Here is a 59,654-nt window from a genome sequence, read left to right as displayed (position 1 = left end):
TTATTTATTCATTATAGAGAGGGAAGAGAGAGAGAGAGAGAGAGAGAGAGAGAGAGAGAGAAGGAGGAGGAGGAGGAGGAGGAGGAGGAGGAGGAGGAGGAGGAGGAAGCATCAACTCCCATGTGTGCTTTGACCAGGCAAGCCCAGGGTTTTGAACCGGCATCCTCACCGTTTCCAGGTTGACGCTTTATCCACTGCACCACCACAGGTCAGGCCCCAAAATGTTTTTATGACGATTAATTGGCACACGATAACACAAAATTGGAGATAGTGTTTTTGTTTTGTTTTTGAATTATTATTTAAACCGCTTGCTACGAAATTCAGTTTACACTTAAGGAAAGGGCAATCCTGGGGTTTGGCTGAAGGAGTCTTTATTTCCAATTAGGACAGATGGATTTCACTCTGCATTGGGAGGGTGGGGCCTCTTTCCTTAGGGCCCGGTCTCTTCTCCACTAGGAGAAGGTGGGGAGGGGCAGGAAGGATGGAGCTAGAAGGGGAAGAAGAGAAGCCAGGTCTGCAAAACTAACTGTCAAAGTGACTGTGGGAGGTGACCACAGAGCTCATCTAGCATCTACCTGCCCCCACATTTCTCCCCACCCTCCCACACAGTGCCCACCCCCCTTAGAGAAGGAGGAAACAAACCCTGAAAGGGGAAGTGGCACAGGCCAGACCAGACCTTCCTGGACTGCCTATTCCCTGGTACAGTGCCTGGCTCAGACGTGTTCAGTTGATGCCACATTCAGAGACAGACCAGATCATCTCTGAGGCAGAATGCTGCAAACCCCAAGGGAAATCAGAGGCAGCCCTCCCTTCCCAATACTTCCTGGAGATGCCCAGGAGCAGCGCAGCAGGGTGCCCGGTTCCTCTCATTCTGACATATGCACAGACTGATTTCCCCAGATTCATTTCACCTAAACCCATGCACAGGCCAGGTTGAGCTCTATGAAAACTAAAAGGCACAGAGAAGTTCTTGGAGGAAAGCCACTTCCTTTATTCAAGAGAGGAGTGGCTTTAATGCCTTAATGATGCTTGAGAGATGTTGCCGATCTTGCTCATGAAACCAAGGGTCCTTATGACTTTGATGAAATTTAGCTTTAAATCCTAGTTTTAGATATATAGAGAAAGGAAGATGATTTCTAGAGCTATTTAAAGCTAATTTAATTTTTTTTTAGAGAGACAAGAAGGGAGAGAGATGAGAAGAATCAACTCATAGTTGCGTAACTTTAGTTGTTCATTGATTGCTTCTCATATGTGCCTTGACTGGGGGCCTCAAGCTGACCCCTTGCTTAAGCCAGCAACCTTGGGATCATGTCAGTGATCCTAGTGATCCTGTGCTCAAGCCCAGGACCCCACGCTAAAGCTGGCCAGCCTGTGCTCAAGCCAGCAACCTCAGGGTTTCGAACCTGGGACCTCCACATCCCAGATCAATGCTCTATCCCACTGTGCCACCAGCGGTCAAGCTAAAGCTAAATTTAATCAGTCATAAGGACCCCTCAGGGAGCTAGCTTTCCTCGGGATAATCAGCAACCCCTAAGGCAGCAAGAGATAGTAGCCCAGACTTGACTAATCGTCACAAGGACCTGACTAATGGTCACAAGATCTGGACTTCTGACAGGCTAAAGATAATGTCTTGACCTCTATTATGTTTCAGCTCCTGAGCTTTAAGGTAGAATGACACTGTTGCCACTTTCCCATAAAACCAGGCCGGGAGACACCAGGAAAGACCTCAAAACTGTCCTGAAAACCTGAATAAATGATTTATTACCCTTACCTCACCTCCAACCAGTCAGCCCCCAGCACAACTCCAAACCCCCAACCCATGGTGTCTTATGATTTTGCCCCCTATAATCTGCAACCTTCGCACCAACAGGGAGCAATTGGTCTTTTAAGCATTAGCTTCCAGTTCTCCTGGGTAGCACCATTCATAAAATAGCCAATTTGTGTCCGCTGCAATTCTCAGTGAAGATTGTCCTCTGTCAAGGGAGCTACAGGCATAGGAATGGACTACCCAACATAACCTACTTTAGCTAGGCGTTTTTATGTTCAGACCATCCTATGTGGTTACTCAATCTCTGAGTTTGTAGGGCCTGCCAAGCTGACTTCCCCTGAGCTTATCAGGTTTACTATGTGGCCCCTTTTTGTCATCACAGATATTATTTCTAGTCGTTACAGCAGATTTACTTAATGGCATCATTTAACAGCTAAGAAGTCTGAGGTTCAGAGGGGTTAAGCATTTTGCCTAAGGCCACACAGTTTTTCTTTTTTAAGTGGCCAAGGTATAAGGAACTCAGATCTGTTGCCAAAGCCCAAAATTTTCCCATACCCCATTATCTCTTTTCCCAAGCCTCTCCACCCTATAAACTCTTCATTCAACAACTACTGACTGGACCAGGCCTCATGCTGGCCACTCCAGATGGTAGTAAACACCTCCAGCATGGTACCTGCCTTCAGGGAACATATAATCGGACTAGGGAGACACACCATAAATAAGTAAAAACCAACGTCCAGTATGAGTGTTATGAGAGGGGACTCTCAAGGAGCTAGAGACGAGGAGGTATTGAACGCAGGACAGGTGTCTCTGCAATGGAGATGAAACCTCCGGGGAAACGCAGCGGGTTTTTTTCCTGCAGATGCTCCTCCCCAGAATTCCATAGGTCGCCAGCAGGGGGAGCCCATGGCCCAGGCCTGACTCCCCCCTCAAGATGTTTATATAACTTGGAAAACTGGGGGAGGAGAGCAAGCCCCAAGCACGAGGCTTGCCACACATAAAGACAGACGCGTGTACTAGCCATAACACAAAGGAGTTTCATATACAAAGATATCACATACACAGAACAAAGCACAAACACACGCACAAGACATGCACATGCTGCCAAGAAGGAATATGTGATGTAGACTACAGAGCACTCCTGTATCCTCCCCCTCTGGCCCATAAAACACCACCCAGGCTTACCCAGCATCTTGGCTGATGCCTGTGGTGGGGTGAGCAGAAAAAAGAGGAAGGCAGACTTTCCATGAGCCTCAGGCCAGCCTGAGACAGGAGGGAGGGTGGGAACTTGGGATTGCAGAGACGTGTGAGGGGTGTGTAATGACAACAGCACCTGTCGTCATTGCCATCACCTGCTTTCTATTGGTCTCCATGCACCACCAGTGTAGGCATATATCACACACCAGGCCTGTGTTTCACATGAATGTGTAATCATTTCCCTCCAAGATGTACAAGGCACCAAGGTGGCACTGAAGGGTTATAAGTGTCATTAAAGATAATTAGGACCCCTGCACTGCTCTAAAGGAGTTCATTATCTGGCTGAGATGTCACAGCCATGAGACATGGTTCTCAGAGAGGCACATTCAAAGACAGGCCCATCAACATAATAGCACTGACCTGTGCCAGGTGCATAAAACAATCTCATTTAATCCTCACCAGAGCCCTCTGAGGTCAGTGCTATTATTATTTGCCGAAGGAAACTGAGGTGTACAGAAGCTTAGGAATGTGTGAGCCTGGGGTTGTCTAAGTGTAGAGGAACCTATGCTTCTAACCCATGTTACATGACTTCTTAAAGGCAGACATGGGATCAGCACATACAAATACACACCCAGCGATTGACAGCACCTTACAGAGTGGCAACACATCAAAGCAGCAAGCTCAAGGCAGAAGGCTGTGGGCCACAGGTCACAGGTTGGAACCATGTTTCGCAACCAGTATGACAATGCTATCACTGTTCTGAGCCCTCAAGGCAGGACCCATTGAATTGAATATGCAGTGGAAGCTCTCAAACAAGATTCAGCCGCAGTTGTTCTGAAATCAAAAACCCATGCAGTGTTGGTTGCATTGAAGAGAGCACAGTCAAAGCTTGCAGAAAAAAATTCTCCATGTTGACAACCACATTGGTATCTCAGTTGAAGGACTTACTGCTGATGATAGACTGTTGTGTAATTTTATGCGCCAGGAGTTTCTGGATTCCAGATTTGTATTTGACAGACCTCTTTCTGTGTCTCATCTTGTAGCTCTAATTGGAAACAAGACCCAGATACCAACGCAAAGATATGTCCAAATACCATATGGTGTTGGGCTCCTTATTGCTGGTTATGATGATATGGACCCTCAAATTTTCCAAACCTGTCCATCTGCTAACTATTTTGACTGCAGAGCTACTTCCATTGGAGCCCATTCTCAACCAGTTCATACTTACTTAGAGAGACATATGTCTGAGTTTATGGAGTATAGTTTGAACAAACTGGTTAAACATAGTCTGCATGCTTTAAGAAAGACACTTCCTGCAGAGTAGGACCTAACTACAAAGAATGTTTCCATTGGAATTTTTGGTAAAGATTTTGAAGTTTACAGTTTATGATGATGATGATGATGATGATGTGTCTCCATACCTAGAAGATCTTGAAGAAAGGCCACAGAGAAAGGTACAGCTTGCTCAACCTGCTGATGAACCTACAGAAAAGGCTAATGAACCTATGGAGCAGTAAGTGATAATCCCCCAATTTATATCTGTATTATCAAACACAGGAACATGTACTGATGACAATAATCTATACTTTGAACCAAAAGATGGCAATGGTGGAATGATATGTTTTAGGCATCAGGCCAGATGTGAGTTTTTTCCAAGCAACTTTACTGATACTATCTAATGGGATGCGTTTTTCTTTGAGAGGGTCTATATAATCATTTTCTAGAAAGTATAGTTATCTGTGTTAATGTTTTAATACAAAGAACATAGTGTCTTTGTGGTTTTAAATACAACTGTGAAATAAAGTTGTTTCATTAGCTGGTATAAAAAGGAAACAAACCATCACACATACCTACCCAAACACACACATGGTGCTCTCTCTTTTAATTGTGGATAAATTCTAGCTTGATGGGAGCTAAGGATCCCATACAAGAATGTTCTGTGATTTGTTTGTGTTTAAAAAGCCTTGACCCACACTGCCATGATGAGCTATATTTTCCCACCCTCCCAAAAGGAAACATTCTCTCTGCTGATTTGTTGAGATGCTCAAGTGAAGAGATAAGATAGAAGTAGAACAAAAACCTGCCTTTACCCTGACAACCAACTCATGCAGTGATGCACCAAAACAGCCGCACAACTGGGGACCCAGGCGCACACCAAGATAAACACACAGACATCATGCATGCCCAACACACAGAGAATTAGAGCCATCACACACGCACATGCTCACGCACGCACACTGGACCCTCTCCCTACGTTCTTCCCAACCAGGCAGCTGTACCCTCATGGTGGCCTCTGTGTGTGTGCTCCCTGAGCCCTCTTCTTGCTCTGGCTAAATCCATAATCCCTCCCATGTTCTCAAACCCTAAGCCCAGGGTGTGGCACATCTGTTAAAGAACAGAGGAGCAACAATGCCGCTGCTGACCGTGGCACAACCTGGTCCTGACTCCTGAGGAGGCCCCCTCATTTCTATGCCCATGATCAGTGCCCACTGATGCTCACTCCAGAATGCCATGGAGGGATCCCTGTGAGCTGGAATCACTTCATCCTCCCTCCACTGACAAGTCCCTTGTTCCCCATTCCCCTAGGACTGGGCATCTGGGCTCCACTCCATCCCTGTCTTCTACTTCCAGCCAGCTAAGAGGTAGCTGAAAGTGCAGACATGTCTGCAGAGTGGCATGGGCTGAGGCAACTCCCACTGTGTGATATCTTGTTTTCTGAAACTAGGTAGCCTGGAGTGAGGACTGGGATGTATCAGGACAGAAGATAACAATGGTTTGGCTAGACCAGTGGTTCTCAACTTTTCTAATGCCATGACCCTGCAATACAGTTCCTCATGTTGTGGTGACCCCAAACCAAAAAATAATTTTGGTGGCTACTTCATAACTGTAATTTTGCTACAGTTATGATTCGGAATGTAAATACCTGATATGCATTATGTATTTTCCGATGGCTTTAGGCAACCCCGCCGGGGTCGTGACCCACAGGTTGAGAACCGCTGGGCTAGACAGAGGTTTTTCAGGCAGGAGGTGTTTAGTGCCAGTTAGCTGCTTCTGAGTCACTGAGGTTGAACAGAGACAGATTTAACAAACAGGTCATTTATGAGTTTATGCACACTCAGATCTGAGCGAGGTGAGGAGGAGGCACCAAATACTCATTAACACTGAACACCTGCTCTATGCTGGGCTCTGCTCTGGGTACTCTGCGTGCATCCGCCTACAATCCTCACAACAACCCACAGAAGAGCAAGATTGTTACCTGTTTTGTAGATAGAAGAGGGAGGCCCAGAGAGATGATTTCACTTACCCATGGTCATGTGACTACCAAATGGTACTTCCCAGATTCAAACACAAGCTGTTTAACTCCCAAACTTAAGTTACTAACATTCTTCTTCCTCCTGCTTCCCTAACCTGCACACACTTATTCGTATATGTACACATGTGATGTCTCTCTCTCTCTCCCCCTCACACGCACGCGCGCGCACACACACACACACACATACACACACACCACACCCTGGTGCCTATGCAACCTTTTGAAATAACTGTCTTTTCCCACCAATGTATCTCCAGTTCCTAGCACATACTGGGAGTTCAATAAATATTTGTTGAATGAATTAATGTAGTGCTAGAGGCCCAGGAAAAGAGGAATCAGTGAGAGAGTTGTGTGTGTGTGTGTGTGTGTGTGTGTGTGTGTGTGTGTGTGTTGGTATGGAGGCAGAAAGGGACAAGGGGGGATTTCATACACATGCTCATTTCTAACTCTGGGGTCCCAGGCTGGTAAAGCACCTGAGTAAGAAAGAAAAAACTGTGATCCACAGCGTTTCCTGAGGTGGAAGGGGGTCTTAACGCTCCGCTGCAATCAGAACAGAGGACAGGGAAACTTGAGGGGAAATCTGGGGAGAGAGTGTGGGAGCACACAGCCATTTCCGCTCAGCTCAGGTCCTGCTTGTCCCCATTCCCTGCCCCTGTGAAACATGGTCTTCCCAGGCCTCCCTCCTGACAGCCTCTGCCTCCTCTACTGTCCACACCTGGACCCTCCAGGAACCTGGCAGCCTTAGTCCAGCGGAAACAAGGATGGAATTCTTCCAAAGGCTCTCTATTGGGAAAGTAAATGGAAAACAAAGCCAGAAATAAAGGCTACAAAAATAAAGAAAACCAGATGGGATAGGCGGGGTGAAGGAACTTGCCATGAGAGAGAATGGGCCCAGAGTCCGGACGCTACTGTGACCCTTGCTCCCACGGCACCCTGTCCTCGGCCCTTTGATGCTGTGTCCCCGCACTGCATTGTCATCACTATAGGGCTTGTTTATATCTGCCTCTCCATCTTGGCTGTGAGTGTCTCAAGACCACTGTTAGCTCTTTTTGGCTCTGCCGCCATGCCTAGCACAGTGCCTGGCAAGGAGTAGAAGCTTCACAGACATTTGAAAAGTACTTGAGCAAACGAGTGAGCAGGAGGGTGAATGAAAGAGAGGAAGGCTGGGTTCTTTTTCACTGATAGCCATATTGTCTTCATGGTGGGTACTGCTTGTCTCACAGTGGTCACTTCCATCCTCAGCTAACAGAGTCTCGCCTGTGTCAGTGTGTGAATCTTCCATCCCTCAGGAAACAACCTAGGCTATCCTGTGGGGAGAGGGGAGTCCTGGAGATCAGATTCAGGTAAAACAGAAACTGCAGTCCCAACGCCAAGGACACTGAAGAACAAGGGCAGAAAATAATAGCTAACATGTATGGAGCATTTGAGTTCTCAAAGCAACCCATGAGTTAAAGCTGTTAAGAAAACCAAAGCTGGCCCTGGCTGGTTAGCTCAGTGGTAGAGCGTCGGCCTGGTGTGCGGGAGTCCTGGGTTCGATTCCCAGCCAGGGCACACAGGAGAAGCGCCCATCTGCTTCTCCACCCCTCCCCCTCTCCTTCCTCTCTGTCTCTCTCTTCCCCTCCCGCAGCCAAGGCTCCATTGGAGCAAAAAGTTTGCCCGGGTGCTGAGGATGGCTCTGTGGCCTCTGCCTCAGGCGCTAGAATGGCTCTGATTGCGGCAGAGCGACACCCCAGTTGGACAGAGCATCACCCCCTGGTGGGCATGCCAAGTGGATCCTGGTCGGGCGCATGCAGGAGTCTGTCTGACTGCCTCCCTGTTTCCAACTTCAGAAAAATACAAAAAAAAAAGAAAGAAAACCAAAGCTTGCCTGGCCTGTGGTGGCACAGGGGATAGAGCACTGGGGTCCCTGTTTTGAAACGTTGGGCTTGCACGGTCAAGGCACATACAACAAGCAACCAATGAACAGTCAGAGGAACAGTTAGAGTGAAGCAACAACTTCTCGTTTCCCACCCCCTCCTCTCTCTGTAAAATCAATAAATAAAATCTTTATTTAAAAAAAAGAAACAAACTGTAGTGGCCAGTGTTGTCCGACTACACCAAGATGGCTGGTTTCATCCCTGGGTGAGCATATATAAAAATCAACCAATGAATACATAAATAAGAGGACAGCAAATCTCTCTCTCTCCCTTTTTTCTCTTTCTCTTCCTCTCTATAAAAAAAGAAAACTAAAGCTTAGAGAAGCTAATGCTTTGCCCAGTGAGTGGAGACTAGGACGTTTTACCCGGCACGCTACCCTCACAGCAGTCTGGACCATGTCGCCATGCGGCCTCTGTATGGGGCAGACCGTCATCCTGAGAGGGACCTGGGACCTGGGGGAATGACAAGGGTGCAGGTCCAGCCAGCTGACAGGGAATCCAGGTGGGCACTGAGGCATCAAGCCTTGGCACCGAGAGAGCCAGCTCCTGAACTAGATGTCCCTGAGAATAGGGGACTGGACAAAACAATTCTTAAAATTAAGGGATGAGGCATGTTACCGATGAAGACTGGAGGCATATGCAGTAAACCTTCGGTGTTCCCAAGTAAGTAAAAAACTTTGGGGCTAGGATTCCAAAACCAGACAGGACAGCTTTGAATGGACCTGGGTTTACCAGCTGTGTAGCCTGCTTCCTCTACTTGGGGAAGCTTTCTGAGATCTTTGTGTCTTCATTCCCCCATCTATAAAATAGATCTGCTAGGAGGACTAAACTAGGTAACATATGCAAAGGGTCCTTAGCATGGTAAATCATCACGTTACCTCTGAGGAGCTAGGGATTTGAGAGACAATCTAGCTCAGTTGCTCTCAACCCTGACTGCACATTGAATCATCAGGGGAGCTTTTAAAAGATACTGATGTCTGGGTCCCACCTCAGACCAATTAAAACATGGTCCCTGGGGGTGAGGCCCAGCAGGAGACATTAATATAAAGCTGAGGGTAAAACCCCTACCCAGTCCATTTCCCTCACTTTATTGATGAGAAGAAAAGAACTTATTCAAGTCCACACAGCTAATGGTAGAGTAAATCCTATATGACAATCCTCTGCCCTTCCTCCAGCCCAGCCCAGGGTGATTTCCAGTATTTCATTTCCCTCATCTTTGGGATGGGAGAATCATCCAGGTAAGAGAGAGAGCTCAAGCCTGTCCGATGTCACTCAGCAGAAATGAAGGTAAAGAAGTGGGGGAAGTCTGACTGATGGTGGTGGTGCAGTGGATAGAATGTTGATCTGGGATGCAGAGTCCCAGGTTTGAAACCCTGAGGTCACTGGCTTGAGCACAGGCTCACCAGCTTGAACACAGGATCATCCACATGATCCCAAGGTCACTGGCTTGAGCCCAAAGGTCGCTGGCTTGAAGCCTAAGGTTGCTGGCTTGTGCCCAAGGTTGCTGTCTTGAGCAAGAGGTCACTGGCTCAGCTTGAGCCCTCCAGTCAAGGCACGTATGAGAAGTAACCAATGAATAACTAAAGTGCCTCACTTATGAGTGATGCTTCTCATTTCTCTCCTTTTCTCTCTGTCTCTCTCTCACTCAAAAGAAAAAGAAAGTGGGTGTAGCTTGAGGAAATGAGGAAGAGTCCCTGAGGCTTGGGAGCTGGCCTTGGGGAGACCAGGTCAAGGGATAGGGCAGAGGGATTTGAACATTAAATGGCATGAGATTCTGACAAAAGGACTCTGATATGGGAAACCTGATTGCCTCGATTGTCACAGCCTCTCCAATACCTTGCACTGGTATACAATAAGTGCTCAACGAATGCTGGGAGAATGTCTGAATGATGCAATGGCATGAAAATGACCATGCACTGTTGATGGAGTGCCGAGGGCACACACATTTCCAACGTGCAGTGCTGAGAACATTCAAACAGGAGCACAAGAGGGAAAGGATCCTGGACTTGCAGAGCAACTGAGGCACAGAGGAGACTAAGCTATCTGAAGCCCCAAGGAGAGCTGGTTATGTGGGAGCAAGGCGGGGGCCCTGTGTACCAGATGTTTTCAGGGCATCCTGTCCTAGCCAGGCAACTGAGCACCAAAGGAGACAGGTAGACAAACAGAGCTGTGTCCTGGGTCAAGTGAAGGTGACCTGGTAAGGGAAAAAATCAGTAGAAAAGAGGAGGCAGGGGGCCAAGCCAGGCTGCCTCTTGATAGGGGGAATGGGGAGGCGGGGTGCTCTGGGCCACTGGCTGGGTCAGATCTCAGGCCAAAGAAAACCTGCCTCGGGAGGCTGGGGGGCCGCTGCTTCCCTGCCCAGATAGAATCAAAGACAAATAGGAACCCTAGAGGGCCCAGCTGTGACCCCTGCCCCCAGACTCAGCAAGGCCCATTAACCCCAGCCTCCCCACCATCCCTGACATAGTTTTTCCATCCCAAAGAATCTCTGGAAACAAAATCATCTGGTATTTGCTGATCCAATGCCAGCTAAGAAATGTCAGGGTCACTCAGCTTCATCCCCAGCCCCGTCCTCCCCCAAAGACAGCCAGATGCTGTCCTCTGTCACAGGGACTCTCTGTGAGAAACCAAGGGGGTCTCTGCCCGAACCCTGAGCCCTTCCTTGCTTCTGTGCCAAAAGTTAAAGCTATCAGACTCATTTCTGTGGGCCATACTAATAAACAAAATAGATACTTGCCCCCTTGCATCTCCTTCTGAATCCAGGTTTCCAATATGTGGTTCTCAAATAGCTACAACTGCAGGAAAAGTCTCTTGTTCACCTGCACTGAGCCGTGAACTGAGGAAAAAGTAACCAGAATTTGGGAATTTGGGAATCATCAGAGCTACAAAGAGACCTCAGGGATTTTCTAACTCTGCTTCTCATTATTCAGATGAAGGATTTTCTAATCCGCTCCTCATTATTCAAGTGAAGACACAAGGCCAGAGTGGAGGTGCCTCTTGTCCAAAGTCACACAGCTGGTTAATGGCCCCACCAGGACCAATACACAGGGATGCTCCCTTCACATTGGGGCATGGTGGGGCTGCAGCTAGTGCAGGTGGGAAGACAGAAACCCTCCACTCAGGGAGGAGGGTTGACATGGGCCCCTGAGCAACAACGTTGATCCTTTTCTTTCTTTTCCCTTAGCCTTCCACCTGTGTGTCTAAGTGGGACACCAACATGGAGCTATCCAACCCAGAGAGCAGTAAGAGAACAAAAGATGTAGGATTGAACCAGAGGCAGAGAGGCTGAGGGAAATTCTTCTGCTGTTCTTTTCTCCATTTTCTAAATTCTTTCTCAAGTGGTTTTAACAACAAAAGCATTTAAGAATAATCTGAGAAAAGATTAAAAGTGACAGAAGCAAAATGAGACAGAGGGAGAGTTTTTTTAGAATCCATTTTGAGTAGATTGAAAAAGAAAGCCCAGAAAGAAAGCAGAGGAGCAGATATCAAGGGAGAGATGGAGAGAAAACCCAGCACCACCCCTGTGGTCCAGTAGGGAAACTGAGGCAGCAGCAGGCTTTAAACAGCCGCTCTGTGGCTCTGAGCCCAACCTTCCCACCACAAAGTCACTACAATCTTTGGGAAGTAGGAGGAGAGAGGGCTAGAGAGAAAGGGGGAGTAAAAGACATCTTTGTTGGACACTTCTCATGGCCACCCCAGGCCTTCCCAGGCTCCCTTTCCATCCTATCACCCCAAGACTGCCTCCTCACACCTCCAGAAGGCCCCAGCATCCTGGCCATGGTGATGAGACCAGAGGCCCCGAGGAAGAAGAGAAAGGAGAGTTGGAGAGAATGGAAGGGGGAGAAGAGGACAGGCTGCCCAGAGAGGGCTGGCTGCAGGAGGAGGAAGAGAGTAAGCCAGGCTGGTAAGTTTGGCCCAAGTCAGGACTGGGGCAGAGAAGGGGGGCGAGGGGTGGGAGGAGCGACAGTGGATAGAGGCTCCCTCGGCTTCTTCCTTCCCGTTCTCCCTCCCTCCCGTTCTTTCGTGATCTTGAAACAACCTTCAAGTCTGGGCTGGAGGCCCCAGGAGGCTAGTCACTTAGGAAACAAAACTGTTTCTTGGAGACCTTGAAAGCCCATGTGCAGCAGAGCTGCATCCCCGCTCCTCCCCGGGCACACGCACATTCTCCAGTGCACTCTCACATGCGCCCACACATGGGCTCCACGTGCGCTCCCTGGCTGGCCACACACACAGGCACACTCGCACACACCACTGTGCAAATAACTGATTCAAAATCTTTCTTAATTTTTATTTATTGAGAGAAAGGAGAGAGAGAGAAAGAGGAATATCAATCTGTTTCTGTATGTGCCCTGACCAGATATCGAACTGGCAACCTCTGCACTTCAGGACAATGCTCTAACCAACCGAGCTATCTGGCCAGGGCACTAGTAACTGTTTTTTAACAGTCTGTTGCCTTCTCCTGTCTTGAGGAGCATCTCCTTTGGAATTACCGTTTGGTGCATTCACACGATCTCTTCCCTACACACAGGCCTCACACAGTCATGCCCCCCCACCGTCATTAACTAGCTCACACACGGGTACACAAACAGATGTGTGTGATACACACACACACACACACACACACACACACACACTTACGTCCCAGATTTCCCCATGCCAACCACACATTTGATTCAGAATCCCCCATTCTGCCCTGTGACTTTCAAATTCACTCCCAGACCAGCCATCCTGACTTTCCCACCTCCTACTCCCAAATCTTCTTTACTCTCAGTTCTGTTCCTCTCATTCCCAAGGCCTTGAGTCAAACTGGCACCACTGGCTGTGTTCAAAGGTAGCAGCAGCCCAGCCTAAGCACCCAGATCAAAAGACCAGGTGTGTGTACATGCCCATGTGTGCTCTGGAGTCTGAGGTCCTCGGCGGAGGAGCAGGAGGCAGATTCCCAGGACCTCCAGACTTACCTGGTCAGGGAGGTTGTTCAGGGACACGTGGGTAACGAGTAGGCCCTCAGTGTCCTGTCCACTCTTTCTTTCAGCTGAGCCCCACATGTGGGAGCAGCAGGGCCCTCGGGGCTGTGCACTGGCCCCAGTGCAGAGCATGGCAGGGAGCTGCAGGCCGTATGGGCACAGGAAGGGCACAGTCCCTTCCGGTATTCGGCTTGGCCACAGGCACCAGAGCCAGAGCCTTGGAAGAACTGGGCAGCTCTGGGAGGTACCAGCAGGGTGAAAGTGGGGGAGGGGGTGGAAACGATGAGAGTCCAGTACCTGACATCTACACACCTTCAGGTTCTAGGGCTGATTTGCTTGTCTATCTTACCTTGTGTCCTGGGGAGGGCTGGGTAGAAAATAGCACAGGATTCCAACACAGAAACAAGGAAACAGGTGCTTTCTAAATCCCGAGTCATCCTCTCATCCTCTCTGACCTGAGTCAGGCTGCCCGTCAGCTGCATCAGTGCTGAGGGACCCAGCCACCTCTGGCTAGTGACTTCTAGTTACTTCCTCAAGCAGTCCTTCCTGATGTCTTACTACATCTTCAGCTACATTTCTCACTCTTTTCTGCACACAGGGGTATGAACTGGGTTGTCATTCTGTTTCCTCCCTCTGCCTGCTCTCCTCCAGGTCCAAATTCATGGGCAGTTAAGGAGTCTATAGAGAGGTGTCTGTCTCATCCTACGCACCCTTCCATTTGTCACCCAGGAGGAGGAGGAGGGTGAAAGTTGGATTAACCTTCTAGATCCCTGTAATGAAAAATCCAAGGTGGGGCCAGTTATTTGGGGAAGTCGGACTTGAGCCCTGTGCCCTCAGAGTGGATTTGTGGGAAGACAGGTCAATAAACCCTCTGCAGGGTGTTTCCTCTGGGACCAGGGACAGACCCAGCCCAGCCAGTGGCACCAGAAGCCTCTAAACTACGGGCCCCGCGGGGCCGCAATGCGGCCCCCTGAGGCCATTTATCCAGCCCCCACTGCACTTCTGGAAGGGGCACCTCTTTCATTGGTGGTCAGTGAGAGGACCACTGTATTTGGCAGCCTTCCAATGGTCTGAGGGACAGTGAACTGGCCCCCTGTGTAAAAAGTTTGGAGACCCCTGAGTCTAGACCAAAGGCCTTATCCCAGCCCTCTTTTCCTCCTTGCTTCCTTTGGGCTCAGGATGCTCAGACCCGCCCCCACTCTGCTGGCTCCCTTCACTCCCTTTGTGTGCCCAGAGAAATGGGGGTCGTCTAAGAGAACCCTTCCTCTGACTACCCTGGGAGAAGGTACGGGTGGTGTTTTTTTCTCTCTCTGCCCTTTCTGGTTCTCCCTTCCTCCCTTTGCCCCTCATTTTTTTGGTTCTTCTATCAAATGAGCAGCAATACCACCCAATCGGCTGGTTCTACCCTGGTTCATCTCCTGCACCCATGTGCTAGCTGGCATAAGGTTATGGCCATCCCTTCCCATCCCTTCCAGCTGAGGCAACATCCCCTTCCTGCCCTGTCCAGACTTTGTGCTGCCTCTTGAGCCACCAGGGCTGGGCTTGGGTTCCAACACTAGCTAATTTTTCTGGCTTCAGTGTCCCTGCAACCTCTACCATAGAGGGAACAGTCTGTTTCTTTCTTCAGGGGGTTTGGATGTAGGCTCGGGACACCTGGCTTCTGGTTCTATCAGCTCATATTGTTAATCTCTCTTGGCCTCAGTTTCCCTGTGGGGAAAACAAGAGGAAGGGTAGACCATCCCTCCTGGGATGCTAGGAGGACTGCTCCCCTCTGCATGTCCCTAGGGGGCACATTCCCACTGCCGTGCTCCTCTGTACTGCCTCCCCAGGGCAATGGGAGGGGGCTGAGAGGCAGCACGCAGCAGGACAAACTGACTGCCATTGCCAGTTGCTTAAGGGGCGGGAGGGGAGGAGTCCTCGGGGATCCTGTTTCAACAAACGTTTCTTTCCAGAGGAGGGGAAGGCGGGGCGAGGGGGAGAGAGACCTATTTAAAGCTACCCTCTTGCTGGCCATCTGTCTGGTTGCCTGGGTCTCTGGCTGTCCCGACTGCAGAGTGGGATTGTGAATTCTCCTGCTAACCGGTCCAGTCTAGATCCCCTCAGCCACTGTGCCCCAAGATGGGCCGTGGGGTGAGTATCCCCGAAGAGCAGGGGTGGCTCTGTGGGAGAGAAAAGGGCTCTCTGGAGGCTGGAGGAAGCTAGGGGGAAGGCATGAGGTGAGATAAGATGTGGAGGGAGGAGCAGAGAGAAGCTGACCCGCTGGGGTGGTTTGAACCTGGAACTCAGCATCTCCTGGCTCCGAACGCATACATAGATCTACTGCTCACGTGCCCGAGTGCTCTCTTCCTTAGCACCCCCAGCAGCCCCACACCCCCTCCAGCTTTCCCTCCAGCGCATCCACATCTGAGCCTCTGTCCTGTAGCCATACAGCCCCTCCTCTCTCACCACATCCCCTGGCCTCCCAGCTGAAGGTATATTTGATCTTTCTGCCTTCACCACTCCTAAAAGTATTCATTTTTCTGGGAGTCCCAGTCTGAGAGGATGGAGGTCCAATTTAAGGTTGAAGAGGAGCAGAAGAGCAACCGCTCCTGAGTCACCAAGCAGTTCTGGACACCAGCTCCAGGGCCCTGAGTCCCAAGGAAAGCTGGGAGGGTGCAGGGTGCGGGGAGGAAAAGTGACGTGCCCCCAGGTCCCAGCTCAGCACCCCTCCAGGACTCCTGGCAGCATTGTCTGGGCCATGGGTTTTGAGGACTTTCCCAGAGGTTGGTGAGAACTGCCTGTCCCTCGCCTCCCACTGTCACTGACCCCTGCCGGTGATATTCTGCTGCACTGGGTACGCCGAGAGGAAGGTTAACAGCCATGCCTGAAGGTGATGGGGAGGCACCAGGCCTTGGATACTTGGAAGTGAAATTTCTGTACGGAGAAAAGCGACCCAGTCCTTTTCCACACTGTGCCTACTGCTTTCCTTTTGCGCAATGCTGAGCAGAGAGGGCAAGGGCACACAGCCATGAGGGGTGCTGAGGAAAGAGAGGGCCTGTGGGACTGTGGGGAGGTTTTGGGTCCAGGAGGGGTCAAGCAAGGACTTGTTATTGCACTGAGTTCAGCAGCTGGGAAAACTCTAGGCTTGGACACCAGGGTTCTTGAGCTAGGGTGGGAGCTATAAATAGAAGGCATGTGTGTGTGTGTGTGTGAGTGTGTGTGTGCACGCCTGTGCGTGCCTGCGAACCATGCGCTCTCCATAGGTTGGAGTTGATACAGATATTTGTAAAAGAGCACCTGTGTTTGTGTCTCAGAGGGCAAATTTGAGAACGTACAGGCCTCCAAGCATGCGTGGGCATCAATGCCGCTGTGTGGGGGGGTGTGAGGGTCTGTGACAAGTTCTCCTGAGGTGGGAGCTTCACGGAAGAAGAGGTGACAACCGTGGGAAGGTATGCTGACTCGGGACCTTCAGCTGTACCTAGGCATCTCTTGTTCCCCAAAGGAAAGGGAGTTCAAGCTGAGGTACAGGACCTCTGAAGAGAGGCCAGGTGACCTTCCACTCATCCACCGCGAGCCCTCTTCGCTGCTCCACCTTAGAACAGAGTGGATGCAGCTCAGGAGGTCCTGCTTGGGAAGCCATTTGACCTTGACTTCTGAGGACCCTGGCTGCTTAGGATCTGTGCCTTCTCCAAGCATTCATGAAACCTCCTTCCCTGCCACCCCTAGTAATAAGCCATGGAGAAGATCTGGTCCTACTTAGACTGAGAGAATGGGTGAAATGAGGAGACCAGGGCTGGAGCTTGGAGTTCAACCTACCAGAAAACCCCTGAGGACAAAAAGCAGCCCCACCTGCATCCCCACTCTGGGATTCACTTTGCCTCTCCCCCTTTTTCCTCCAGAGCAATGCTTAACTGTCACCCTACCACCCTATGGCCGTGAGGGGCAGTGTGGGAGCTGGGGGAAGGGACAGCACTAGTGGGCGGGAACCAGCCTGCTCCAGCTGCCAGTTGAGAGGCTGAGGTGGGGGCAGTCATGGCTAACTTCCAGCTTCCCCCACTTTGTCCCAGCCTCTGGCCTTCTCAGAAAGAACTCTCTGTTCTCCTTTAGCATTCAAGCTCCAGACTGCAACTTGTGGTTGAGGGAGGGAAGAACAGGCCGGGAGGGTTGGGGGGTCCTTGCTTCCTCTCTTTCTTTTTCGCCTGAGTAGCCCGCTGGCCCCAGATCTCCACAGGTTCCTGGCAATAGAGGCTGAGATCCTTGCCAGGGCAGGGGGAGGAGGCAGGGGCCATGTGTTCCAAGCTTTGTGCCAGGAGAACAGGGTGGGAGCTGAGGGAAGGGGGTGATGCAAGGGGCTGCTAGCTCAGTCACCATCCCACATGCCCAAAGTGCGTGGGCTGGCAAGTTTTTAAAAACCATGCATTTTATTCTAAGCTTCATGAACTTTATTTTATATCTGAATGTACAGAAATTCTCAGGCCTCTGCTCCTTTGCCCCAGCTGCACCCCTCCCCTGTGCACACCAGCCCCCATCTCCTTCCTGACCCTGAAACCCATGAGGACCTCACTCAAGCTCCAGGGGCCACAGTGAAATTTGTCCAGACTGATCATTTGCCTTTCATCCATTCCTCAGCCCTGTCCCACCAAGGAAGGAGCTTGTGAGTCCAAGTGAATTCTCAAGTCACTTGGAGGAGTGAGAAGCGGCACTCCTTGCCAGCCCTCCCCACTCCTCTGGAGGGCTGCTTCAGTCATAAGGACACTCCATATGGAGATAAATACACACCTTAGTGTCTAGGGGACCACAGTGTCCACAATCACTGCACACCTCCTTCTATCCTGATGTCACTGGCCAGACTCCTCCCTCTCTATGATCTGAGCAGCTGCTGCATTCCTGGAATGGTTCCTGACTCTGATGGGGAAACCAAGGCACTGTCCTGGAGCACCAAGGGCACTAGAGGCGGTGAAGCTCTAGTGCAGGGGTCGGGAACCTATGGCTCGCGAGCCAGATGTGGCTCTTTTGATGGCTGCATCTGGCTCGCAGACAAATCTTTAATAAAAAAAATAATGTTAAAAATATAAAACATTCTCATGTATTACAATCCATTCATTTCCTACCACTCATGTTCATGGTTGCGGGTGGCTGGAGCCAATCACAGCTGTCCTCCGGGACAACACCAAATTTTTATTGGATAATGTGTAACATACACGGGTTGTTGTATGGCTGTCATGGAATTACATTTTAAAATATGTGGCGTTCATGGCTTTCTCAGCCAAAACGGTTCCCGACCCCTGCTCTATAAGATACTGTAATGATGGATGCATGTCATCATACATTTGTGCAGAACTATAGAATGTACATCACCAAGAGTGAACCCTGAGGTAAACTCTGGACTTTGATAATAATGAAGTGTTAAATATAGGTTCATAGACTGAAACAAGAGTGCCACTCTGGTGTGGCCTATTGCTCACGGGGGAGACTACACACAGGGCATAAAGATATACGGGAAGATCTCTGTACTTTCTACTCAATTTTGCTGTGAACTTACAACTACTCTAAAAGAAAATTTTACTTTTAAAAAAGTACATTATACTTTATAAAAGGGCAAACACCTTACCCATAAATCCCACCCAGCTATTCCATATGGAAAAAAAAACAAATTTTACCGTCGTATAGTGAAGCTCATCCATGAACACCCCACCCACACCGAGGCAGTAACCGAGCCGCTCCTGTGACAAGGGAACCATATCCCGAGGGAAAGGGGAGGACAGGGGCCTGGGGGGGAAGAGGGAATGAAAGATACTTGTCGTGACCACCCCAGGTCCTCCCAGCCCCCTCCTGTCCTGTCGCCCCAAGACAGCCCCCCCCTTGACGGGAGAAATTCCCACCCTTTCCCCCAGAAGTTCCCTGTGGGATCCTGGAAACCTGATAATGGTGAGGAGACCTCAGGCACTGAGGAGGAGAGGGGGAAATGGCAGTCTCCTGAGGTTTCTGCTTAAATGTTTACCTGATTTCACCAGAGGACCCAGACCGAAGAGTTACATGCATTTTAGTTTTAGATTTATCCTCTGAGACAGGTGGTTTTTTTTTTTTTTTTTGGACAAATGGGGCCCGATTATCGTATTACCTAGTTGTTATTTGCTGCCTCAAATCTTGCAAATTGCCTGTTGCCCCAAACCCCTCTACCAAAGGCCTGCCCAGCGGGGTGGAGAAGGCTCCAAGCAAATGCCATGTCTCCATTTTCTGGACACACTCTGACCCTCCAACTACGGACTTCCTAACTGTCTCTAGTCCTCTATGGATAAAGTAGCCATGGTGTGGGCACAAAGACATTTCTACAGGGTGAAATTTCTACCCTCCACCACCCTCCCAACCCTGCCCACCCCTTCCAGAATTCTAAATGGTATGGGGTGGTGGTTTTAAAGTTTGTGTTTCTTTTGTTTTGCATTTAGCAGCAGCGTTCTTTCAGCAAACAAAATCTTAGCAGAAATCCAACTGCTAAACAACTTAAAATTGGACTCCTGAGTCCTGAGCCCTTGGACCTTTCCTGAAATTCAAACATAGAGCCCCACAGCTCTGTCCATAGCTTTGCAAACTGAAGGTTTGGGATTCCCCCCACTCTCACCCGCCTCTCCTCCACTGGAACATCACTGCTTTGAATTCACTGCACCCACTCCTCATGCCTGGGCTCCCTGCTTTCAGGTGGGAATAGAGGCTCCAGCTTCTCTCCTCCCTGACTCTCGGGGCTCTCCCTTCCTTCTGCAGGCTGGACGTGAGTACTCGCCTGCAGCCACCACTGCAGAGAATGGGGGCGGCAAGAAGAAACAGAAAGAGAAGGAGCTGGATGAGCTGAAGAAGGAGGTGGCCATGGTGAGGCCCAGAGCCCTCCATGCTAGGAGAGCTGCCCCACAGTCTGGTGCCCTCAGAGAAGTCCTGTTCCCCATCCTCCCCTCCTGTGCTCCTCGCCTCACCTCTCTGCCTCTCATTGACCTCACATACATTCTAAACACACACACACTCAGCTTCCCTCACCAGAGTAACCCAGTTTCCCTTCCCCAGGATGACCACAAGCTGTCCTTGGATGAGCTGGGCCGCAAATACCAAGTGGACTTGTCCAAGGTGAGTGGAGAGGCTCTGGGGAAGACACAAAGAAGGTGAAAGAACCATGCGGCAGCAGGGTGTAAGGGACCCTTGCAATGTAATGCAACCCTCTCTACAGATGGGGAAACTCAAGCCCAGTGACTGGTTGGTGGCAGAGCCAGAATTAGAACCCCGATTCCCTGCGTCCTAGTCTACAGCTCTTTCCTGTGCGCCTGAAAGCCAGGACTGCTTAGCAGCTGGCCCCAGAGGGCCTCCAGGCAGGACTCTCCCTCCCCCTCCAGCAGCTTCAGTGACACACAGCCTCTCATGGTACTGACATACATGAATTGGAGTGACACATCACTATTCTTACAGTAGTATGTTGGGGCCCTGGTTTGTATGAATCTCATGATAAATGCTTTACATGCACTCTTCTAACCCGTACAACATCCTTGAGAGATACATGCTGTGGACCTCTTCCCTAGAGCAAGGAGACTCAGATAAGAAGAGCAGTTTCCCAAGATCACATCAATAGTAAGTAGCATAGTCCTGGCCAGGTGGTTCAGTGGACAAAGCCTCCTTCCAGTGCACTAAGATTGCGGGTTTGATGTTCTGTCAGGACACCTACCAGCAGCAGTCAATGAGTGCACAACTAAATGGAACATCTGTAACAGCGAGTTGATGCTTTTCTTTCTCTTCCTTCCTCACCCCTATCTCCCTCAAATCAATGGGAAAAAGTGTTTTAAAAAGAGTGTGTTTAGCCTGACCAGGTGTGGTACAGTGGATAGAGTGTTGGGCTGGGATGCAGAGGACACAGGTTTGAAACCCTGAGGTCGCCAGCTTGAGTACAGGTTCACCTGGGTTGAGTGTGGGCTCACCAGCTTCAGCGTGGGGTCACTGGCTTGCGCATGGGATTATAGACATGACCTCATGGCTGCTGGCTTGGGCCCAGAGGTCACTGGCTTGAAGCCCAAGGTTGCTGGCTTGAGCCCAACGTCACTGGCTTGAGTAAGGGGTCATCACTTGCTCTGCTGTAGCCTCCTGGTCAAGGCACATATGAGAAAACAAACTATGAACAACAAAGGAGCTGCAATGAAGAATTGATGTTTCTCATCTCACTTTCCCTTCCTGTTTGTCTGTCCTTATCAGTCCTTTTCTCTGTCTTTCTCCCTGTCTCTGTCACAAAAAAACAAGTGTTTAGTTTTTTTAAAAAAAAATAATAATATGCAACACAATCAGATTGCCAAACCCATTAAAATAAAAACATTATTAATCAAGTGTAGCAGAGTAACCTCCTCCTGCAAGCCTTCCCTGATTGCCCTTTTAAAAATTCATGCCCCCATTCCTTTAGCTTACTTTATTTAGCTTAGTAACACTTTTCACTCTCTGTCACTTAATATCTATTTCTTGTGTGTCACCTCCCTAGACCATAAGCTCCACAAGGCAGGGACTTTGTAGGCCGTGTCCATCTCTGGGTCCCCAGAACTGATAATAGAGCCTAGCACTCAATATACATTTACTAAATAAATAAGTGGACAGATAGAAAGATATATAAAAAATGGCCTCTGCCTCAAAGTCTAGTAGCAAAAAGGAATGCAAACGTAGAATTCCAGTGCCATATGGTAAGTGCAGCTCTGGAATTATGCCTAGGGTACATGGGATGCAGAGAGGGGCTTCTGAATCAACCTGGGCTAGGGAACAGGGCCAGGAGAGGCTTTCCGGGGAAGTGATGGGCGATTGCTGAAGCTGGGCCACACTGATGGTCAATAATGGAGGACTCTTCTTAAATCCTTGTGAAGTGGGGAATCTGAAGGAAGAGAGATAAGAGAGGAACCAACTGAGTGTCTTCCTAGCCTCAGGCTGCCTCCAGAGGAGATTATTGTGGCCCAAAATGTGTCTCGATCCAGTGACGACCAGAGAAAGGGCAGCACTCAAACTCCTCCTCAGCCTTCAAGGCCTCTGACACCCATTGCAAACAACACTTCCTTCATGTGACCTCTCTTGATGGTCTCTCATCCCTTCCAACCAAGAGGTTTTCTTCTTCATCTGGACATTATTACCTGCCAAAGAGTGGGTGGGTAGTGGTGAGGGGCCAGATTGGTTCCAGATGCAAACTCCCCCACTTCTTTTTGCCTCCTTCAGGGCCTCACCAACCAGAGAGCCCAGGACATTCTGGCTCGGGATGGACCCAACGCCCTCACCCCACCCCCGACTACCCCTGAGTGGGTCAAGTTCTGTCGCCAGCTTTTTGGAGGCTTCTCCATCCTTCTGTGGATTGGGGCCATCCTCTGCTTCCTGGCTTATGGCATCCAGGCTGCCATGGAAGATGAACCATCCAACGACAATGTGAGCTGGAAGGCCTGAGCCCTAGAGCAGTCCATGACTGTCCTCTAACCCTGAATCTCCAGTATAGCTGGGGGGAGGGACAGGGAACTAAACCTTCACATCACAGTGCTTTTTAGGCTGAAAAGGGGTGAAGCTTCTATGCGTATCTATAAACACCCCAACACACAACCACGCACGCACACACACACAATCACTCATTATTATTATTATTATTATTATTTTTTTTTTTTTTCATTTTTCTGAAGCTGGAAACAGGGAGAGACAGTCAGACAGACTCCCGCATGCGCCTGACCGGGATCCACCCGGCACGCCCACCAGGGGCGACGCTCTGCCCACCAGGGGGCGATGCTCTGCCCATCCTGGGCGTCGCCATGTTGCGACCAGAGCCATTCTAGCGCCTGAGGCAGAGGCCACAGAGCCATCCCCAGTGCCCGGGCCATCTTTGCTCCAATGGAGCCTTGGATGTGGGAGGGGAAGAGAGAGACAGAGAGGAAAGTGCGGCGGAGGGGTGGAGAAGCAAATGGGCGCTTCTCCTGTGTGCCCTGGCCGGGAATCGAACCCGGGTCCTCCGCACGCTAGGCCGACGCTCTACCGCTGAGCCAACCGGCCAGGGCACAATCACTCATTATTGAGAAAGCCTGTCTCTGTTCCTTCACACTTAAGTGGGCTTGTCTGCCATACCTCTGTCTTCACCCCAGAGTGAAGTTCTTGTCTGGGAAACTCCCTAGAACTCTCCCTGCCCCTTCCAGTCTTAGGAGGTTGGGGACTAGAAGATTGAGGGGGGATTAGAGAGAAGGACTTTCCTCTACCATTTTCACTACCAGTCATAGACAAAGGTGGCATTTAATGCTTGTCCCGTGTGGCAGGTGTCCCTTTAGGGTTGGGAGGTGAGCAGGTCTCTCAAACCCTTTATCCTTACCAGCTATATCTGGGCGTGGTGCTGGCAGCTGTAGTCATTGTCACTGGCTGCTTCTCCTATTACCAAGAGGCCAAGAGCTCCAAGATCATGGATTCCTTCAAGAACATGGTTCCACAGGTAGATGGCTGGGCTGGGCTCTAGACTGGGGCATAAGGTTTCTGGGAGGGTCCAGCTTATCGCTTTTCAACTTCTTGTACTCTGAGATGGAGGCTTGGACGAAAAAGTCCCTCTAGCTCTCCACATCAGGACCTAGTTTTGTAGCTAAGAGTTCAGGGCTTCTCTTCCTTTTTAATGGAGTTGAAGAAGAAGTAAGAAACCAGCCAGAAAGGAAGGTAGGGGTAGAGACAAGGACTTCATGCAATGCCCATGGCCTCCCCACAGCAAGCCCTTGTGGTGCGGGAGGGCGAGAAGATGCAGATCAACGCGGAGGAAGTGGTGGTGGGAGACCTGGTGGAAGTGAAGGGTGGAGACCGTGTGCCTGCTGACCTCCGGATCATCTCTTCTCATGGCTGTAAGGTGAGGAGGCCATGCCAGAGCAACTGGCTGGTCTAAAAGGAAGGCGGTATGGAGCTGACAGGGACCCAGTTAGAAGTTTGAAGAGCAGGAGATCCCTGTGTCTATACCTTCTAGCACCTTGTAGTTGTGCAATGAATAGATTTTGATTAATGATCCCCCATTTTACAGATGAATGAATGGAGGCTCTGTTGGCTAAGTAACTAGCCCAAGGTCACATAGGAAGTTAGTAAGAGATAGGATTTCAAACCAGAGCAGGGACAATAACTGAGTAATGCTATAAATATCTGATGAGGACAAGTGTAATTTTGTCCCTCGTGTCATGGAGATTAAATGTGGTTGGAGTCAGGAGACAGCTGTGTGTGCACAAATGCGTCTGCCAGTCTGATGACTACACCCTCCCTTCTTCCTCCCCAGGTGGACAACTCATCCCTAACTGGCGAGTCAGAGCCCCAAACTCGCTCGCCTGAGTTTACCCATGAGAATCCTTTGGAGACCCGCAATATCTGTTTTTTCTCTACCAACTGTGTGGAAGGTGAGAAGTTAGCCTGGTGGGAGTGGCTTCTCATCCCAGCACCCACTGAGGGAGGAGTCCGAACCCTGAGCCCCCAATCAGGATTCGGGGCTGTGACTGTCCTTACTCATCAAAACTCTGCTCTAGAGGAGGGAATTGAGGATTTGGGGATGCGGACCCCTAAATATTATAGAAATAGTCCCCTCCAGAGAGCAGGATATTGGCTGGGACAGCATAACTCTGTAAAAGTAATCTTCTCACAGGAAGATCTCTGTTCTGTCCACCCTAACACTGAGTGGATTCCAAAACCTAAGGTATTGAGCCAAGCCCCCCTTACACATGCACACGCACACACACACACTCACACTCACACACACTTGCCCATGTCACACATCACACACTCAAACGCATAATGCTCACACACTCACACACATCCCAAGCCAGCCTTGACTCCGGGGTGTCTTTGGCTTGAATGATGCCTTCTGTTTCCCCTGGGTCTAGGACTAGTTGCCTTCTTCTCTGGCCCTTGCTCTGACCAGAGCCACAGACTGGGAGAGGGTCGGAGAAGCTGCCACACCACGCAGACACTTGGGCCCTCTTTCAGGCTATATCTAGGACTGCATTTCACCAAGAGAAATCATTATGCTTATGTTACCCAGTTTGCTGCATCCCTGTTCTGGGTTCTAGAGATGACCAAAGGCCAGTGGCACTCCCAGAACTGCCCCCACTTAGTGGCTAGAGTCCAAGTACAACTGCAATCTGTGTCCTTTGTGGTCACGTCAGTGAATCAAGTCAGGGCTGACTTGGAGAGGGAGTGGGGAGCAAAAGCTGGTGGGAGAAAGAAACCTGACCAGCCCACAGACCTCAGAGGTGAGCCAGAGGAGGCCTTGCACCCACCTCCACACCTTTTATACTTGTCATTTCTAGTCCATGGATTGATTATGTTTCTTTGGGCTTTCCTTCCCTTTCAGCAAGTTGGAATTACATTGAAAATCACCACACATTAAATTTCCTAAATTTTTAATGTACTGAGAGTCTGAAGTTTGCTCTACATTTCCCACAATTGTTAAAAATGCCTAGTAAAATATTTCCAGTGCTTGCCCTGAAATTGGCTTTGAAAAGAGTATAGAAAATGAATGAAACTAATGTTTGTTGAGTGCCTACTATGTGCTAGGCACTGATCTAGGTGTACTATATCACTATGTTATTGAATCATTAAAACAATCTCTAAGTAGGAACTCAAACAAGCATTCAAGCTCAGGTTTGGCTGAATCCAACATGCATACTCTTCCCACTGTCCCGCCCTTCCTTCCCGAAAGTCCCCTCTAATGTCTACATAAAGGTCAGAAATTGCCTAGCTTCTTCCATGGACTTTCATACCTAATGTTGAGAAAGAAAATCTTAAGACTACATGGAAAATCCATAAGTGCCTTACTTTGTGTTCATAATATGCTTTTGGATAACAAGTGGAAGGTGGATTTTACTGAAGTACTGCAAGCAATATTTTTATTTTACTTATTGAATCTTCTCAGTTTGAACCTGGAGTTTATTTGCAACCCTTTTCCACAGGCCCAAGTGGAAGAGAAAATAATTTGCTATTATGCTTAGCCTGGAATTGGCAATTCAGGCAGAAAGAGTAAGCCAAGTGAGGGATCAGAGTCTTTGATACATTTATTCTGGGATGGTTTTCCTTTCTCAGGAAGTAGGACAGGACTTCAGTTCCTGGGATCAAAGGTACCCAGCTTGATGTCTCCTCCTGTGTTGCAGGCACTGCCAGGGGTATCGTGATTGCTACAGGTGACCGGACGGTGATGGGCCGCATAGCTACTCTGGCCTCAGGCCTGGAAGTTGGGCGGACCCCTATAGCCATGGAGATTGAACACTTCATCCAGCTGATCACAGGGGTGGCTGTGTTTTTGGGCGTCTCCTTCTTCGTGCTGTCCCTCATCCTGGGCTACAGCTGGCTGGAGGCAGTCATTTTCCTCATCGGCATCATCGTGGCCAACGTGCCTGAGGGTCTGTTGGCCACTGTCACTGTGAGTGGTCAAGCTGAGGTGTTGTTGTTGCTTATTTTAGGGGTTTATTGCCCATAAAATTACATATCAGATTCTCATGTAATACCTTGCTTAGAGTATGAGTCTATAAAAGATCATTTAATACGTGGCTCAGAGGTTGAGTCTGGAAAATCTCAGGTTGGGCTGTACTTTGGCATGCAGTCTATCTCCCGGAGCTTGTCATAGTCAGCTCTTCTCACCACAGTTATACTATTCATCTCCCCTCCCCCCCCCATAATCTGGAGCTCATCCCGGTTAACTCTTAAATAAAGGCTCTCTGAAAGTTCCAGTGACTACCTAGCTAATCCAGTGACCTTTCCTCAGCCCTCATCCTTAACTCTGCTGATGAAATGAATACTGCTGTCCACCTGCCTGAAATCCTCTTTCATTGATCATGGTGACATGTCATTATCTTGGTTTTCCTCTCCTCTGTCCCCAGAAATGTCTTCTTCTTCTTTCCAAAACTGATTATCAGGCCTCAGCTCTATGATCTTCTCCTAACACACTTAAGTGAACCCAGTTTTCAGTGCTCATTCTGTGTGGGTGACTCTTTCATTTCTATGCCTAACTCCTCTCTGGCCCTCTCTGGAGCTCCAAATGTCAACTTTATACTGGATATTTCACCTAAATATATACCCATGATCTCAGTTCATCTGCTCACACCTACATCCCACTCATGTTTGTGGAGTAGCATCTAGGGAGGAGGGAGAGAGCCATGCTCTGGAGTAAGGTCATAGACATCTCTGGCTCAGCCTTGACCTTTTTGTATTCTCCTTGCTCTCTACCAGGTGTGTCTGACCCTGACAGCCAAACGCATGGCGAGGAAGAACTGCCTGGTGAAGAACCTGGAGGCTGTGGAGACACTGGGCTCCACCTCCACCATCTGCTCTGACAAGACGGGCACTCTCACCCAGAACCGCATGACCGTCGCCCACATGTGGTTTGATAACCAGATCCATGAGGCTGACACCACTGAAGACCAGTCTGGTGATAGGGCACCCCAGAGGGGTGAAGGGGATCGGAGGATGTCTAGGACACTGGGTGGCAGAGCGGGTGAGGAGGGGTAAGAGCTCTAAACAGGAGCCAAAGTCCTGGTTCTCCCTCATTTTCTCCCAGGGGCCACTTTTGACAAACGATCCCCAACGTGGACAGCCCTGTCTCGGATTGCTGGTCTCTGCAACCGTGCTGTCTTCAAAGCTGGACAAGAGAACATCTCCGTGTCTAAGGTAGAAAGTCAGGGGTGTCTCCATAGACTGCCCACTTGGCTGATGCCCAGCTTCCTCTCTCACTCCCTGTGGCAGCCTCCAAGGCCTCAGTGCCCTCTGCCCTTGGTCTTCCATCCTTCTCCGGCCCCACTGTGACACTGAATTCTCTTCTGGCAGCGTGACACAGCTGGTGATGCCTCCGAGTCAGCACTGCTCAAGTGCATTGAGCTGTCCTGTGGTTCCGTGAGGAAGATGAGGGACAGAAACCCCAAGGTGGCGGAGATTCCTTTCAACTCCACCAACAAGTACCAGGTTTGGTCGGGGCACTGGGACAGGAGAATGGATGAACAGAAATGAGGGGGTGCACAAAGCCAAGAGGGAGTCATCAACATGAGAATTGGGGGCATCTGAGCATCACGTCCTCTCACCCCTGCTTCATTCCCCAAAGCACCCTGAGTCTGGTTGCCATTGACGCTTAGCTCCCAAACCTCATTCCTTACAATAGCCTGTCACTCTATTAACTCCTCTTCCCACAGCTCCCCATCCTCTGGTCCCAGTCCCTCAATCCTTTCATTTTACTCAGTTGAAAACATACTTCTGAAATTTCCCTAGGGTATCCCTCAGCTTGTAGGCATCTGTTACATGCCAAGAACACAGTCTCAGCCACATGCTATGTAAACCATAGAGGTAAAGACCCACTGAGGCCAGTATGGTGATAGGGAATGTTGACAAGAAAGCCACCAAGCCCCTGCACAGTGCCTGCATAAACTGGTCTTAATAAATATTTGTTGAGTCAATGAATGTTTTATGGGAAGTGACTCTCAGGTTACAGGGTTGGGACTATGAGGTCCAAACACCTCTCCACACTGCAAGCGTTGATGAGTTAAGGGTTATTATTATTTTTTTGTATTTTTCCGAAGCTGGAAATGGGGAGGCAGTCAGACAGACTCCCGCATGCGCCCGACCGGGATCCACCCGGCATGCCCACCAGGGGGCGATGCTCTGCCCATCTGGGGCGTTGCTCTGTTGCAACCAGAGCCATTCTAGTGCCTGAGGCAGAGGCCATGTAGCCATCCTCAGTGCCCAGGCCAACTTTGCTGTAATAGAGCCTTGGTTGCGGGAAGGGAAGAGAGAGACAGGGAGGAAGGAGAGGGGGAGGGGTGGAGAAGCAGATGGGCGCTTCTCCTGTGTGCCCTGGTCGGGAATCAAACCCTGGACTCCTGCACACCAGGCCAATGCTCTACCACTGAGCCAACTGGCCAGGGCCCGAGTTAAGGATTATTTTATTGTGGGTTTCTTTCCAGCCTCTGTTCTGTCCCAGGCCCTGTGCTGGACACTGGAGCTAGTAAGACAAGTATGGCTTCCTCTGTAGCTGCCCATTCTCTCTCCAGCTGTCCATCCATGAGCGAGAAGACAGCCCCCAGAGCCATGTGCTGGTGATGAAGGGGGCCCCAGAGCGCATCCTGGATCGGTGCTCCTCCATCTTGGTGCAGGGCAAGGAGATCCCTCTGGACAAGGAGATGCAAGACGCCTTCCAGAACGCCTACATGGAGCTGGGAGGACTTGGAGAGCGAGTGCTGGGTGAGGGTCCAGAAGCCCAGAGCAGGGCTGAGAAAGGGATTTCCAAGCCTCAGTGGCTTTCTTAGGGCGAGGGGCTTTAGGGGTGCTCAGGCAGCCACCATGCGGCTCTCACTTCTCCCTTCTGCCTTCCTTCAGGGTTCTGTCAACTGAATCTGCCCTCTGGGAAGTTTCCCCGTGGCTTCAAATTTGACACAGATGAACTGAACTTTCCCACGGACAAGCTCTGCTTTGTGGGGCTGATGTCCATGATCGACCCTCCCCGGGCTGCTGTGCCGGACGCTGTGGGCAAGTGTCGGAGTGCAGGCATCAAGGTACCAGCCTCACTTCTTCCCCTTCACCCTCTTCTTCCACACTCTGAAGGTCAAGAGACTGCAGGGGCTACTGGCCTGGAGACACGCAGGCCACCCCGGTGATCTCCTTCTCACCGACTGAGAGGAGAAGCTGTCATTTGCAAAGATAGCTTGGCCACATCCTTGGAAAGCTCACCCTCGTCCCTTGTCCCTTGTGCTCAGAGTGCCCAGTCTTCCACACCCATCCTCTCTCTCCCTGGCATGGCTTATTCCATTCTGACGTCAAGCTGATCTGGCACCACTATCTTGGATATACGGTGCCTTACCCCTCCCAACTACTGCCCACTCTCTCTAGCCATTTGAATTAGCATTAGATGGGATTATCAGGCTCCTGTCTGCACCCACTCACTCCCCCAGAACCCTGTATCCTGGCTCCGACACTCATCCCACCTAGCACCCCTCTCTCATGGTCTCTTATTCAATTGCAATTGCTTATCAATGGTCACTTCCTCCTTGGTGCTGTAATTTTTCTTCATTTAACAACTATTTATTGCTTACCAACTTCATATCAGGCACTGTTTAAGGTGTGGGAGTTCAACAAACTTACCGACATTAGTCCCTTCCATCTTGGAGCTTCACTTTCTCGTTCCAAAGACACAGCTCTCTACCACCCCCCTTAACCTAGCTACTCACCAGGTATGGTGCAGCTGTTTGCTCCTCCTCTTTCAACATCTCACCTGTTACCACCTAAGTTCAACTGTACCTGTCTACTGAGGGTCAGTAGTACCTGTGTACTAGGCACTGGGGATTCAAAGATGACAGCCTGGCCTCCGGAGTTCAGTCTTTCAGAGAAAACAAGTGTTTTTTACAATTAACCACAGAACAATCATAATAACCAGGGTAGCTGAGCACTTACTATTGGTCAGCTACGCTAATAATAAAAACAGCCAATTGTTTTGTGAGACTTTATATGGATCAGGCACTACTCTTAGCACTAAGCCTGTATAATCTCACTTAATCTTCATAAGAACCCTATGAGTAAGCACTAGTATTTCCCCTTTTTTTACACAGAAGGACCGAGGCACAAAGTAACATGCACAAGCCCACACAGCTAGTAAGTGGTAGGGCCAGGATTTAAACCAAAGAGATCTGCTACTTCTCATCCATCACACTAGAGGAATTGTCTGTATATATGTGTATATATGTGATTTCTGTGTCTCTAAGGTAGGCTTAACTACCCTCGTTTAAAAATAAAGCAAGCTGAGACTCAGAGTGGGTAAGTAACTTTCCCAAAATAAGTCTGCTAGTAAGAAGTGGGTTTGCTACGTCAAGCATAGCCTGCTTCTCCGGAAGGCATGTTCCCTTGGCTCTTGCCATGATCAGAACTATCACAGAGGCCTAGGGAAAGTCTCTCCACAGGAAGTCAGAGCAGGGAGCAGTTAATTCTGCTGCAGAGAATTAGACAATATTTTACAGAGGGCATGATATTTGATCTGGGTCTTGAAGGTTGACAAGTGTTTTGTAAAGCAGTAGAGAGAGGAGGGCATGTGAAGAGCAGGGAACAGTGCGTACCCTGTGTGGTTAGACTGTACCAAGTATGTGTGTGGGTTGCAGGGAGAGGTGGCAGAGGAGCACTGGAAACTGAGACTGAAATGTTGGGCCAGGGTCAGTTGGAAGGACTTTGCTTGAATGCCAGGCTTGGGTTTTATCCTGTGGTCCACAGAAAGCCACAGGTGTCACAGGTCTGGTATAACTTTTAGATGGAGGAAGGCCTAGAGTTGGAGAAGAACTGGAGTCAGGGAGGCAAACAAGAAGCTATTGCAAGCCTGGCCAGGTGGTGGAGCAGTGGATAGAGTGTCAGACTGGGATGCCGAGGACCCAGGTTCAAAATCCTGAGGTTGCCGGCTTGAGCGCACGCTCATCCGGCTTGAATCTGGGCTCATCAGCTTGAGCACAGGGTCACTGGCTTGAGCGTGGGATCATAGACATGACCCTATCTATGGTTGCTGGCTTGAGCCCAAGGTCACTGGCTTGCACAAGGGGTCACTTGCTCTGCTATAGCCCCCCAGTCAAGGTACATATGAGAAAGCAATCAATGAACAACTAAGGTGCCACAACAAAGACTTGATACTTCTTATCTCTCTCCCTTCCTGTCTGTCTGTCCCTATCTGTCCCTCTCTCTGACTCTTTCTCTGTCTCTGTCAAAAAAAAAATAAATAAAGAAACTATTGCAGTAGGTCAGACAAGGGATGATGACCTGGACAAGGGCAGTGACAAACGGGAGTTCTTACATTCAAGAAATGTTTTGAGAACTTGGTGACTAAACTGGTTATGGGAAGTGAGGAAGATATAGAGACAAACCTGAATGAATGAGGACGTTTCTAAGGTAGAGAGTAGAGAAGCAATCTTGGTTGGGGTGGTGAAAGTAGAGATAATGAGTTCAATTTGACCTTACATTCAAAGAATCCGCAAGACACCCGGGAGAGATGTTCCAGCGAAAGCTGAAATATGGTTTAGAGCTCAAGAAAGAGGGTTAGAACTGAAAATTTCAATCCCACTAGCCCATGAATGCAAAGTAAAGACATACTAGTATGTTTTATTATATTGCCTAGGAGCAGGGCACTTGGCCAAACAAAATGGATGCTAAAGCAGCAATATCATGAAGTAGCTCAGTGAAACTCTCAACAATTACAGATGGTAATGTTTAATATTGCAGGAAAAGAGTATGGGTCAAGAAAGAGGTGGAGAATAAAACCCTGGGCCACACCAAAAGTTAAGGTCAAGTAGAGGAATTGGAACCAGTAGAGGGTGATAAGACACAGCTAACATTTATCATGCATCCACCTAAAGTCACATACTTTTCACGACAACTGAGAAAGGTAGGACTCATCTTTGTGTGCTGAGGCTTAGTGGAGGCACTTGTCTAAGGCCATCGAGCTGGGGAAGGTCAGCATTTATATGTATGTAGCCTTCAGATTCCTAAGCTACTTACTTCCTTCACTCTTCTCGGCTGCCTCCCTGAAGAGGGTGGGAAAATACATAAAGAGGATGGAGAAGAACCAGGAATAAAGGGTCCATGAAAGCCAAGGGAGAGAAGGTTTCAGGGAGAGGTAGTGAACATACCAAATGCTTCAGGTGAGTCTATAAGGATGAGGACTGCAAAGATGCTATTGTTTTTCCGCTGAGAGGCCCATGTAGCCTTTGGAGGGGGGACAATTTCAGTGGAGTAGTAAGGGCGGAAGAGAAGGCAGTGAGGCCTGGAGAGGCTTCCTTTTTAGTATCTATGTGATGTGCTCCGTGTAACACAAGTGTTACATCCTAATCCAGCTCTGATCACCTTATGCTTGTAATAGCCTCTTAACTGGCTTCTCAGATGCCGACAACCCTCCCAGCCAGCCCCATCCATTCTAAAACACAATAAACATTATCATTAGGGCAGGAATCATCTCCTTCTCATATCATAGAAGCATGGCAGGGAGGTAGGGAAGGAAGATTATCTCTCTGTCATCCTTACTCTGACAGTTAGATAGATGGCTTGTAGCAATCATATTGGACACTAAGAAAACCACAGTTTTGGCTTCCTGTGACCTTGAGCAAATCACAGGCCCTTTCTAAGCCTTTGTTTTCTCATAGGTGACAGGAGGAAGCTGTTAAGGGTCCAGCTAGCTCGGACAGTCTCATATCCCATGAAATCCAAACTCCTAAGAAATCTTTGAGTTTTCTCTTCCACATGCTATTCTGTCATGGCAACTTTCTTCCATATAAGCAAACCATCTCTGATCCCCAGAACACTACTTGTCATTGTCTCTTCGCCTGAGCCATTCACACACACACACACACACACACACACACACACACACACACACACACTTTCACTTCTACCTTCATTATTTTGAATGGGATCTATGAGCCCCACCATGTGCCTTTTCCTGACTTTAGGAAAAGAATAGGTTGGGGCCTAACTAGGTGGTGGTGCAGTAGATCAAGTGTCAGCCTGGGACTCAGAAGACCCAAGTGCAAAACCGAGGTTGCGCCTGACCAGGTGGTGGTGCAGTGGATAGAGCGTCAGACTGGGATGCAGAGGATCCATGTTCGAAACCCTGAGGTCGCCAGCTTGAGCGTGGGTTCATCTGGCTTGAGCAAAAAGCTCACCAGCTTGGACCCAAGGATGCTGGCTCCAACAAGGGGTTATTCGGTCTGCTGTAGCTCCACCGTCAAGGCACATATGAGAAAGCAATCAATGAACAACTAAGGTGTCGCAACGAAAAACTAATGATTGATGCTTCTCATCTCTCTCCATTCCTGTCTGTCTGTCCCTATTTATCCCTCTCTCTGACTCTCTCTCTGTCTCTGTAAAAAAAAACACAAAAAACAAACAAACAAAAAAACCCAGGTCGCCGGCTTGAGTGCTGGCTCGCCAGCTTGAGCTCAGGGTCACTGACTTGAGCGTGGGATGATAGATATGACCCTATGGTTGCTGGCTTGAACCCAGAGGTCACTGGCTTGAGCCCACGATCACCAGCTTGATCAAAGGTCACTGGCTCAAGTAAGAGGTCACTGGCTCAGCTGGAGACCCCCGGTCAAGGCACATATGAGAAAGCAATCAATGAACAACTAAGGTGGCACAACAAAGAATTGATGCTTCTCATCTCTCTCCTTTCCTGTCTGTTTCTCTCTTTGTATCTCTCACTAAAAAAAAAAAAAAAAAAAAAAAAGAACGGACTGGGGATGGGGATATGAGCTTAATACTGCTGCCCTTTTCTTCTTTCTCCTTCCCACAAGGTGATCATGGTGACTGGGGACCACCCAATCACAGCCAAAGCCATTGCCAAAGGTGTGGGCATTATATCAGAGGGCAATGAAACTGTGGAGGACATTGCCGCCCGGCTTAACATCCCCGTCAGCCAAGTCAACCCCAGGTGAGGCCTTTGCAGAAACCCCTGCCTCTATCAACCTGTCCTCTTCCACAGGGCACCCGAATCTTCCCTGGGGCATTGGGATACTACCTCTGGGAAGTTTATAGGCCTTTCCTCTGGCTCTTCAGTCCTAAGTGTGTCCAGGCTGTGCCATTGTTTATCTCTGTAACCTTGGAGATGTCACCTTTTCTTCCTAAGCCTCCATTTTCTCAACTACAAAATTAAGATCCTATCTACACTTCAGGTGGCTATAGCAATGAAGTACGTCTAAGGGAATGAGCACACACCTAGCAAACTGTACTGACTGTGGTTATGTGCACGGCGAGGATCTAACATCATTTCCTCAGACAGAGAAATAGGAAAAACAGGTCCCTGAGCTTTGAGGGAGAGGAGGATGAGGCCCGGTGGAAGTTTAGAGCCCCAGCAGCAGTGAAAAGGGGTGGCAGGCTGGCTAGGCTGGGTATCAGAGCCTCTGCCCCTGCCCTCCAGGGAGGCCAAGGCATGTGTGGTACATGGCTCTGACCTGAAAGACATGACATCGGAGCAGCTGGACGAGATCCTCAGGAACCACACGGAGATCGTCTTTGCGCGGACTTCTCCCCAGCAGAAGCTCATCATTGTGGAGGGCTGTCAGAGGCAGGTGAGCAAAGTAGTGGAAGGTAGGGCTGGGTCTGTGCAGGGCGGGGCCTTCACCCTCCAGCTTGGTTGTACCTTCTCCCAGGGAGCCATCGTGGCAGTGACAGGTGACGGCGTGAACGACTCCCCGGCGCTGAAGAAGGCAGACATCGGCATAGCCATGGGCATTTCAGGCTCTGACGTCTCTAAGCAGGCAGCTGACATGATCTTGCTGGATGATAACTTTGCCTCTATTGTCACCGGCGTGGAGGAGGGTAAGAAGGCTATGGGTGGGGTGGCATCCAGGACATCTAATGCCCACACACCTACTTCCTGTGCCTTTTACCCCAATCACAGAGTCAACTCAGATGGCAGGCATCCACTGCCAGTATTAGCTTCCCTCCCAAAACCTTCCTTGCTCAAGACATCGAGCAGCCACACTTCCATGGCTAGGGGTGGGGAATGGTCCCTCTGACCTCCCTGATGCCCTCAGAAACTCCCCACAGGCCGCCTCATCTTTGACAACCTGAAAAAATCCATCGCATACACCCTGACCAGCAACATCCCTGAGATCACCCCCTTCCTGCTCTTCATTATTGCCAACATCCCCCTGCCACTGGGCACCGTGACCATCCTCTGCATCGACCTGGGCACAGACATGGTGAGGCCAAGGGCTGGAGTAGGAGACAGACTAAGCAATCACATGGCGCAGTGGGTAGGGATGGGCAGCTGGTGGAAAGAGAGAGGGACAAAAAGCAGCTGACTAGGCTGTGCTGGCTAGAGAGAAGACAAGCTCAGGGCTCACTTCCAAAGCCCTTCTCTCCACCACTCCCCACTTCACACAGGTCCCTGCCATCTCCTTGGCTTATGAAGCAGCTGAGAGTGACATCATGAAGCGGCAGCCAAGAAACCCACAGACAGACAAGCTGGTGAACGAAAGGCTCATCAGCATGGCCTACGGACAGATAGGTGTGGGGGGGCCCTGGGGCTCAGGAGAGAACCCCAGAGAATTCTTTCCCCGGCTTTTAAAGTTCAGGACAGAGGCCAGTTCTCCCAGTGTCAGGGACAGCCAGCTTCCTTCTCTGAACCAGGCCCTACATTTTGCCCTTGACGCTCAGGGATGATCCAGGCACTGGGCGGTTTCTTCGCCTACTTCGTGATCCTGGCAGAGAATGGGTTCCTGCCATCAACGTTGCTGGGAATACGCCTCGACTGGGATGACCGGTCCACGAATGACCTGGAAGACAGCTATGGACAGGAGTGGGTGAGTGGGACGGGGTGTGGCAAACATGTGTATGAAAGAGGAGCCTAAATGCCTGGCATGATGTGTTCATTAACTTGATGGGGGGGGGGGGATCCTTTCACAACGTGAATGTGTATCAAATAACCAAGTGTACACTTGAAATATCTTACAATTTTATCTGTCAATTATACTTTGATAAAGCTGAAAAAATAAAGGAAAAACTAAAATTGAATAAGAAATATCTGGCAGAGATGATCAGCAGTGGCCAACTGGAATTGGGGGCTAAGTGTGGATTCGGTGTCCAGGGTTTGACAACAGCCCTGAACTGTGCTACACTCTGGTCCTGCCTTTTCTTCTCACACTGTTACCTCTCTGCGCTCTTCCCCCAGACCTACGAACAACGGAAGGTGGTGGAGTTCACCTGCCACACAGCCTTTTTCGCCAGCATCGTGGTGGTGCAGTGGGCTGACCTCATCATCTGCAAGACCCGTCGCAACTCAGTCTTCCAGCAGGGCATGAAGTGAGTGCCTACCCTGCCAGGCACCCACCTGCCTAGGCAGGGAGGGCTCTGGACACACTCACACAGGTTCACTTCAACTCCCTGGGCCCAGTTCTGCTGGGGGACCATAAGGTTTTAGTTACCAGCTGTATATCCATAGTCATGTCTTAAATAGACGAGAGAAGGAGTGATATATTTCTGATGAGTTTTATTCTGTTCCCAAATGTACTCAGTTAAGGTCTCTTTCTACCTTCCTTTCATCTTCTCTCCCCATGCTTTCTTCTTTTCTTCCTTCCTTATTTCTTTTTTCCTTCCTTATTTCCTTCCTTCCTCCTTTACTTCCTTTCTTCTTCTTCTTTTTTTTTTTTTTTGTCTTTCTTTCCTTCCTCTATCTTGTACTCCAGAGACTCCCATCCTCACTCTTTGCCCAGCCCTAAAGACAGGGTCCTGCATGCTCTCCTACACTCTAGTATATAAGTACTTGCCCTGTGGTAATGATGGGGTCTCTGAGCTGCTCAGGGTCAAGTTCAATGTCTCCTTACAGTGTGAGCTACCATGTTCCAGTCACTGAGATAAGTGATTCAAAGACATTGTTTAACCTCAGGATGGCTCTTTGAGGTAGGTATTGTTTTCAATTTGTGGATGAGACTCAAAAAATGTTAAATGACATGCCTGAGGTCATCCAGCTAGTAAGATTTAACACAAGTCAGCTTCTAAAGCCCAAGCTCGTAGCCACTGCACTGGGGGGCTCACCTATTACAGTCTGGCACTTGTGAGGAATTCAATAGCTACTCAGTCACTGTAGCAGGGATGGTGATAAATTCTGAAAGTATCACTCCTGTTCTCTTTATTTTCTTCAACTAGAAGCAGTAAGCACAATTCCCCAAATGAGGTATGGGTTTTTTTGTGTGTGTGTGTGTGGGGGGAGATGTCTTTTTTTATTCTAAATGAGTTTTGTCACAATTTCTTAGTATGGGAAAAATAAATAAAAGATGCCAAAACTCTGGTGAAGTTAATAGCACTTAAAAGCCTAGGGAGAGAAAAGTGAAAAGTCTGTTAGGTAAATAAAGGTAACGTGAAGAAAAGCGATACCAGTGAGCTAAAAACACTTAGTGGGAAAAATGCAGTGAGAAGAGAACAAGGAGCAGAGAGTCCAAGAAAATGGGTCTAGTTCTGAGCTGGGACTTACTGTGCAGTGCATGGGGCACAGGAAGGTGGGAACATCACTAGCTGAATACAGCCCACCCAAGAGGCAAACGGAAAAGAAACAAAAGTCAGGCTGGGTAGAGGGAGTACTGATACCAGCAAGTCACTTGGTCGAGAGGCTCGACCTCAGCACCTCAAGGCCCCACCTGAGGTCCCTTGGCCCTCAGGGGTCCTCTGAGATATTATTTCCACCGTTCAAAAAGCTTATGGAAGTCAAGCACCTTTCTCTAAGAAGGTTTCCAGACTCACCAAAGTGTCCTTCTTAGACAGAAGCCTAGGTATGAAGTACAGTGAATATATGTCTAATTTTAAATAGGGAATATAGTCACTACTTATTAACGAATGCAGCTTGCGAGACAAAAATTAATTAAAACGTGGCCTTTATAGAAAAAAAAAAGAGGGTCTCTAGTTAGTGAAAGGTTTTGGAATCACTGGCTTAAAAGCCATAAAGAGGCAAAGAGCACAAGGTTATAAAAGGTTAAGTAATAATACGACTGAGCACTTCCCATGTTTGAGAGTTTTCCATGCAATATTTCCCGTGATTTTCCCAGCAATCTTACAATATAAAGGTAATATCTCCATTTTACAGAGAAGGAACACAAGGCTCAGAGAAGTAAAGAAACATTACTTATAACCAAAAGCTAGCAGCTCTGGGAGTAGATGCCACCTGTCTGACTCCAGAAACTGCCCTCAGAACTTTATTCTATTTTGCTTCTCAATTCTGACATAGTAAACATATATTACTCGTTTACTCTTCAGTGAGCTTTCCTTCTGCTAATGTTCTCTTCTCTATTGAATATCTACAACCAACAGCTACCAGGGTCTGTGGGAGATAAGAGGATGTAGAAGACATAGGTGGGCCTTGAACTGAAGGAGCTTTCAAGGCATTTTGTTGGGGAGGTGACACTTCCACAGACCACTTTCCTGGAGCAATAACAAGATTATAAGCTGACTGAAGGCAGGTCTCATGTCTCCAGAAGGAAGCTCATGTTAAGCTCTGTTTTCCAGAACAGAGCACTTCACTCAACACATAAAAGAGACAACAATAAGGGATAAAATGAATAAGGATAAATAGTAAAGAAAATTTTTCTTGGATTACATACATCATGAGGAGGTGTCTGCAGAGGGCACTGGAAGATGTCGTTTATGACCCTCCCCTGGCATTCCTTCCTGTGTCTTTGCCTTCCACCACAAGGGTCTCCCTGCATCTCTCCCTTCCTGCCCTTCCTTCAAATACTACCTACCCTCATTTCTTTGCCTTTTCAGGAACAAGATTTTGATTTTTGGGCTCCTGGAAGAGACAGCACTGGCTGCCTTTCTATCTTACTGCCCAGGCATGGGTGTGGCCCTCCGTATGTACCCGCTAAAGTGAGTGCTTCTTTAAAAGAGCATCTTCCAGGATCCAAATTCTAATTCATTCAAATCCTCCTTTATATGACCAGCCTCTAATATTCCTAACATCCCCCCCGCACACACTTCTTTCAGAGTCACCTGGTGGTTCTGCGCCTTTCCCTACAGTCTTCTCATCTTCATCTATGATGAGGTCCGGAAGCTCATCCTGAGACGATATCCCGGCGGTAAGCACCTTGCACCTCACCTCAACCCCCAGCAACTACGACCCCCACTGCTGGATGCCCTCCAGGGCTCACAACCCAAATTCCATTTCAACTAAAGAGCCTTGCTCCTTTCTTCAGTGCCTTCCAATCCCGGGGTCCCAGGTCCTAGGAGCCTGACTCTGTGGAACCTGTTCCCGGCACCCTACTTCTCTCAGCTTCTGCTCCTTCCTAAGGCACAGGTGGTTTCCAAGGTGCTGCACCTTCCACCTGGAATCACAGAACATCAGAATTAGAAAGGTCTTCCAGGCAGAGGCAGGTTTAACAGCGGGGCACACTGGGTGCACACCCTGCGCCCCAACTTCTGAAGGGCCCCGCAAAACCCCAACTTTACACTTTTTTCCAATGTAAGGGGCTCAATATTTTCTTCTGCGCCCGGGGCCTCAACCGACCTTAACCCGCCTCTGCCTCCACATCCCCTGCCCCACCTCTGCATGTTACAGATAAAGAGAGTACAGAGGTGAATTTATTTGTTCAGGCTCATAAAGCAAGGAGCAGCACAACTGACACTAGAAACAAGACCTCCTGATTCCCAGGCATCAACAAAGTATTTTCCTCCAGAAAACATTTTGATCCCTTTCTAGAGGTTGAAAAAGGATGGCCTATAAGCCAAAAGCAGTCCATGGGTAGTGTTTGATTTAGCCTGCCCTATATTGTGCAGATGTGTATGTGGTTTGCTTTTTTTCTTATTTAGAAAATTAAATTTAACGGGGTGACATCAATCAACAAAAGTACATAGATTTGGGGGTAAACACCTCCACATCATTTGAACAGTTGATTATGTTGTATACCCACCACCCAAAGTCAAATCATCCTTCGTCACCTTAGTCACCTTATATTTGCCCCTCTTTATACCCTTACTCCAAACCCCTACCCCATATCCCCCTCACTCTGGTGATGTGTTTTTTTATTGCCTAATATTTAAAACTTGGGAGCCTTCACATAAAATCCAAATTTCTGACTTCTCCTGGAAGATTACAAGAGCTGCCAACTCCATGACCACATTTCTGCTCAGCAACAATAGGAGCCTTCCCCTTTAGAAACTCATGTGCAACCTGAATAGCCAATGTGGACATTTGCATTTTCACCCCCCATTAGTCTCTGCCCACCCTCTGCTGTGCAAAATACAAGCCTTTCCTTTCCCCTAATCTGTGACCCAGATCACTGGGTTTTCTCTTCCCTCCCTTTCCACCAGCTCACAGCTAATTACCTCAACCCTCTTCCTCAGGCTCCTACTCACCTGGCCTCAACCAACCACCCAAGCCCCTTTGTCTCCTTTTATGCTCACCTTGCAACCCCATCCCCAATCTCTTTAACAGGCTGGGTGGAAAAGGAGACATACTACTGAGCCCTCTGCAAAGAAGAACCAAGCAAGAGAAAGATGGAGTGCCCTGGAGGAGTTGCAGGGATGGTGATGGGGAGGGGCGGAAAAACCAGTGTGGTTTTTAGGGGAAGATTTGAGGGAGAGAGGATGAGGCAATTCACTAGGCTAAATTGAGGGGAGAGGCTGAATAAGCTTGGGGTGATTGTCCCAGAGACCTAACTCTGTACAGTCAGATTAGACACTCTCCCCAGATCCTGCTCCATCCCACTCCCTCAGGTTGTCTATTTTTATGAAGAATTGAAGGTTACTCCAGCCCCTTTCACTCCTTATCCCTTCACCCCCACCTCCCACTAAAACAGATCAACATCCGAAGGCAGGGGCATGTCTAACCAGGAGGAAGGAAACCATCTCAGGTCACCAATGTCTCCTTATCTCTCCAGCCTCATCCCACTTCCCACCTTCACCCCTCATTTACTTCTGGCCCAGCTCTGTCCCCTGCTTCCCCCTCTGACCTAGAAATCACAAATGGTTCCCCCTGTCGAGGTCAGAAAGGGAAGCTGGTTGGAGAAGCCAGCCTGTCTCCCAGTCAAGGTAGGAACCCCTGGAGGAGAGCTGGGCAGATACAGAGGTTCTTAGAGAAGGGAAACAACAATGGGAGAGGCAGGAAAGAAAAGAGAGATCAGTGACAGGGCATCTGATGTCTGGAATCTCCAGATGGACATCTGGGTTCCAGCTCTGTGTCCTGCTCTCTGACAGTGTCCTGCCAGCAGACCAAATTCAAATGTCATCAGAGTAGCAGCAGAGGCAGGACCAGAAGGCAATCCAGGGAGCTCCACTGAGATCCCACACCCGTGGGCCACAGAGTTCCCTCTGCTCCTTGCTTTGTGGTCTATTTGGTTCATTAGGCCCAGGTGTCATATACGCTCCAGCTCTCTCAATCACATGCATTTGATAACACCTGCCCTTTAGAATGCTAAGAACTCAGATGTCCTATGTTCTTCTGAGAAGGATAGCGGCCACTATATTTACTGCCCCTCCCACTCCCCTTCATGGCCATGCTGATGAACCTACATCATTCCTAGACACTGCCAAGCCAGCCAGTCCCTGGCCTAAAGCTGGAAATGTTGTGGAGGGGTTCCCAGAAACTTCCTGTCTTCCAGAGACATGCAGAATCAGTTTAGGTCATGAAAATGCTCAAACCTCTGGGCCAGAGGGAAAGCCCTAGGGGACCTACCTTTGACCTCTCAGTCAGAAGGACTGTTCCTCCCAGGCAAGGGCCCTTCATGCTCATGTTCATAGTACTCACTTTCCCTAAGATGAGTAATTGGTTTCTGGTTCCTACAGCAGATACTTTTCCTTTCCTTGCCCCCTCCCCACCTAGTTCTACAGGCAACTCTGCCCATTCTTTAAGGCTGGCTTAGAAGGCACAGAGAATGTCCTAGAGAGAGACCTAGATGAACAAAACAGTAAGAGACACCTAAGGAAAATGGAAGACCTGATGCAGAAAGGAAGGAAGCACAAAAAGCAAACTTTAGCTCAGCCCATAAGCCACCTCCCAAGGTCTGTTACTTCGTTACTCTGGAATTCTACTTTATCAGAAGTCTCTTGAAGTAAGTGAGTCACTGCCCTGGGCTTGGAAAACTAAGTGGAAAACCACAATAATTTGGGCCTGATTAATTTGAGATGTATTGACTGTGGACAAAAGTTTACCTTTGCACTATCAATACAAAAGGCATTTGTTTCATAAATTAAGAGTATACACAATATTGCTAAGGGTGGCATATCTGCTCTACCTAAACCAATCCTTTTCAAGCACTTTAGGAATTTCCATTTAAAAGTAGTGAGTGTATGGGCTAATTATTATCAATTCTTATGTATTTGTTAAAGAAACATCTGCAAGACCTTTTACTTGGTGACCTTTTATAAGACATTAGTTTGAGGCACTAAATATGTACTTAAAAATAATAAAATTGCATTTCTTTATGAAAAAAGAGATCTCTTCTGTAATTCAGATTTCTATACTTAATACTTGCCTCTCTCCCAAACTGAGGTATTGAAATCTGTGCTGAAGCACGATTTGGCTTATAGAGAAAACAAGAGCAAGCCCTGGCTGAGTAGCTCAGTGGATTAGAGCTTGTCCCCGATATGCCAAGGCTGGGAATTCCATCTTCAGTCAGGGTGTATGCAAGCATCACCAATGAATGCATAAGTAAGTGGAACAACTAATTGGTTTCTCTCTCTCTCTCTCTCTCTCTCTCTCTCTCCTTTCCTCTCTCAAATCAATTTTTTTTTATTTTAAACAGAGAAAGCTTTAAAAAAGAGGACAGGAGACAGGAATAGGAGGGAAATAATCTGGAAGCAGATGGTATCAGTGGAGAAAGCTAGAAGAGAAAAAGTTCAAGTGTAAAATGATCTAGAAGAAAATATAGTAGGGCCTCCTTTCTCATGGCTGAACCCAGCCCAAGAGCCACAAAGGGTTGTTCAGGTCAGGAAACAGCATATCAGTCTATTGAGACCCAAATCTTTGGGCCCACTTCTAGTTTTTGTTTCAGACCAAAATCAGGCCATTCTAAATCGGAGGGGGTGAGAGAAGAAGATGGTGGGCTGAAAGGCCCCTGTCGTCAGCACCAATTAACGTTCTATACTGTGTGCAGAGCCCTGTTCTGGGTGCTTTCTTTGGTGGATGGAGGAAAAAGTAAAAGCAATCCTTGAGACTCACCATGTAGCAGACTTCAGAAACCTTCATGGATTGGGGGGGGTTGGGCAGGAGGGAGGGGCCTTATGGGCTGGAGAAGGAGGGGTTGATGGGTGGTGTGCATTCCTCCAGGGTTCCATGGGAGTGGGAGAGAGGAAGACACCCACACTTACAACCATATGCCAGGATCTTGGAATAGCAGTCAGAAGTCAGTTCCTGGACCCTTTATTACAACAGCAGTAGTGATGGTTAATGTAGCAATAATTGTGGGAGCATTAATGGCAGCTTGCTTTGTGCCATAACTATGCCAAACCTTTATTTGTATAGTCTCGTGTTGTTGTTTTTTTGTATTTTTCTGAAGCTGGAAATGGGGAGAGACAGTCAGACAGACTCCCGCATGCGCCCTACCGGGATCCACCCGGCACACCCACCAGGGGCGATGCTCTGCCCACCAGGGGGCGATCTCTGCCCCTCCGGGGCGTCGCTCTGCCGCGATCAGAGCCACTCTAGCGCCTGGGGCAGAGGCCAAGGACCCATCCCCAGCGCCCGGGCCATCTTTGCTCCAATGGAGCCTTGGCTGCTGGAGGGGAAGAGAGAGACAGAGAGGAAGGAGGGGGGTAGGGTGGAGAAGCAAATGGGTGCTTCTCCTATGTGCCCTGGCCGGGAATCGAACCCGGGTCCCCCATACGCCAGGCCGATGCTCTACCGCTGAGCCAACCGACCAGGACCTGTATAGTCTCATTTGATCTAACCTCAGGGCCTTGTATCTTGAGAATTCCTCTGCCAGGGTCACGTTTTCCTACTTATTCACAAGCCCGGCTTCCTCACTTCATGCAGACTGCTCCTTAAACATGGCCTCCTCAGAAAGGCCCTCACATGTCACCTCAAATAAAATAACTGGCACTTCTTTCCCTATTGTCTTTGATTTTATTTGTAAATATTTACCACCTCAAATTGAGGTAGATAGAGAGATAGAAGAATATAGTGATATATAGATGATAAATAGATAGATAGATAGATAGATACGTTCATACATACGTACATGCATAATATACAAAAATATATACATATAATTCAAATATCTATACAGCTGTTGTTAGTTTATTGGTTTATACTTTTTTGGTTTATCTGCCCAACTCCTTCTCCAGAGTAAGTTTCATGCACACAAGGATTTTGTGTGTGCGTGTTCATCACCTTTATCTTTAGCACCTAAAATATGCCTGGCACATATTAATTAGACAATAAATGTTGGTGGGATGACTGAAAGAATCCTCATAATCCAATAAGATGTATACTATTATTATCTTTAATTTATATATGAGAAAATTAAGCCTCAGAAAGGTTAAAAAAAATTTCAAGTGAGAGGAGGAGAGACAGAGAGACAGACTCCTGCATGCACCCCAACCAGGAGCCACTGGCAAGCCCCCTATTTACAATGCTTTGTTTATCTAGGGCTGTTGGCTTGGCAACTGAGCTATTTTTAGCACCTTTGGTGGAGGCTCCAGGGAGCCATCCTCAGCACCCAGGGCCAATTCCCTCAAAACAATTGAGCCATGGTGCAGAAGGGGAAGAGAGAAAGAGATAGAGAAAGGGGAGGGGAAGGGATGAAGAAGCAGATGGTCCCTTCTCCTGTGTACCTTGACTGGGAATCGAACCCAGAATATCCACACACCAGGCCAACGCCCTACCACTGAGCCAATTAGCTAGGGCCAGAAAGGTTAAATTATATATTCAAAGTTTTGCAAGTAGTAAGCATCCAGCCTGAATAGGCAGTGGCACAGTGGATAGAGCATCTGCCTGGGATGCTGAGGACCCAGGCTCAAACCCCAGGGTTGCAGACTTGAGCATGGGCTCACCAGCTTGAGCACAAGGTTGCCAGCTTGAACATGGGATCATAAAACACTACTCTATGGACACTGGCTTAAGCCCAAAGGTTGCTGGTTTGAGCAAAGGGTCGCTGGCTTGGCTGGAGTCTCCTGATCAAGGCACATATAAGAAAACAATCAATGAACAACTAAAGTGCTGCAATGAAAAACTGATGCTTCTCATCTCTCTCTTCCTGTCTGTCTGTCTGTTCCTGTCTATCCCGAGATTTCTCTCTCCTTAACAACGACAAAAAAAAAGTGATAAGCATCCAAATAAAGATTGAAACCTAGACTAGTCAGGCTACAGGGCCACCTTCTAACCACTATGCCACCCTCTTTTGCAGCTACAGGGACAGGACAACTGTGGACACAGAGAAAGTTGGCCAGGCCCATGATTCACTGAACTGGGGAAGCTGCAAAGGAAACCAGGAATTTGTGGATGATGAATCTTTGAGCAGTAGAAGCTAGGCAGAGCCTGTGATTAGAACCAGAGAAAGGGGGAGGGTATGATCTTAAAGATGCAGTAGCAGGTTAGGAAAAAAGATACAAAGATAGTCAAGAAACTGCTAGATGAACCGGTGAAAGAATCTTACTACTGGATGTACGATTATATAGATGTTCAGGCCAACTTCTGGCCCAGGTAGAATGCTTTTCATGGCATTTCCCTGCTATCTAATAAATCAAAAACATGATGATTCATCAGAGACAGATGACAAGATAAATATCCATAACACTAAGAATGCAATAAAAAAAATAAGGAATGATTAGATTAGTGTCAAAGGAAAACATTTAATACAAAGTGAGTCTTTTAAAGACATCCTTGACTCCAGTGAATTCAGTAGAAAAATTTTCCCAGATTCTCCAAAAAGCATTCTTATATAATTATTTAACTGTATTAAAATATAGAAAATAATTTTATATTGCTCAGCTTATTTTATGAGCCAAATATGGTTTTGATAGAATTTAATTTAAAATATGTATAACACCCTGGCCAGGTAACTCAGTTGGTTAGAGCATCACCCCACTATGCCAAAGCTATAGGTTTGATCCCCAGTCGGGGCACATACAAGAATCAACCAATGCATGCATAAATAAGTGAAACAACAAATCTATGTTTCTCTTTCTCTCCCTTCCATTCTCTCTAAAATCAATCAATAAATAAAATATGGGTAATTTGACTACCACCAAATAGTAGAGTGCAAGAAAAGTACAGTACATTATACAGAAAACTGACAACTAACATTCACTAAAAAGATGATTAAATAATTATTTCATAAAATGATGAGGTTATCAGTAAAATTTAGCATCTATTACTGATTTAAATGTTAGAGGAGCCTGGCCAATGGTGGTGCAGTGGATAGGGTGTGGACCTGCAACACTGAGGTCTCAAGTTCGAAACCCTGAGGTCACCAGCTTGAGCTCAGGCTCATCTGGTTTGAGCGCAGTCTCATCACCTTGAGCGTGGGGTCACTGGCTTGAGCATGGGATCATCAATGTAATCCTATAATCCTTGGCTTGAGCCCAGAAACTGTTGGCTTGAAAGTCAAGGTCACTGGCTTGAGCAAGGGGTCACTCGGTCTGCTGTAGCCTCCCAGTCAAGGTTCATATGAGAAAGCAATCAAAGAACAACTAAGGTGCTGCAACAAATTGATGCTTTTCATCTCTCTTCCCATCTGTCTGTTCCTATCTGTCTCTCTCTCTGTCTCTCTTGCAAAAAAAAAAAAAAAAGAGTTAATCCAATTCATGGGTGAGACAAAGGACTGCTATAAACCTAGATGTTGTCTTAAACTCACTGACAAACACTTGCCCTAAGGTCCAGAGAAGGGCCAGCAGCTTGAAAGTGCCATGGATGTATGAGAAGGAACTGAATTGTCTAACTTCAAGTTGAGGGTTGTAGGGACAGCTCTCTCCAGGACTGCAGTGTCAGCAGGCACCATTTTTCGTTTTTTTTTAATTCAGTGAGAGGAAAGCAGGCAGAGACAGACTCCTGCATACACCCCAACCAGGATCCACCCAGCAAGCCCACTAGGTGCAATGCTCTGCCAATCTGGGGCGTTGCTCCATTACTCAGCAACCAAGCTCTTCTTAGCTTCTGAGGTGGAACCAATTAAGCCATCCTCAGCAGCCAGGCCAACTCACTTCAATAGAGCCATGGCTGCAGGAAAGGAAGAGAGAGAGAGAGAGAAGTGAGAGGGGGAGGGGTGGAGAAGAAGATGGGCACTTCTCCTGTGTGTTCTGACAGGGAATCGAACGCAGGACATCCACACACTGAGCTGATGCTCTAGCACTGAGCCAACCAGCCATGGCCCACTGTTCCTTTCTTGAGCCCTTTCCTCACACAGCCTGCAGGTACAGGTGAATGCCAAATCTGAGTTATGACTAACCTGGCTGACACTGCTAGCCTCACCCTAGTGATTTCCTGATGCCCTGCCCCACCCCATTCAGGCTCCAGGCCTCAACCTCTTTCAAAAGCTCATCCACTCAAACTGCCAGCCTGGGCCCATGCTGCAGACATTCCTAAAATTTCTAGAATGTCCAGCCTGACCAGGCGGTGGCACAGTGGATGCGGAGGATCCAGGTTCGAGACCCCGAGGTCGCCAGCTTGAGCACGGGCTCATCTGGTTTGAGCAAAGCTCATCAGCTTGGACCCAAGGTCACTGGCTCGAGCAAGGGGTTACTCGGTCTGCTGAAGGTCCGTGGTCAAGGCACATATGAGAAAGCAATCAACGAACAACTAAAGTGCCACAACGAAAAACTGATGATTGATACTTCTCATCTCTCTCTCCGTTCCTGTCTGTCTGCCCCATCTATCCCTCTCTCTGACTCTCTCTCTGTCTCTGTAAAAAAATTAAATAAAATTAAATGTCCACAAACTCCAAATAAGCACAGCAAGCCTTAACATGTCCTGTCCCTCTTGCTGAGCAGTGCTAAGCCAAGCATTAGTGGCAGCCAATCTTGGTTCACAGCATAACCGCTCCCAGGCACCTACAAACCCAGCACAGGCAGCTACTACCCATAGACCCTTCTATAAGGTGGCCCTTCTATAAACATTTCAAAGTTCCTCCCAAGAGACCCCAACACAACTGATGGCCAGCTTCAGACCTTCTAGAGCACTACCAGACTAGTGCCACAAATGACATACCCCAAGAGTAGATTCAGCAGGCCCAGGAGCCCCACTAAATTAAATCTAGATTCATGAGGTCAGCCCACACATAACAGCTTGTCCACTGTAGTCACAGCCAGTCCTCACAGCCAGTCAGCTTGAGAATCAATCTACCCACTAACATGCCAACAACAATCAAGGCTCAACTACAACAGAAGGGCACAAACAACCTGCTCAAGGGGCACCCCTGGAGCACCCAGCTCAGGTGACCAGGAAGGCTGAGCCGCTAGGCCCCATAGGACACCTACTATATACATAAGGCTACTTTGCCAAAATTGGGAGACATAACTACCTAATATATAGGAAAAAACACAGGAAGGCAGCCTAAATGAGGAAACAAAGAAAACTGTCCCAAATAAAAGAACAAAACAAAACTCCAGAACCACACAAAGTGGAAGCAAGCAATCTATCAGATACACAGTTCAACACATTGGTTATATGAGTGCTTAATGAACTTACAGGTAAAATAGATGATCTCAGTGAGAATTTCAACAAAGAGATAGGAAACATTTAAAAAGGAGATAAAAAAAACTAAGGGGGAAAAAAACCTGACCAGAGCAACAGATAGAACGTATACCTGGACTCTGAGGACCCAGGTTTGAAACCCCAACACCATCAGCTCGAGCGCGGGATCATCAACTTGACCCCATGGTCCCTGGCTTGAACCCAGAGGTTCCTGGCTTGAAGCCCAAGGTCACTGGCTTGAACCCAAGGTCACTGGCTTGAGCAAGGGGTCACTTTCTTGGCTGGAGCCCCCCAAGAAATATGAGAAGTAATCAATGGCAAGGCAAATATGAGAAGTAATCAATGAACAACTAAAGTGATGCAACTAATAGTTGATTCTTCTCATAATCTCTCTCCCTTCCTGTCTCTCTCTCTCTCTCTCTCTCTCTCTCTCTCTCTCTCTCTCACACACACACACACACACACACACACACACACAAAGGGAAAACACAGGCCTGACCAGTGGTGGCACAGTGGATAAAGCCAGTGGTGGAATTCAAATAATTTAACAACTGGTTCTCTGTTCTAATGACCATTTTAGGTATATAAAAAAATATACCAAAAGGTAGTTTATTATCTCACGCATTTAATAATTAAATAAGAACAATAAAAGAGGCACACAAAACTAGATTATAAGAGTTTTAGCCTGACCAGGCAGTGGCGCAGTGGATAGAGTGTCGGACTGGGATGCAGATGACCCAGGTTCGAGACCCCGAGGTCGCCAGCTTGAGCGCGAGCTCATCTGGTTTGAGCAAAAGCTCACCAGCTTGGACCCAAGGTCACTGGCTCAAGCAAGGGGTTACTCGGTCTGCTGAAGGCCCACAGTCAAGGCACATATAAGAAGGCAATTAATGAACAATTAAAGTGTCGCAATGCGCAATGAAAAACTAATGATTGATGCTTCTTATCTCTCTGTTTCTGTCTGTCTGTCCCTGTCTATCCCTCTGTCTGACTCTCTCTGTGTCTCTGTTAAAAAAAAGAGAGAGTTTTAAATTATTAATAAAAAATATTAAATAATACCTGACAAAAAAAAAACCTGTTATTTAAGCTATTTCCATATTGCTTCTTGATTGGCATTCTCACTTGAAAGTTTTTTCACCTATGGACAGAATGAACATTACTATAAGTACTTAGAATACGCTGTTGTTCAGATAAATGCTAAAAAAGAGCAAGGAAGGTAAATTTGTGATTTCCACATTGGGCAGCTGCCCAGGCGGCCACCTTAGAGAGAACCCTGATTACAAGTGCCATTTTAACAACTCATTTGCCAAACTCAACAAAAAAACTAGGTATTGGTTCTGCTGAACCACTGCTAACTAGCTGAATCCCACCACTGGATCAACCTGGAATGTTGAGGTCCCCAGCTCAAAACCCCAAGGTTGCTGGCTTGAGCATGGGTTTGCCAGCTTGAGTGCAGGGTTGCTGTCCTGAGTGCAGGTTAAGTCTCTAGCTTGAGCCCAAGGTCACTGGCTTGAGCAAGGGATCACTGGCTCCACGTAAGCCCAATTAAGGCATGTATGAGAAACAATCAATGAACCACTGAAGTGAAGCATCTGTAAGTTGATGATGCTCATCTCTCACTCTTCTCTCTCTCTCTCTTGCAAATCAAAAAAATAAATAAACCCCAGATGGGGGTTGCCAGGTGGATTCCGGTTGGGGTGCATGCGGGAGTCTGTCTCTGTATCTCCTCTACTCATAAATAAATAAATAAGTAAATAAATAGAAATTTAAAAAACATCAATATTTAGGGGGTGAATAAAAATGGTAGTGATTTTAAAATGTGTTCAAACTTAAGCGACCATCAACTTAAAATAGACTGCTATAAACATCATTTGGTATTTATGAAGCACATGATAACTACAAACCAAAAGTCAATAAGAGAAGTACAATAAATAAAGGGAAAGGAATCCAAATATAACACTACAGAAAGGTAGAAATATACAAAACAACAAGAATATAAATAGCTATATATCTATCAATAGTCACTTTAAACATAAATTGATTTAATGCTTCAATCAAATGACAAATGGACAGCCTAATTGGTAATGGCTTAGGAAATTGAGCTTTGGCCCAAGATGCTGAAGGCCCCAGTTTGAAACTCCAAGGTCGACAGCTAGAGTGCAGGCTCACCAACTTGAGCAAGGAGTCACTGGTTTGAGTGTAGGCTCACCAGCTTGAACATGGGATCACCAGTTTGAGCCTGGGATTATCAACATAATCCCAAAGTCGCTGCTTGAACCCAAGGTCACTTGAGAAAGGGGTCACTGGCTCAGCTTATGCCCCTGGGTCAAGGCATGTATGACAAGCAATCAATGAACAATTAAAGAGACACAATGCTGAGGACCCAGGTTTTAAAACCCAGAGGTCATCAGCTTGAGCACACACTCACTAGCTTGAACACAGGGTTGCTGGCTTGAGTGTGGGATCATCGACACGACCCCATGGTCACTGGGTTGAGCCCAAAGGTCACTGGTTTGAAGCCTGAGGTCACTGGCTTGAGTCCGAGGTTGCTGGCTTGAGCAAGAGGCTACTGGCTCAGATGAAGCCCCTCCGCCAGTCTAGGCACATATAAGAAAGCAATCAATGAACAACTAAGGTGCTGCAACTATGAGTTGATGCTTCTCTGTCCCTTTCTGTCTGTCTCTTTCTCACCCTCTCTCAAAAAATAAACAAAAAAAAAACCCACAGAAACAAATTCATAGATACAGAGAACAAACTGATGACTGCCAGATGGGAGGTTGGGGAGCAGGGTGAAAAGATGAAGGGAAGGGGATGGTGAAAAAAGTGAAAGGATTAAGAAGTACAAACTGGCAGTTTCAACCTAGTCAGGGGATGTAAAGTACAGCTTATGGGATATAGTCAATTATATTGTAATAACTATATTTGGTGTCAGGTGCATACAAGACATACGAGGAGATCATTTTGTAAATTATATAAATATCGCCTGACCAGGCGGTAACGCAGTGGATAGAGCGTCAGACTGGATGCGGAAGGGCCAGGTTTGAGACCCCGAGGTCGTCAGCTTGAGCACGGGTTCAACTGGTTTGAGCAAAAGCTCACCAGCTTGGACCCAAAGTCGCTGGCTCAAGCAAGGGGTCACTCGGTCTGCTGAAGGCCCACGGTCAAGGCACATACGAGAAAGCAATCAATGAACAACTAAGGTGTCGCAACGAAAAACTGATGATTGATGCTTCTCATCTCTCTCCATTCCTGTCTGTCCCTATCTATCCCTCTCTCTGACTCTCTCTCTGTCTCTGTAAAAAAAAAAAATTAAAATTAAAATTAAAAAAATTATATAAATATCTAACTACTATGGTGTACAGCAGAAACTAATATAATATTGAATGTCAACTGTAATTTAAAAATAAAAATTTATTTTAATTTTTTCATTGATTTGAGTGAGAGAGAGAGGAGAGAAAAGCATCAACTTGTTGTTTCACTTAGTTGTTCTATGTAGTTGTACACTCACTGGTTGCTTCTCGTATGTTCCCTGACCAGGAATCAAACCTGCAACCTTAGCACACCAGGACAATGCTCTATTCATCCACTGAACCACCCAGCTAGGGATAAAAAAAGAATTTTAAGAGTCAATTCAATACTAATCAAAATATTCACTCTAATTTTATAAAACATGACATGTTTGTTTTGACATTTAGCTACAAGAGTGATTGGGTGTGAATATTAGAGTTTTTACAAGTAATTATTAAGTAAACTGTGATACTAACATAATTACTCTAACAGATTTTAAAATATAGCTGATACAAATGATGATTTGCAAACTTTATAACATTGAGATAAAACCTGAAAATTAATTATTCATTTAACATATATTTAGAAACTATTTGTGGACAAACCACTCTATGGCAGGAAGTATTCTAGGAGCTGAGTACACAACCATGACTAAGCCAGGAGAGGTCCCCAGGATCACAAAGAAACAGCTAAATAAGCAAGATAATGTCAGAAGGCAAAAAGTGCAGTGAAGACTAAAAGTGAAGTGATGGGTTGAGGGCTGCATGTAAGAGGGGCCATTTTGGATTTGGCAAACAGAGAGAGAAAGCTTCCCTGAAGAGGTAGACTTTTGAGCTAAAATCTCTGGAACAGAATAAGGTTTCTAAAAATAATTTCAATGGATTTAATGTGAGTAAAGTTCTTTGGAGGCTCTCATATGTGCAAGGCTGGGCTGAGTGCTGTTGTCATATAGATCATATATGAACTTGGCAATTTTATCTTTAATTCTACCATTGTTCTTAAGGATTTTATGGTGTACATTCTATAGAACAAATGGGAGAAAATATTTGTAATGCCTATGACAAGTGGTTTCTACAAACCAATAGGAAAAAGAAACAAAAAAATGGAACAAATGATAAGAATAACAATTAAAAAAATAAAAATGAAATCAAGAAAAACAATAAATATTAGAAAAATTCTCTCCTAAACAATACAAAAATGCACATTAAAAGTATATGATACCAAATTTCACCAAACATAATGATAAAAATGTAAAAGATCAAGATCATCCAATATAATCAAAGGTGTGGGGAGTAGACATCCTTGTATTTTGTTCCTGGGATGTAGATGAGAAGAGCCCTTTTGAAAAGAAATCAGACAGAATCAAGATTTTAAATGAGAGTATCCTATGATTCAGAAACAGGAATTAGTTCTATAGAAATTGAAGCTCAAGGGCCTAAAGGTAGCTCTGATAAGGGTGCCAATATACTAATTTATTTTTCATTTTTAAATCATTTTCATTTTTTAATTATAGTTGACATACATTATATATTAGTTTCAGGTGTACATGCCAGTGATTAGATACTACATAACTTACTAAGTGATCATCTCAGTAAATCTCAAACCCATCTGACACCATACATAGTTATTAGAATATTATTGATCATATTCTTTATGCTGCACTTTACATTCCCCATGACTGTTCTGTAGCAACCAGTCTGTACTTCGTAATCCCTTCACCTTTTAACCCATCCCCCCAAACCATCTGATCTATCAAAATGTTCTCTGTATCTATGAGTCTGTTTCTGTTCTGCTTATTTATTTTGTTTTTTAGATTCCATTTTTGAGAGATGTGTATTTATTGCCATTTCATTGTTACTAGTTTTATCTTTTTCTTCTTAAAGAAGACTCTTTAACATTTCATGTAATACTGGTTTGGTGGTGATGAACTCCTTTAGCTTTTCCTTGTCTGGAAAGCTCTTTATATGGCCTTTGATTCTAAATGATAGTTTTGCTGGGTAGAGTAATCTTGGTTGTAGGTCCTTGCTTTTCATTACTTTGACTATTTCTTGCCAATCCTTTTGGGCTTTCAAAGTTTCTGTTGAAAAATCAGCTGACAGTCTACAAGAGCTTCCATGTAGGTAACTAACTGCTTTGCTCTTGCTGCTTTTAAGATTCTCTCTCTGGGCCTGACCTGTGGTGGCACAGTGGATAAAGCGTCAACCTGGAAATGCTGAGGTCGCCAGTTCAAAACCCTGGGCTTGCCTGGTCAAGGCACATATGGGAGTTGATGCTTCCAGCTCCTCCCCCCTTCTCTCTGTCTCTCTCTCTCTCTCTCTCTCTCTCTCTTTCTCTCTCTCTGTCTCTCCCTCTCCTCTCTAAAATGAATAAATAAATAAAAATAAAACTGTGAGTTACCTTTAAAAAAATATTCTCTCTTTGTCTTTAACCTTTTGTATTTTAATTATGAAGTGTCTTGGTGTGGGCTTCTTTGGGCTTATATTTTTTAATCGACTTTAGAGAGTAAAGAAGAGCAAGAGAGGCATTGCTCTGTTGTCCCACTTGTTTATGCATTCATTGGTTGATTCTTGCATGTGCCCTGACTGGGGATCAAACCTGCAATGTTAGCATATCAGGACGACACTCTAACCAACTGAGCTACAAGGCCAGGGCTGGGTTCATGTTGTTTTGGGACTACCTGTACATCCTGGAATTGTATATCTATTTCCTTCACCAGGTTAGGGAAATTTTCTGTCATTATTTTTTCAGATAAGGTTTCAGTTTCTTGCTCTCTTTTTATTCCAGCACCCCAATATGCATATGTTAGTACACTTGAAGTTGTCCCAAAGGCTCCTTACATTATTCTAATTTTTAGAATTTTTTTTTTCTGTTCTAATTGTGTGGGTTTTACTTACACTGCAAATCACTGATTTGATTCTTAGCTTTATCTTCTCTACTGTTGATTCCTTGTAAATCATCCAGTTAATGTATCTTTCATTTCTGACTGGTCCTTTTTTATGCTGCTGTGGTTCTCACTAAGTTCATTGAGCATCCTTATAACCAGTGTTTTGAATTGTGCATCTAGTAGATTGTCTCCATTGAGTTTAGTTTTTTCTGTGGAGTTTTGTTCTGTTCTTTCATTTGGGACATGTTTCTTTGTCTCCTCGTTTTGTCAGCCTTCCTGTGTTTGTTTCTGTGTATTAAGTAGGCTGCTACATCTCCCAGGTTTGGTAGAGTGGCCCTAATGTAGTAGGTATTCTGCAGGGTCAGGTGGCACAGCCTTCTAGATCACTGAAGCTGGGCACTCAGGTACACCTCCATGTGAGCTGTGTACACCCTCCTCTTGTAGTTAAGCTTTGATTGCTGTTGGCACATCAGTGGGATGGATTTACCCCCAGGCTGATCAGCTATAAGGACTGGCTGCAACCACTGACCACCGACCTCTAGCCACAGTGGAGAATCAGCTGTGCAGGAGCCCACACTACAGAGTAGGACTTACTTCAGTGGGACTCTGGTGCCCACTGAGTCTACCCCTTGAGTGTGTCACTTGTGAAGGTGGCTGGGTAGTGATGCTTAGACATGGTCTGAAGTTGTCCACAGGATGGGATGTGCTGCCTCCAGGGCCCCCCAGGAGGTGCAGGTCAAGGTCAACCACCACCTGTGCTCTGCCTGGGGCCACCTGGCATAAAATGCAAAGTGATCTGTGGATAGCTGCTACTTATGTTAAGCTTGGAGGTGCACAAGAGAGGCCAAGTTGCGAACCAAGGCCAGCTGCTGCTAGTGCTGGGTCGGGGCCACTTAGTGAAAAGTATGGGACATGCTGAGACCAGATGCTGCTTATTTGAGAAATTTAAGAAAAATCTGAAACATGAACCAAGACAGGTCATTTGTACGAAAAAGCCACTGGAAACAGCTGCTGAATGGGCCTGAAATTTGGATGGGGGAGGGCCTCAGGGAATCACCAGGGTAGGGCCAACAATGTGAGCTGGATTGATGAAGCCTCAGATACAGCACCTCCTTTCTGGCTCAACAGCAGGAGGACTCATCGAAGGAACAATAGCCTCTGCTCCCCAACTCTCGTCCTAATGCCAGACAATTCAGTTCCTCCCCTCCTAATGCCAGACAATTCAGTTCCTCCCCATAGGTCTCTAGTGCCTTTCAATCTGCTGCCCTAGTGCTAGAGCTCAGGATAGTGTGTTCGAGTAAGTCCGTGTGCAGGCCCTTTAAGAGGGACTGCATGGGATTTCAACAGCCCTCCTTCATCTTCAATCCCTGCTGGTTTTTACAGCCATAAGTTACGGGGTCTTCTCTTCCCAGCACTGGAACCCTGGGATGGGTGGCCTGGTGTGTGCCTGGGACCCCTCACTCCTCAGGGAGCCCTCTGCAGCCAAGATATCACTCCCAATTTATATCCACCACACATGGGTGTGATGCCAACCCATTCTGCATCTCCACCCCTCCTACCAGTCTCAATGTGGCTTCTTCTTTAATTCCCTAGTTGTAGGACTTCCACTGAGTCAGAGATCAGGCTATTCTAAATGATAGTTGTCGTGTAGTTTAGTTGTAATTTTGGTGTGGTTGTGGGAGAAGGTGAGTACCACGTTTACCTACGCTGCAGTCTTGCCTGGAAGTGCGCTAATGTTTTTAATGGTCAAAAAATTAAGTGAAAAATAGTCTATAAATCCATCAGTCATGGGAATGATTGAATAGACCATGGTCATTACAGAGTATGAAGTGTCACCCCAATAAATAAAAAGGAAAAAATACAGTATATCAAATGCCTTATAGTCACTAAAAAGCTTCACAGACATGACAGATTGAAAAATAAGAGAGTTGATTCTATAAAAGTTAAGAGTGTCTCAATATGGACAAGAGTGTGGTGGTTACGGGGGGGGGGGAATGGGGAGGGGGGGCACAAAGAAAACCAGATAGAAGGTGACAGAGGACAATCTGACTTTGGGTGATGGGTATGCAACATAAGTGAATGACAAGATAACCTGGAGATGTTTTCTTTGAACATATGTACTCTGATTTATTAATGTTACCCCATTAAAATTAATAAAAATTTATCTTAAAAAAAGTGTCTCTCTCATGATATCTGTTTGTATAAACATAGAAAGAGATTGGAAGGCCATGCAAGCACACTGTCAACAGCAGTTAACATCGGCGCTGGGGAGATAGAAAGTGGAACTTTGTTATTATTTGTACATTTTTTTTTTCTTAGAGAGAGAAAGTCGGGAAGGGAGGGTGAGTAGAGAGATGAGAAGAAGCATCAACTCTTAGTTATTTTACTTTAGTCGTTTATCGATTGCTTCTCATATGTGCCTTGTTGAGGTGAGGGGCTCAAACTGAGCCAGTGAACCCTTGCTCAAGCCAGTGACCTTGGGCTGTATGGCTAATGCATGGCCATGCAGATTCTCATTGAATTCAGGCAGATAGTAAAGGAACTATGAAGCTGAAGGATGGTGGGCCATTCTAATTTATTGGAGGCTCACGAAGACAGGCAAGCCAAAAGAAGAAAGAAAAAGAAAAAATACAAAGGGAAAGGAAAACCAGCTTTTCACAGTGGAGGGCAAGGAATCAGGAAACCAACTGCACTTCTCAGGGGTGGGGCACAATCTAATCCCATCGACCCTGAGGGAAGCCCTTATATCCTTACAATAGTGCTGTCACATGCTCCTGCACTAATTGCCAAAGTGCTTGCAGCTAGTAAAACTGTGAGCAAGCCTAACACCGCTATTTTCCCCTCATGGGCTCAAGCCAGTGACCTTGGGATCACGTTGACAATCCTGTGCTCTAGCCAATGACCTTCGGTTTTCAAACTGGGGCCCTCAGCATTTCAGACCAATGCTCAATCCGTTGCACCACCACATTGTACTTTTTTTTTTTTTTTAGTTTTTATCTATTGATTTTTTAGAGAGAGGGGAGAGAGAGAGAGAAAGCAGGGAGGAGGAGTGGGAAGCATCAACTCGTAGTAGTTGCTTTTCAGATGTGTCTTGACCACGCAAGCCCAAGGTTTCTAACTGGTAATCTCAGCATTCAAAGTGGACACTTTATCCACTGTGTTACCACAGGTCAGGCACATGTGTGTACATCTTTAATAGAGAAGAAAAGTCCAACCTATTAAAGAAACAGACTACTTTTTTCCCAGCTGGGTAGGCAACATTTCTATTTCTGAATATTGACAGAGGATTGAAGTAGCACCAAGATAGATATTATCTGACACAGTAATATTTTTAAAATGCATGCCAAACAAAAATGCAATTAAATATTAAACAATAGAAACAGAAAATATATGTGAGATGAAAAAATGTATAAATGATAGAAATATTAATATATATCTGCATCATATTTTTGGGAAGAAAAATAGTATAACATACATAAAACATATGAAGTTAATACAAACAAATCACTTGCCTAAATGCAAAGAAGGTGAATGGAAGAGACAGACATGTCATATTAAAATGAAAAAGCACATGTTTACTCTCACTAAGAAGAGCTGCACATTAAGCCACAATAAAACTCATAGTTAATTCAAGCTATTTATTGAGCACATACTATATATGTTAGACATTGTACTTTCCATAGAGCACCTTGATTTAATCCTTGCTCTTGATTTCTTGAGAAGTAGATGGTGTCCCCTTCTCAGATGAAGAAACGGAGGCACATAGATGTTAAGTAACTTGCCCAAAGTCACACAACTAGTAAGCAGAGGAGCCAGGATTCTGACTCAAAAGCCCAAGCAAGATCTGAACTATCCTGCTGTCTGATCTAAAACTAAAAGCGCAAGGTCAATGCTGGCAGGAAAGTGCGCCTCAGCAAAAGTGTACTCGCACACAGAGTGCCTGCTTTATTTTTTAAGTCAGCTATTTAAGGTACTTCTAAGTACCAAACTGAGGCTTTGTTCTAGTTTTGCCCTCCAACTGAAATTCTCTCTGTGTCAGAACCTACTCCAATCACCCTCACACCCAGAGGCTGAGACTTCTGGGTTCTTGGTTAGAACTTTCATGAAGCCTTTGTGATGGCAGACCTGCGCTGTTGCCATGGTGCCCACAAGCCTAGGGCTGGGATCCCAGCATGTCCTGAAGCCCACCTGGCCCCTCACTACCACTGCACTTCCTACCTGCTCAGGACCCTGTGGCATCTTCAT

The 59,654-nt window shown here is 47.2% G+C and overlaps 1 protein-coding gene, 1 long non-coding RNA gene and 1 pseudogene across 2 annotated transcripts; 2 read left to right on the top strand and 1 right to left on the bottom strand.

Moving 5' to 3' along the window:
• The first annotated feature begins 3,685 nt into the window (after window positions 1-3,685).
• Window positions 3,686-4,482, top strand: LOC136392042 (proteasome subunit alpha type-1 pseudogene; annotated as a pseudogene).
• A 10,676-nt stretch (window positions 4,483-15,158) lies between these two features.
• ATP1A2 (ATPase Na+/K+ transporting subunit alpha 2) lies at window positions 15,159-41,143 on the top strand. Its single transcript, XM_066362053.1, has 23 exons — window positions 15,159-15,288; window positions 19,897-20,001; window positions 20,191-20,250; window positions 22,354-22,557; window positions 23,480-23,593; window positions 23,858-23,992; window positions 24,407-24,524; window positions 26,271-26,539; window positions 27,346-27,544; window positions 27,674-27,783; window positions 27,940-28,074; window positions 29,154-29,343; window positions 29,479-29,654; window positions 34,416-34,552; window positions 35,039-35,189; window positions 35,271-35,439; window positions 35,671-35,825; window positions 36,010-36,133; window positions 36,283-36,428; window positions 36,797-36,927; window positions 39,379-39,480; window positions 39,598-39,689; window positions 41,045-41,143. The coding sequence occupies exons 1-23, from the start codon at window positions 15,277-15,279 to the stop codon at window positions 41,071-41,073; spliced, it is 3,063 nt and encodes a 1,020-aa protein (XP_066218150.1). The 5' UTR covers window positions 15,159-15,276; the 3' UTR covers window positions 41,074-41,143.
• A 1,449-nt stretch (window positions 41,144-42,592) lies between these two features.
• Window positions 42,593-44,609, bottom strand: LOC136390918 (uncharacterized). The gene is made up of 2 exons (XR_010748789.1): window positions 44,467-44,609; window positions 42,593-44,057 (listed from the first exon to the last, which is right to left on the bottom strand). It is a non-coding gene; the product is annotated as an uncharacterized lncRNA (long non-coding RNA).
• Between the last annotated feature and the right edge of the window lie 15,045 nt (window positions 44,610-59,654).

Source organism: Saccopteryx leptura, chromosome 2, assembly GCF_036850995.1.
Source record: "Saccopteryx leptura isolate mSacLep1 chromosome 2, mSacLep1_pri_phased_curated, whole genome shotgun sequence".
In the NCBI taxonomy this organism is placed as follows: domain Eukaryota; kingdom Metazoa; phylum Chordata; class Mammalia; order Chiroptera; family Emballonuridae; genus Saccopteryx; species Saccopteryx leptura.
This window is presented reverse-complemented; position numbering and strand designations above follow the sequence as displayed.

Excerpts from the sequence above, each read along its gene's own strand:
- ATP1A2 (XM_066362053.1), top strand. Across the intron at positions 20,002-20,190 it reads TGAAGAAGGAGGTGGCCATG|GATGACCACAAGCTGTCCTT; the intron begins GTGAGGCCCAGA and ends TCCCTTCCCCAG. Across the intron at positions 20,251-22,353 it reads ACCAAGTGGACTTGTCCAAG|GGCCTCACCAACCAGAGAGC; the intron begins GTGAGTGGAGAG and ends TGCCTCCTTCAG.